This window comes from Carassius gibelio, chromosome A1 (genome assembly GCF_023724105.1).
Source record: "Carassius gibelio isolate Cgi1373 ecotype wild population from Czech Republic chromosome A1, carGib1.2-hapl.c, whole genome shotgun sequence".
Taxonomy (NCBI): Eukaryota; Metazoa; Chordata; class Actinopteri; order Cypriniformes; family Cyprinidae; genus Carassius; species Carassius gibelio.
In genome coordinates, this window is record NC_068371.1 from 31145096 (window position 1) to 31217184 (window position 72089).

The 72089-nt window shown below is 36.3% G+C and overlaps 2 protein-coding genes, 1 long non-coding RNA gene and 1 pseudogene across 3 annotated transcripts; 1 reads left to right on the plus strand and 3 right to left on the minus strand.

Moving 5' to 3' along the window:
* Positions 1 to 3321: 3321 nt before the first annotated feature.
* Positions 3322 to 11399, minus strand: LOC128027633 (B-cell receptor CD22-like). Its single transcript, XM_052615440.1, has 11 exons — positions 11340 to 11399; positions 10677 to 10745; positions 10237 to 10581; positions 9896 to 10144; positions 8105 to 8362; positions 7761 to 8009; positions 7609 to 7672; positions 4905 to 4950; positions 4711 to 4791; positions 4472 to 4537; positions 3322 to 4365 (listed from the first exon to the last, which is right to left on the minus strand). The coding sequence occupies exons 1-11, from the start codon at positions 11356 to 11358 to the stop codon at positions 4342 to 4344; spliced, it is 1470 nt and encodes a 489-aa protein (XP_052471400.1). The 5' UTR covers positions 11359 to 11399; the 3' UTR covers positions 3322 to 4341.
* Positions 11400 to 18557: 7158 nt separating this feature from the next.
* LOC128028783 (B-cell receptor CD22-like) lies at positions 18558 to 27817 on the minus strand (annotated as a pseudogene).
* On the plus strand, positions 26994 to 31819 carry tspan34a (tetraspanin 34a). Its single transcript, XM_052529861.1, has 8 exons — positions 26994 to 27087; positions 28307 to 28377; positions 28692 to 28907; positions 29011 to 29085; positions 29805 to 29912; positions 30031 to 30162; positions 30496 to 30588; positions 31047 to 31819. The coding sequence occupies exons 2-8, from the start codon at positions 28321 to 28323 to the stop codon at positions 31095 to 31097; spliced, it is 732 nt and encodes a 243-aa protein (XP_052385821.1). The 5' UTR covers positions 26994 to 27087; positions 28307 to 28320; the 3' UTR covers positions 31098 to 31819.
* Positions 31820 to 45116: 13297 nt separating this feature from the next.
* On the minus strand, positions 45117 to 45710 carry LOC127940753 (uncharacterized). The gene is made up of 3 exons (XR_008148967.1): positions 45570 to 45710; positions 45413 to 45485; positions 45117 to 45159 (listed from the first exon to the last, which is right to left on the minus strand). It is a non-coding gene; the product is annotated as an uncharacterized LOC127940753 (long non-coding RNA).
* Between the last annotated feature and the right edge of the window lie 26379 nt (positions 45711 to 72089).

Sequence of the window (72089 nt, forward strand, 5' to 3'; positions counted from 1 at the left end):
GTGGCTAATCGGGAGGAGACTGAACTAAAGAGTCCAGGGTGGTGCAGACAGAGGTGAAAGCCAGGGAAGTGATGGTGATGAAGTCCAGGGAGGAGCCTTGAGCAGGACAGGTTTGGTGGAGACACAGGCCACAGCTATAGGACACACAACACAAGGGGGATAACTGGAGGGGATGACAGCGATGGAGGGGTGGAGCCCATGGCACAGACAGAGAGCCAAGGGAGAGCAGCTGACAATGCAGATCTGTAGCCATGAATTATGAATCTGTAGACTGATTTATATGATTTGGTTTGTGACTGCCATAAAAAATCCCCAGGACCTCCGGATGCAGCAGTAGTAGGTGAAATAAAGAGAGATTATACAGATCCATCCAAATCCACTCATAGCTATGTTTTCAAACCATAAAACTGATACAAATTTAAAAAAAAAAAAAAACAACCATCTTATACTTATTCAGAGAAGTAAGTATTCTCAGTGGCAGCGATGTGTAGTGTGACATAAAACTCTGCTTTTTAATGGACAAGTGAATGCATGCATGACAGTTCAATAGTTTCACATTAAAACTGACCCAGTGAGATTGTTCAAAGGGGCAAAACCATGAAATGATTTAGAGGAGGGTCCCTCAAATGAAAACCAGACAGAACTCAGTAGGCCATTTCAAGGTGTTTATATAAATACAGACAAGCCACAGATCAATACAGCACATGCATGGAAAACAGTCAATAAAGTATTTTTGAGTGGAAAAAAACCCATTCTGTGTATCATTAATCAAATTAAAGTACAAGAAAAAAAAAAAAACTCATCTGGTTGAATGAATACTCTTCTTTAAGCTGAAGCATGCACTGAATATTAATTCTGAATTAATACTCAATGATGACAGAAGGTGAAAAAAAAAAATACAATAGTCCAATAGCAAGAGAACCACAAACATTCATGTGATGAACACAGAGTTCTGATGGAGTAATTTCTTAGTCAATTGATGAGGAATTCATGGTAAAAATGAAAGATGGAGAGACAGAAACAAAAATAGTTCTTCTACAAAACAAACAAACAACTACTATTAGCATTTAACCACGGCCCATTATTTCACCATTAGTTCAATTATTTACAAAATAAGTGCAAATTTACAGTGTACAATAAACTGATACAATTACATGATCTGAAATGTGCAGTAATATGAGTGTAAGCCATGCTTTCCCTTAACCAAACAGGTATATCTTACTCTTCTGCCTACATCCATTTTATCCCTTAAGACTTAAAATCATACAGGCCCCCCGGGGGACAGTAGAGGAACTACACAAAACAACAACATAGGAACCCTACTAGGGTCGGTTACAACATCATGTTTGGACTGAAGGCATTTTCAATATTGCCAAAGGTATTCTGATTGTGGTTTGGAATAATGCATCAGTAAAACTTTAGTGACACTAAATATGTGTTTAGACTATGCAAATAAGTTCCACAGGAGGAAAGAAGAGAATGCTCTGATGTAATGCATATTATTGCTATATTATTTTCAAATTTACCGTAGATGTTATATAGCTTATCAATTAGGGGCAAATAATCTTGCATTTATTTGTCTGAGGCATAATAAGGCTTTGCACCTGATAAGTTTATCTTTTAATAAGATAACACAACTCTGTCATAGTAACAGCCAACTTAATCACTTACATCTGTATGTATATTATCCACTTTATTCCTTTCTATTGATGGTAAACATTTATCGGTTGTTGATAACTCTTGTCTATCTTTTGTTTATAAAATGTACTTTATTACACTTGTGTCTTCCTTGTGTTGGTAATAAAGTAACAGTTTCTGCAAGTTAGATATCACACCAATCTCTCTTCTCTGATGTACTCATCACAGCATCTTCAGTGACACGTGATCCAAAAATGAGTGAGTATCATTAAGACTTAACATGAGTATCACTGCACAATTACACCAAAAGCAAAATCGCTAGAAGTTAGATCATAATCAAGTCTCTATAAGGCACACATTGTCACAAAATGTCGTAGGAACAGGCACTCATAAGGGAAACATTTCTGCATAGCTGTACTTCTCTTCTGCCTACTGCAATCACTGCAACTAAGTTAAAGGTGCAGTGTGTACATTTTAGCATGGTCTAATGGTGAGGTTGCGACTTGCAAAAAACAGCTCAGTTCACAGGACAGGCACAGCACAAAGATGTAATGCTGTTTAATATTTGTTATGCTGTCGTTCTGATGAACTGAATGACTGAAAATTGTCAAATTGAACAGCTAGAGCCTGCCTTTAAAACCCTTTGAAGTCGATTAACGCATATATGCGTTTTGAGTCATTTTCTCCTGATAACCCCGAAAAGAACTTAAATTACACTTTCAGTTTTAATCTTACAGATAAGAGCAATACATCAATCGAATCTGTAAAGGGTCTACTTTTTTTTGGATACAGACATAATAACAAAAAACCTTTGTGCACTTATAAAAACATAACAAACAACGTGCGCTGTCTACAGCCTTTGTGTGCGCTGATCTTCATTTACAAACACGTCATTAAAATTAACTGTATCTCCGTGAATACTCAACGAAGAGACATGAGAGAGATATCTATAGAAAGCCTGAAATGTCTACTTTTAAAATAAACAAGTGCTGCCGAAAACAAATAATCTGAGATAAAGTAATCCATATGAAAACAACACGATGTCTGTTTTTCATATCTCCCTTCATTATATCTAATGTGACCACGCCCCCGCGCTGAACGCGCTATTCAGATTCAAACTGAAGCGTGCGGCTTGAATACGCCCACACAGAAGAAGAAGCAGCCAGACTGTTCTTCAAGTTTTTATTTTATTTTACTGTTTGTTTCGCCATGAGAGGAATAAGACATAATTCACCCCAAAAAGATGTGATGTGGTTGAGGATTTGAGAAATGGATTTCCTCAGAAAAAAGAATGAAGCACTTTATTCAGCAGAGATCATAAACATGAGTAAGTCTCTTTTTATTTATTTGTACTAGTTTTCACATAACGTGTAAACATTTAACTAGTTAGACTTTTTCCAAATACTTTTTTCCAAACTATAATTCCTGACTAAATGTATAATCAAGTGAAACATTATGAAGTTTCAATAACAATATACAATAATATACCATTCAAAAGCTTGATGTAAATAATATAAATGTGACAAATAGAGATAACTCTAACAAATGTAAAAACAATGCAGTTCTTTCAATTTATTCCCCCTAAAAAAACCTGAAAAATATTATCAGCTCTTTTCAACATTAATAATAATAATATATATATATATATATATATATATTTTTTTTTTTTTTTTTTTTTTTTTTTTTTTTTTTTTTTTTTTGGTAGAAAATAAGATTGTTAAAAGGATTTCTGAAGGATTGTGTGACTGGAGTAAGGATGTCAAACAATTTGTTTGAAAGTAAGCTTTGATTGTCCCTAATAAACTGTTTAACTGCTCCCCCAAGTGGATATTAAATTATATTGTGGGATAGTTAAATATATTCTTAATAAACTACAAACATAAAATTATATAGATTTATTTTGTTCTCACATTCTTTCTTGTAACTCCTCACTCACAGTGGCTCAGCTGAATGAGAGGCTCATTATGCAGCTCATTATGCAGGGCTTTGTCTTCTCAGGTGTATATCACAATGATATTCATGATAGTTGACACCTATATGACTTTTACCAACAAAAAGTGTCTTAGAAAATTTAAATCAATATATTGTTTTCTGTGAGTGAGTAAACAAGGTGATTTTCACATAATTTAGAAAGACAAATTCTAGGCTAAAAGCTCCAGTTCTCAACAATCCCGGGAACCAATGTTATGTATGTGTTTTATTGCCTTATTCAAGTGATTTAACATTTTTAGTTTTTCACTAACCATGCATAACATTTTTTTTTTCTCAAAACTACAATCAGGTACATGCATGCATTTCACATATTATTATAGCCCAGTTTGTGCTGATTACAGTGACATTAGACTTTACCCATTTAGATATTTATAAAAAACTGAAAAAAGCACAAATATCAGGGCATGACAAAACTTCTCCAGGCCCCAAAAATACCCTTAGACTCCAGAGGGTTAATGCAGAACATAAACATTTTACTGATACATATTAAAAACATTTAAAATCTAAGTAAAGTAGTATAAGATATATAAAATGTAAAGGAAAAAACACTTGTGATTACATGCTTTTACATCAGTTAATAATTTCAAAACCTTTTACTTTATTTATTTATTTTTTACAAATTACTTTAGCCATATCATGACACTTCTGTCAATCAAACAGGTCTCCACGAACAAAGATTTGGTGTAAAATGTTTGCTTTGTTTCCAAAACACTATATCCTCTTCTTCTTTTTATTCTGAAAACATTAATAATGAAATATTTAAATAAAAGCATCAAGAACATTAGTCACAATGAAAAGTTAATAGGTTGTGACTTGTCTTTGTGTATGTGTTCTTACTTACTGTAATATTTTCATACACAGAAGAGTTCAGATCAGGTTTACAGGTATTAGAGTCATGTTGAGCAGCCTTTATGAATGAAGAGACAAAGTGTATTCAGCACTGTGTCATTTAAAATTCCATATAATTATTATTAATAAGACATTTGATATATTTACACATATATTGAAGACCATTCAATTTCCTTTTGGCCAAAGGTGAGGAGAGTTTAGTCTTTAGGAAATTATCAGCTAAATATTTACCTCTACATTCTCATACACAGGATCAGTCCTCTCACCAATGCAAGTTTTGTGTAGGCCATTGTGAGGTCTGGAATGATTCACCTGTGTCATGAAAAAGATCATAGAGTCATAGATCAGTTATTTTACCTGCCCAGTAAACTATGATAATATATATATATATATATTTATTTATTTATTTATTTATTTTTTCTCACCTGAGACTTCTGAGCACCATTTCTGTTTTTAATCCATCGGCTTATCCTTTAAAGACAATGATTTTCACAATTACTGTCGATCAGAACTCATCAGATGTTGTATTTTGAAACAATGTAATTTCTCTATAGGTTGGTTTTGAATGTGATGAAATGTAATGCATCTACGGTTCGCTTTTGGCACAGTTCACTTACATTACATTTACCATGCTATGGGGAAATTCTGTTTACTTTGAATGCTGAAACCTGAAATTTGTTAACATTCGTGTAGCTGAACAAACAAAAAGGGTGGCCCGAAATAGGCGTGGCTGACTGCCTATATAATATATATGATGTCTCCTAACTGACTCAGAAGTAGCTTACTCTAGAAAGGCCCCATCAGTGGATTACTGCGCCGACAGTAGCGCTTCTCATTGCAGTTATCCAACAGGACTATTAAAATTTTTACTAAGAAAGCACTTTTCTATTGGTATTTACTACAAAATGCTGTGCCATGGGTATGTCTCATGCAGGGCATTCCTACACTTCTTGGATGAGCACTCCTTAGTACTAGGGCAAGCCCATGCAGAGACTGTGCTGTCTGAGATGAGCTGCTCTCACTGTGAGAGCATGAGTCTCACCTCACTGCACTCGTGGATGGCTTTCTTTAATGATAACAAACCCATCCTTTGTGCTCCCCCATTTCTTCCTCTCAGGAACCTCAGAGTTAACAACAGCAGAGTTATGGGGCAGAGCAGATGGGTCCTAATGAAGTCATGCCTTGAAATGGTAAGCCAAGGCTTTCCAGCCTTTTTAGCCCATCAGAGCCACTTCAGCCCTAGGGGCCTAGCGTATTCTACAGCTGGTCAAGCTGATTCCGCTCCCTGTCGTTGGTTAGGATTTTGTTTTTTGTTTTTGAGATTTTTTTTTGAGAACTCCAGATTCATGGGTTAATCCTGAGTAAAGAGGAAAGTCATGGCCTAGTGGTTAGAGAGTTTGACTCCTAATCCTAAGGTTACGTTGTAACAATATGAACTTCTTACTCATCGGGAAGAAGGAGGCGGGAACCGGCGCACAATCAAAACATAATTTTAATATTCAAAAATAAACAAAACAGCGCGTCAGCCCCTCACGGCGACTGACGCGCACAAATAAAAGCCAAAACATAAAATAATGTCCCAGGCCTGGTCCTCTCTCGTCCTTCACAGTCGTCACTCCAGTTTTATATCCTTCCATCTCCTACGTGGGACTCAAGACCGGCGGTGGGGCGCAGGTGTAGCTCATCTCCAATCACCACACCTGGCCTCACTCCTCGTTCCCACGCCTCTCGGCCCCGCCCCACTCGCCAAATACCCCCATCGCCCCTCGCAGGACGGGGGGTACCCTCGATACTGCGCTCTACTCCCCCCCCCCTTCCCTCCGGGGGGACCGCTCACGGGGACCTGCAGGAACCTGGGGGTAGGACAGACGAGGCGAGAGAAAAGGAGATGGAAGGAGGAGCGACAAGGACGAGAGAGGGGAGAGAGAAAAAAAAAAAAAAAAAAATCCGGTTCCCAGATGCACTGCTGCTCGGCCCTCCACCAGCTGGGTGATCTCCTCCGCGGTGCCTGGCGGTGGCACTGGACGGCCCTCGGCGGACGGCGCGACACTCCTCCGCCGCCCGATGGACGGCGACGGCTCCTCCGGTTTTGGGCAGCCGGCAGGAGTCCCCCGTTCCCTGCCCCTCCGGATTCCTTCGCGGAGGCAGCAGGCTCCGGCCCCCTGGCGAACGGCGCCGACTCCTCCGCTCCCTCACGGACGGCAGCCGCCCCTCCATATCATGGGCGGCCAGCAGCGAGCTCGCCCGTCCCCGGCAACTCGCTCCAGCCCACCGCCTCGAGCGTCCCTGGCGGCACATACCTCGCCAGCTCGAGGGCACCGCGGATTCACCACAGTGGCGAGGGATCTTCAGCAGCACGTCCCTCCTTCTCCCGGGCTTCGGCACCACTGTAACAATATGCAAATCCATACTCATCGGGAAGAAGGAGGCGGGAACCGGCGCACAATCAAAAAGCATTTTAATAATTCATAAATAAATACAAAACGGCGCACCAGCCCCTCACGGACGACTGGTGCGCATAAATAAAAAGCAAACATAAAATAATATCCCAGGCCTGGTCCCCTCTCGTCCTTCACGGTCGTCACTCCAGTTTTATATCCTTCCATCTCCTACGTGGGACTCAAGACCGGCGGTGGGGCGCAGGTGTAGCTCATCTCCAATCACCACACCTGGCCTCACTCCTCGTTCCCACGCCTCTCGGCCCCGCCCCACTCGCCACATGCGTGCACAAGTTTTGGGCCATCAGTATGATGAATGAAGTGCCCTTGAGTAAGGCACCAAACCCCCAACTGCTCCCTGGGCACCACAGCATAAATGATGCCCAATGCTCCTGGTGTGTGCTTGTTCACTGCTGTGTGTATGCACTTTGGATGGGTTAAATGAAGAGCACAAATTCTATGCTGTGTGTCACATGAATTTAATTGTGCCTTACCGAAACTACTGGATATTGTTCCCCATAACATTAACACAATGTGAGTGAACCATATCGTAAGAGAATATTCCTGTTACAAGTGTAACCTCGGTTCCATTAGACAACAGGGATGATTATTGCTCATTTATACACACTACATACATTACATTACACCACACACACACACACACACACACATACACACACAAACATCATACAGCATTATGACAACTGCAGCTCCACAAACCACTCCAATGGATATGTACAATATCACCAGATGTCCTACAAAAGAGACAAGAGAGTAAACCATCTGAACAGATTAATTTGCTTCACTTTAGAAGGGATCATGTAAGTAAATGAGCTGTTCTACCTTTAACAGTGACAGTAACAGCGTCTGATCTCAGAGATCCATGTTGATTGTGAGCCTCACAGTAGAAGCGTCCACTCTGTAGTGCACTGAAACTCTGTCCAGATCCAACAGCTGAGCTTTGATTCTCCTTAAACCAGCTGAAGTTCAGAGCAGGAGGGTTTGAATCACTGCTGCAGATTAGAATCACTGAATCTCCTTCCCAGAACTGACCAGACTTAATGATGGACACTGAGACACTTCTAGGAGAGTCTAATAACCATCACCAAATTAATTAAAATGCTGCATAATGTAAATTAAGAGGACTGGGACAAACAGATAATTATCTTTTTTTATGATTAACTCACACATGATGTTTAAATTCAGAGCATCAGAGTATTTCTCTCCATGTTCATTGATGGACTTGCACTTGTATTTTTTACTATCATCAGAGCTGATGTTTGAGATGCTGTAGATTCTTCCAGATCCTACAAACGTTCCTCCTTTAAACCAGCTGAAGTTCAGAGCAGGAGGGTTTGAATCACTGCTGCAGATCAGAGTCACTGAATCTCCCTCCACTATTACACCAGATCCATTGATGGACACTGAGACATTTTTTGGTGCATCTATAAATTATACATATTAAATCCTTAAAGCATCCCGTTCAAACACAGATTCCAGATTTTTAAAGAGCCACGCAGATGGGAAATCAAAAATTACCTGTATTACAGTGTATAATGTAGCTGTCCATCAGTGTAAACAATGTGCAAAGTAATTAAAGGGGGGAGGGGGGGGGGATGAAATGTTATTTCATGCATACTGAGTTTTTTACACTGTTAAAGAGTTGGATTCCCATGCTAAACATGGACAAAGTTTCAAAAATTAAGTTGTACGTTTGAAGGAGTATTTTTGTTCCCAAAATACTCCTTCCGGTTTGTCACAAGTTTCGGAAAGTTTTTTTCGAGTATGGCTCTGTGTGACGTTAAATGGAGCGGAATTTCCTTATATGGGTCCTAAGGGCACGTCTGCCGGAAGAGCGCGCGCTCCCGTATAGCAGAGCACTGAGAGCACAACAGACTTCACTGATCAGAGAGAGAGCGTCGCCAAATGTCACAAAGGAGTGTGTTTTTGGTTGCGAGGGAAAGACAACCCTGCACAGATTACCAAAAAAAAAAAAAAAACACCATTAAGGGACCAGTGGATGGAGTTTATTTTTACAGTGCATCAACGGAGTTGTCCAAGTGTTTTTGTTTGTTCCCTGCATTTTGAAGATGCTTGTTTTACAAACAAGGCCCAGCTTGACGCCGGATTTGCATATCGTTTATTTCTTAAAGGGGGGGTGAAATGCTCATTTTCACTCAATATCCTGTTAATCTTGAGTACCTATAGAGTAGTACTGCATCCTTCATAACTCCAAAAAGTCTTTAGTTTTATTATATTCATAAGAGAAAGATAGTCTGTACCGATTTTTCCCGGAAAAACACGACCGGCTGGAGGCGTGACGTGTGGGCGGAGCTAAAGAATCACATGAATACTCAACGAAGAGACATGAGAGAGATATCTATAGAAAGCTTGAAATGTCTACTTTAAAACTAAATAAGTGCTGTCGAAAACAGATATTCTGTGATAAAGTAATCCATATGAAAACAACGCGATGTCTGTTTTTCATGTCTCCCTTCGTTATATGTGATCACGCCCCTGCGCTGAACGCGCTATTCAGATTCAAACTGAAGCGCGCGGCTTGAATACACCCACACAGAAGAAAAAGCAGCGAGACTGTTCAAGTTTTTTATTTTACTGTTTGCTTCGCGGTGAGAGGAATAAAACATAATTCACCCCAAACAGATGCTAACGCATTGTTTACCGTGAAGCTGTGTGCAGAACAACCAATCGAAACTATGTCAGTTGACCAATCAGAACACAGTATGCTACCGAAAGGTGGGGTTTAAGGAAACTGAATCTTTTGAACAGCTTCGCGCGAACCGTTTGGGGATCTCTGAGAATTGAGTTAATTTTAAAATGATATTTTAACAAAATGACAATGTTTTTTAACCTTGGATGGATTTAAACCTAATATACAGGACTTATAAACAGTGATAGGAAGCTTAGAATTTTCATCTTACTGGCTCTTTAAGAAGAACTAATGAATCTGTACTCACAGGAGACATTGAGCTGAGCAGCAGGAGAGATGTAAGTGTGTCCATGTAGAGCACAGCTGTATCTGCCTGCATCCTCTCTTCTGACTGACTGCAGCAGGAGTTGATTGTTTCTGTCTCTTCTCTCAGTTAATTGCTGTGAGTTTCTGTACCAGATGAATGTTGCTCTGTCAGTCAGAGTGCAGCTGCTTTTACATGTCAGACTGACATTATGACCCTCTGTCACTCTCTCAGGAGCCTCCACCTGAAGATCTGAACACAACACACACATTATATCTAGTGCTGCTGTCATACACTGATTATTATTCAACATAATGAACAGAAGAAGAGCTCAGAAAAGTCACCTGTGACAGTAAGAGTCACTCCTGGATAACCAGTCCATTTCACATTAGGTTTATCAGTGATGAATCTGAAACAGTACATGTGTTGGTCCTTCTGTGTCACATGACTCAGTCTGATGGTGCAGTTCTGCTGTTTGTCTCCCAGATACTGAAGCCTCTGACTGTATTCAGGATCCACAGACAGATCTGGATTCTCTGCACCCTTAACAGGGTTTTTGGTCCAGAACACTTTCTCAATCTTACATCCAGTAGGGTATGTATAAGTGCAACTCATTATCACTGATGAGTTCTTTAGTGCACAGATGTGTGGATGGCTATAATTCACAACTTCCTCCTTACTGTAAACCTCTAAATAAAATCACACTGAATAAATTAGCAGCAGCTTGTGCATAAAAAAAAAATGTGCGCAAAATCTATTAAGGGTTACTGTTGCAGTGACTCACTGTGAATAATGAGCAGAAAAATCAGAGGAAGAAGAGGAGCCATTCTGACTGACATCACCATCGCAAGACCTAGAGCATATGCAAAGGGGCTCAACTTTAAGCTTTAAAGTCAGCATGAAACATAAGAAAACAATACTACTTCATTTTTTTCAAAGAAAATGGCAACAATTGTTTTTGTACTGCATGAGTTTGTAATCGTCTAACGTTTTTCCCGCCTACTTTTGACTGACGGCACATCTTAGATGATGCACCCCGAACAATAGGTCTTATTTTTTTATAATCAGAAATTGTCATGAAGCTCCTCAGTTAAGTTCAGTGAAACACTGAGCTAGTTGTCACACTTTTAGTCCACAATTTAAAGTCATGGGTATAAAAATATATTGAATATTATCCCTGTTATCAAATCTAGAGCTAATTAAACATGGTATAGGGACACCTTTCCCCAACCTTTGTCATGAGAACACAGCAAAATCTTTCAATCTACAGTCATTATGTTGTTCTGTAACAGATTATTACGTTTGTTTTTTTTTTTTTTTTTTGTTTTTTTGCCATTTCTCACAAAAATACTCATACTTAAATACAGTCTTGTGACAACTAGCCCCAACCATTCAACAAGATATAATAATAAAAAAAAAAAAAATGCTTATAAAATTATGTTCTTACCCATTTCATCAACACTCATGAGCAGTGACAGCACTATAAATGATCAGGATACAATCTGCATTGTTGATTTCACACTCTAAATGTCACATGATTAACACCTTTAAATAGGAGTTAGCAATACTTGTGCTGATAGAGCAGAATCAGAGTTTTAGCGGATGCTCAAAATGCTTTCAAACTAGGTAATAAAACTAGTTAATCAGTTGCATATAAACTGTGATGTATGTTCTTATAAGAGACAGATAAAATAATTGCTTGAATAAGTGAATTTAATTTGCATATGCAGATCAGCTATCATGGTATGGATCGGGATTGGTAAACAATTGAAAGCATTGCATTAGTAGTGACTGTAACATTCTGCATGACTGTGTATTTGATAAACCTCAAATTAATGGAAAGTAAACAAATAATTTAAAATATGCTGAAGAAGAAGCTAGACAGTCTCTGTTCTTTTGTCTGTTTTATGTCTGTCAGTGGTTTCTCTCTGAATATGTTCACAAATAGAGTTTCCTGTGTACTGAGAAAAAAAAGTTAACCATTTGATTGCAGCAGCCTCCTGAAGAACGTCACACCAAAGAGGAACTCAGTCCTGTTAGAGTAAAGCTTGAGGCCTTTTCACATACCCGATATGGGGGGGGGGGGGGGGGGGGGGGGGCTCTAGTAATAAAAGTTCCGACTTCTAAAAAAAAAAAAAAAAAAAAAAACTACAAAACAACTGCAACCAGCAGTTGGTAAAATCATTGCATCACCACAACTGTTGTTAGGAGCTCCAGTACCCATAAAAACAGTTCTGAGACACACGTTCAGGATTTTGCGTGTCTTGACTGGAAAACATTAAACAAATGCTTTTTGATACTATTAAGTGTAAGAAGCAACATTCATATGTATGTATGTACACTCACCTAAAGGATTATTAGAAACACCTGTTCAATTTCTCATTAATGCAATTATCTAATCCAGTGGTTTTCAACCTGTGGGCCGCGGTCCCCTAGTGGGTCACGGTGGTATTGCAGGTGGGCCGCCAATTACTATTAAAATAAATAATAATATTGTTAATATATGTAAAAAATGTCTAAGTTATAACATAATTACATCATTTCATATATATAATTAAATAACAAAAAATAACTATTAAACTGTAACTGTTATTTTCTGTTCATAGCCAGTTCATTCTAGGGCTGTGCGGTTAATCGAAATCGTCATAAAATCACGATTTGAGTGTGCACGATTTATAAATAGCTTTATAGCACAATTTTCCGCAGCCCCGACCTCCCACAGTATGCTATCTGATAAATGCAAGGCGCCTAGCGTGAGAACAGAACAGACTGCATGCGGTAAAAATGTGCAAAAATAATTAATATCTAGCACATGAGCATAGAGAGAGTTGTGAGTGCAGAGGACAGAGTTTGAGTGAGAGGAGACAGGTTTAACACTGGTTTTGTGACAGAGCAAAGTAAATCCGTGTGCGAGCAGAGATATTCGCTCTTGCGCATTATTTTAATGTGTTTTCGCGTTATAATAACGCACTCTCACTTCTGCTTCTGAACTGCATACACATACTGTATACGCACTGCAGACGGAGTTCATGTGAACCTGTATAATATATAACAAATCTATTTCAACACCTGAGACACAGATACAATTAATGGGCTCTATGAACAATGCATGGCAAAAAAGAAAAAAAAAAATCTCTGCACACGGGATTTATTCATATTTTTGCCATAAGTCTATAAATTTTGTTACAAATTTACTTAGTGATTATTTTGACTTATGTTTATTCTAGAGACATTACAACTCTGATAAACACTTAAACTCTGACAACTCAGTGTTTGTCAAAATCGTGATTAAAATCGAAATTGCAAACTCTATAAAAAAAATCCAAATAAGTTTTTTTTTTTTTTTTGTCCATATCACACAGCCCTAGTTCATCCAATAAATACAGTTAACCATCTAGATTCTCAGTACTAGTTATTAAACATACAATATGGAATTTTTGGCCACCAGGGGTCAAAATAATAACATAAGACGTACTTTGATGACGTCGGGAAAGAGCGTAAAGCTCATGGGAGTTGTTGTTCATTGGAACACGCGCTCTGTCGCTCCCTATCATTCCTCACTCATTCTAACTTAGTATTTTGACAATCACGTCTTTTAGAACAGAGAGACGGTTTCAACGGCAACAACATAAACAAACGTTACTGCGCATGAGCGCTTTTGTGGACCTAACTTAACTTCCGGTAGACTTCCAAATAGAATCAATAACAACAGCCAAGTCCCTCTAGAGTAGATACTTTTTGATAACAAACAAAATGTTTGCTGCGTTTAATATTATTATTAAACATGCAGTAAGTAACGTTACTCATGTTTATTCAATGAAGCCTTTTTGAAAAAAGATCAGTTTTAAAATTGTGGCGAGTCTCCAAAAATAAATAAATGTATGGGCAACACACCCCGCAGCACAACCACCTGAGCCCAACTTCAGTCTACTCATCACCTTGCCTTTAACTGCGTTTGTAGAAGGCACCGCAGCCAGACCGATATACACGACCGTGCGCCCGATGAAACCGTCTATATGAATTATGAGACCCCTATCAAATCAATATTCCATCTAGCTAGTAGTAATATATGTTAAAAAACATGGTCGCCTTTCGTTAATAATTACAATTACGTTATACTATGATATCGAACAAGTTAGAGAACTGCATTTGAAGCTACTTTATTCAGCTAGATATAGAACAAATGTAGATTTACATGAGAGCTAGTCCGTCTGCGTTTTACACAAGACATCATCGTTTCACAAAATATACGGATAGATAAAGTTAGCTGAATGGATGCGTACCTGTTTATCAGAATGCAAGCGAGTTCAGCATCTCTCTGTAGTTTCAGCTTATCACGAAGCTCTCTCTATCTTGGAAATGCAACTCCAATATTTACCCGTGTCTTGTTGCTTCTCTTGTCCCAAAACCATCTCGGGTCATTTATTTCACCCGTGCGTTTGCGCTTCACAGAACGTGCAGGCAAAGCATAATCATGATCCATAACTAAGTTATTGATTGAGGTTTAAATACGAATATAAACAATACAAATATAAAAAATAATAGTCTCGATCAAGGCTACTACTTTTTCTTCTTCGTCTCGTCTTTGTTTCTGTTCACCTTTGTATTTGGCAGTTCCGCAGGAAGTTAGATAAACTAGAGGGGTCAAAGTTTATATGACACCATAGACGGGCGACAAAACGGAAATAAAGAAACGTGCCGTGTCTTCTAATTGAACTATAATTTTCTCCGGATTTGAAAGTTTGTGGAAACTGTCGGGATGATGTAAGTACACAACTAAAAAATATATATAACATAGATATAGTGATTTCTGCTATTTTTAAAGCAGAAAAATTACATATTGTGCCTTTAACCCAACAATAGCGGGGTTGGTTACTATTATTTTTTAAGTGGGCCGCGCAAACATAAGTGTTTGGTTGTGTGGGTCGCGAGTTGAAAAAGGTTGGGAACCACTGATCTAATAAACCAATCATGGCAGTTGCTTCAATGCATTTAGGGGTGTGGTCCTGGTCAAGACAATCTCCTGAACACCAAACTGAATGTCAGAATGGGAAAAAAGATTTTGAGCATGGCCTGGTTGTTGGTGCCAGACGGGCCGGTCTGAGTATTTCACAATCTGCTCAGTTACTTGGATTTTCACGCACAACCATTTCTAGGGTTTACAAAGAATGGTGTGAAAAGGGAAAAACATCCGGTATGTGGGCGAAAATGCCTTGTTGATGCTAGAGGTCAGAGGAGAGTAGGCCGACTGATTCAAGCTGACAGAAGAGCAACTTTGACTGAAATAACCACTTGTTACAAACCGAGGTATGCAGCAAAGCATTTGTGAAGCCACAACACACACAACCTTGAGGTGGATGGGTTACAAAAGCAGAAGACCCCACCGGTAGTGATGGGAAGGTGAAGCCTCATGAAGCTTTAAGCTTTTCAGCCAAGTGGTTCACAAAAGGGTTAATTTCTGGAAACTTAACTTGCTCATAATACCACCTTGTGGCCAACAAGTGTAAAAACAAGCAGATATATTACAGACTGAGGTGTAAAACCCAGGGGTCAGAAAGTCAGTCTACTATCCAAAGATAAACACAATTTCATGATGTTCAGTCATCATGAATTATAAGCAGAAAAAGCATAAGATCATCTGTCAATACAAGGTTTGATTCAGCAATGCATACATGTTTGTTGCAAAAATAATATTGCAATTGTTTTGAATCAAATTGCTTTGAATTAGTAAAAGGGTCAAGAGACTACATAAAGCAAACCCTGACCACAACTATGGTGGCATAGGTTTTTTTTTTTTTTTTTTTTTTTCAGTTGAAGGCTGTGGCTAAATTCAGTTGTAGTTCTTGTGTTTCGCTTTACTTCAGTGATGTTGATTGTTAACAGCAGAAGTTCATCACTAATGTACAATCTTCATTTAATTAGTCACTTAATTATCTCATTAAATTGAGATAATTAAGAGACTAATTAAATGATGATTGTGCATTGGTGATGAACACCTGCTGTTATTGTGCGTTACAGAGGATCAGATGCTGATGTTTTATTAGTTAAAATGATTCCACCATCATGGAGATCAGTGTTTGCTTCAGTTGGGCTCTTGACTTTTGGCTTCTTGTTTTAGATATTTCTGTGTAAAAGTAAATGTTTTGTTATAAAGCAGTGCAGAAAACTGTTATTAGCTGGCTTTACATGATGAAATAATTATTAGTCCTCAGTCTGTTTATTTCCAAAACCATTTTATTTCACTTAACATATGTTAACTTTTTAAATAACCTACGTTGTGGAACTGCCACATGTAAATTAACTGTTGGTTCAACAGTTACAATGAATTAATTTGAAATCTAATGTATGTAATGCAATGCATTTTTTGAAAATGTGCTCTATAAAGACGCACAGACATCATGACCCAGCATATGAATCTCAACTATGGTGACAATCAACAAAATGCTGCCAGCTGGGTAACACCATAGTAAAAGTTGATTGTTATTAGTTGATTGTGCCATCCCAAAGAAGCACAAAGTCACTTTTACGGACTTTTAAATTAAATGTTCCCTTCTGGTGGAATGAACTCCCCAACTCAATCCGAGCAGCTGAGTCCATAGCCATCTTCAAGATTCGGCTTAAAACACATCTCTTCCATCTTTATTTGACCCTCTAACTTTAACACTCACTATTGTAATTCTATTGTTTAAAAAATCTAACTACCTTTCTAATCTTTTTGTATTCTATTTTCTTTTCATTTATTATGCAATTGTATATGTATGTGTGTGTGTATGTGTAAAGACCTCTAACTGGCTTGCTCTATTCTTTTATCTTTTATTTTTTTATTCTATCTGTTTTCTTTTTATTTATTATATTATTTAAAATCCCATGCTATGTGTACTGTGTTAAGCTAACTGAGACTTGTTATAGCACTTATATATCATTGCTCTTTTTGTTGTTTTTGATTGCTTCCACTGTCTTCATCTGTAAGTCGCTTTGGATAAAAGCGTCTGCTTAAAGAATTAATGTAAATGTAATGTAAATGTAAAAAACTCTCATCATGCACTGTAGCATGACTAATTATTGTCACCACTGTTGAGGATCATATGATAAGTGCTCATGTCTAAAATCTTGAGCCTGGTCAACTTTTTTCCCCCAATCTTTAAGTGTCACAATAATGTTTGTTTAATAGGACTTTTTTGTATTTCCGTAATAGCTGAACATCATTTAACAAACCAAAGAGAGACACCTTCATGATGTTCATTTCAATGTTTTTGTAGAAAAAATTGCAATTTAACTTGCTTTTTCAAGCTTTTTTTTAATTCAGCAATTCATTTGTTTACTATGTGACACAACCGCAAGTGTTTAAAAGCAAATTATTTTGAATTAATAAAAGGGGCAAGAACCCAACTGAAGCAAACACTGATCTCCATGATGGCAGCATCATTTTAACCAATAAATAATCCGATCCTCTGTAATGCACAATAACAGCAGGTGTTTATCACTAATGCACAATCATTAGAATTAGTCACTTAATTATCTCACTAACTTTAACTCTTTTAGACTTGGGTGGAACAAAAATATGGCAGGAATTTTACTTTCGGACCTCTGGACTTGCTGGACTTTACATCTCTGTCTCTAATATATCTGCTTGTTTTACACTCGTTGGCCACCAGGTGGTATTGTGAGCAAATGAAGTTTCCAGAAATTATCCCACATAGCAACATTGTGTCGGCCCAGATCCGGCCCACATCTGGCACCCGTGGAAAGATGATCTGGCCCACATGCAGCGTGGAATGATGGTACTTGGGCGGACCACTCCTGTTTGCCAGATTTGAGCCACAAGCAAGCCATAGCAATGCCACATGTCAGCCAAGAGTAAATAAATTAACCAGAACTGGACCTTATCTGAGCCACAAAATCTGTGTATATATTAAATATTAAGTAATTTCAGCCTTAATAAGCCTGTTAACAAGCAGAATCACTGAAGGAAAGAAGAGAACAGAAAAAGAGATGAGCAGAAACACAAGAACTACAACTGACTTCAGCCACAACCTTAGATGAAATCAATTGAAGATGAAAGAAGACATTAAATCTCTCAAGATCTCACCAGAGGAGGATTAAACAACTCCACAAACAGCTTTACCAGCTTCACTTATTACTAACCAGACTGACTTTATTTCTGTTAGACATCTACAGAATGTTTTATTGAGAATTAACAGAGGTTTAACTCTAATGTGTTTCACCATAACAGTGATTAGTGTTTTAATTAGTTGGGCTCTTAACTCTTATTATGTAATGTGTCTTTTTTGGCTGTTGTGACAGTGTGTTTGTTAAACACATTTGCAGCATCAAAGAAAGCTAAAGTTACATGATATCAAGCGACGGCTGTTATTTTTTGATGGTTTTATAATCATCATGAAATACATTGATGTTTTTATTTATCTAAGAATTATGTTGTTCCAATGATACAATTGTACTACAAACCCTGTGTTTCTGTCGCATGAGATCCAGCAGTATTATAACAATCAGTTAAAATACTTTAACAAACATGAGCACAATGCACACAACCAGAGGAACTTCTGTTTTTACACTACATACATCATTAAAACTGTGACAAGTCGGTACTTCTCTGAGTTTTAACAAACATGTGACCCGTGCTGGCAAAATGAGTGTAAATTCACACTCAGCTACATGCGCAAAAAAAAAAAAAAAGTGACCTTTGGCTAACCTGGCCCAGTTTGCCCCACTCTTCAACAGCACACACACACTCAGATTGTGGATGATATTAGAATTTATTTATCTGCACACGGAGCGGTGGACAGGAAAGAATGGTGAGACATGTTAAGATATAATACAGCTCCATCCACAGCAGATCTCTCTCGCTGTGCTGTTCTCAATATAACAATAAACACCACTTACTGAAATTGTACTTAACAAAACGACAAGCAAAAATAAAACAAATTCCGAAATGTAATAATTTCTACAGAAAATTATACCTACTGTACAATATGGCTTGTACATTAGGTACATTATGGCTTTACTTTCTCTTCTTAAATGTAATGTTTTGTGATTGTATAATGCATTTTCAAAATCAATTAAGAACGATATGAATAGTAAGAGCATGTGTTGTATTTTGAATATAAGAGAATCATCCACTTTGTTAAATGTAGCATGACATAAATATAAAACTTTTTCAGTAAAACAGATAATTAAGTGCTCTACAAAACACAGTTTGCAATAAACATTTGCTAAACATATAAATCATATAAATCATTCTGCAGGTCAAACCCCCACCCCCCAAAAGTCACATTATTCTCATGAGGAGCACATGTGGAGGGGGTAAATGAAGACAACACATGAGCAATGTTTCAGGTGGTATGGCAGGCATAAACACATGAATCAAATATGGGTCCCAATTGAAAGAACGTGTAAATAGACAGCCAAAACAATTGCATAAATGCAACAAATCGGAATTGGGCATCAAGACCTGCAGTGTAAAAGAGGCCATAATGAAATGGCTCATTGGTGTAGATTAAAGAACAGGACATTTTATAGCACATTGATATTCTCTAATGACTCACAATGTTAAGATTCTCATAAATTATCACATTCTCATACAGAGGGATGTTCATTTTAGGCTCAGGAGTTGTACTGCAAGGATGAACGGCCTTCATGAAAAGAGAGACAGAAGAAAAATGAGAACCAGGAGGAAAAGGAAAACACAACTAGTTTTGAAAAGTGCTATAGTGACCTTGTCTAGGCTTGAATAAAAAAGTTGTACACTTACCACCACATTCTCATAAACATATGAGAATAGACTAGGATCAGATATCATGCCATCAGAAGTGTTTGTGTGAGACTGAAACGAAAATATATCCAATAATGTTACCATCAGCGTTCAGAAGAGAGAAGAGTGGTGAATCAGAGCCATAAAATAAAGACATATAAAACAAGAATAGCATGCATTATAAAATTAATATACATATTCATAAATATATACATGGATCATATCTTGATGTTCAGTCACATTCCACATTTGTTATGATTGTAAGTACATTTGTATGCAGAAACGAAATCTGGCACCAAGATTTTACTGTACAATAAAGCAATTGATAAGAAACATGGACATTTCAATACTTTTTTCTGATGCACAATATAGCCTCTAAGAGTTATTTAATTAGTTCATAGATGAGATAGAATCGCTGTGAGCAGATCTCAGTGTGACAACTCATAGACTCAAGCCTCTTTCTATAAATTGCTATAATGTCAAAGCACATGTGATGACGTAACGAGCAGCTGAAATGCATAGATCCACTACCGAAAAAAAACCCTGATATATATATATATATATATATATATATATATATATATATATATATATATATATATATATATATATATATATATAAGGAATAATTGATGACTGCTCGATTTCTTGAGGTGTGGTAAGCGGAATAATTGACTCTGGGCTGTTGAAGGAAAAAATAATGCACACCTGAGGTGGTGATGTGGCCACAACACAAAGCGGATCAATCAGGTGATATGTTTAAAGGGATTCATCCAGTTTTTGTATTTACATCGCTATTGTGATAAGAACATTACATCCAACACCTCTTTTGCTAGTTCCAGAACGTCATTTTAAAGATGGTAATGCTTGAGCCATTCTAATGCAGTTATTAATTAACTTATTAGAAAGAGAGCGAGAGAAACACACACACACACAAACACACAGAGAGATGATGTGATTTTTTTTTTCACAAATTTGGTGTGATTCTTTTTTTTTTTTTTTTATTCTTTCCCTTTTAGGTTCTTCTCTTCTCCATTTTTTCCTTATTTATTTTGAATGACATTATCTTTCCCTTTAGCACCCCCTATTGAGAAAAAAAAAAAAAAACTTATTTGAGACCTTAGTGAAATTGACTGACCTTTGACTGCAGTGTGTTCCTGTTCATGCAGCTGCTAAAAAAGAAATCATGTTATATTGACATTACACAATATTAAACCACATAACTAAACACACACACACATACAGGTTTTGTCATTCTTACCAGGTAAGCAGTACAATGATGACAGCAACCACAACTCCACAAAGCGTAACTACAATGGCTGTATGAGATATCTTCAAATTTAGTACTGAGACAAGATGAAACATTAAGAGAAATTGATCAGAATAACTTAGTTTAGAAGGAGTAATGTAAGTAAATGAGCTGCTCTACCTTTAACAGTGACAGTAACAGCGTCTGATCTCTGAGATCCATGTTGATTGTGAGCCTCACAGTAGAAGCGTCCACTCTGTAGTGCACTGAAACTCTGTCCAGATCCAACAGAGGAGCTTTGATTCTCCTTAAACCAGCTGAAGTTCAGAGCAGGAGGGTTTGAATCACTGCTGCAGATCAGAGTCACTGAATCTCCCTCCACTATTACACCTGATCCAGTTATAGACACTGAGACGTTCCTGGGAGGATCTTAAAAATTAAAATAAAGATATAATTATCTATAATGATAAATCTGAGGTGACAAGGAATTAGACTGAATCATCATTAACTCACACATGACGTTTAAAGTCACACTAGCAGAGTATTTCTCTCCATGTTTATTTCTGGACTTGCACTTGTATATTCCACTGTGATGAGAGTTGATATTTGAGATGCTATAGACTCTTCCAGATCCTACAGATATTCTTCCTTTAAACCAGCTGATTTTTTGCAGGAGGGTTTGCATCACTGCTGCAGTTCAGAGTCACTGAATCTCCCTCCACTATTACAGATGGACTGATGGATACTGAGAGGATAATTGGTGGGTCTAAAAAGAACAAAATTCAAAGCCTTAAATGATCTTGTTCAAACACAATCTACATTCTTTTGTTTTTGAAAAGAACTAATGAATCTGTACTCACAGGAGACAGTGAGCTGAGCAGCAGGAGAGATGTAAGTGTGTCCATGTAGAGCACAGCTGTATCTGCCTGCATCCTCTCTTCTGACTGACTGCAGCAGGAGTTGATTGTTTCTGTCTCTTCTCTCAGTTAATGGCTGTGAGTTTCTGTACCAGATGAATGTTGCTCTGTCAGTCAGAGCGCAGCTGCTTTTACATGTCAGACGGACATTATGACCCTCTGTCACTCTCTCAGGAGCCTCCACCTGAAGATCTGAACACAACACACACATTATATCTAGTGCTGCTGTCATACACTGATTATTATTCAACATAATCCACAGAAGAAGAGCTCAGCCTCATGAAAGTCACCTGTGACAGTAAGATTCACTCCTGGATGACCAAGCCATTTCACATCAGGTTTATCAGTTGTGAATCTGAAATAGTACATGTGTTGGTCCTTCTGTGTCACATGACTCAGTCTGATGGTGCAGTTCTGCTGTTTGTCTCCCAGATACTGAAGCCTCTGACTGTATTCAGGATCCTTAGACAGATCTGGAAACTCATTATCAGTATTTCTAACAGTAGTTTTGGTCCAGAACACTTTCTCAATCTTATATCCAGTAGGGTATGTATAATTGCAGTTCATTATCACTGATGAGGTCTTTAGTGCACAGATGTGTGAAGGAGTGTAACTCACACCCCAACCAGCAGAAACCCCTGAAACACAGAATTCATTTTAAGCAAAACTGATATTAAAAAAAATATTATTTTAACATTCGCCAATGACACTTTTCTACTGCACAGTATGGCTCAGTATGATTCTCTTTTGGGGGGTTGTCCACTGGGTACAGTACCTGGTACCTAATACATTTTTTAGTACCACTTCAGTTGAGGTTCCAAGCAAATCATACTGTTGCTAAAACGTGACGTGTAAATGTCAGATCAAGGACTGGCTGGAGAGAACCTTCACTACCTATATCACTGAACTTGCGACACAAAATAACACAAAAGAAATGCCAGATTTAAATCAGCACCTCTACTAAAGGATCGAACACAACTGTTTTAAATAAACCCACCTAGAAATATTTAATGTTCTGGGAATGTTTTCAGTGGCAAGTTTTATTTTAGTTCCCAGAGTGTTCTGCTAAAAGTTAGGATAACATTATCTAAAACATTATAGAAATGTTTATTGATAACATTGTTAGAACATTATCCTCTAACATTCTAATAATGGTTCCCATCACATTCAATGTGGGCTTACATTGCTCAGAAGTCAAATTCTGGTTGAAAGCGTAAACCCAACCTTTAATTGATGGCAAACTCCAGCAATCAATAAATCATAAATGTAAAATCCTTTATTGCTTATCAATGCACAATCAAATGGCCCATAAGGTGCTGTAGACTTAGATCTTATATAGTGCATCTGTTCATATTAATTTACATTGTTTGTGAATCACTTTTTACCACAGAATACTAGACACACAGAGACCTCAATAATTAGTATATCAATCTCAACAATGGTGGCATGCTTCATGCCGCAATGCATTCTGGGTGCCATGAGTATGAGTTTTGTATGATGTACCCATAATACATTGCAGCATGAAGCATGTCACCATTGTTGATACAGACCATCAATCTAGATGTTTGCTTTACAATTCAGCTGGGTCTCAGGCTGTTGACCCATTGAGTTGCTTAAAAAAATAATATACAATTAAACCATACCTTATATGAAATCATCAGCATCACCTAAACACATATTCTGTTGCCGTCTTTGTCATAAAAAAAGATCACAGCAGCTGAAGAACAACAATGACAAATCAAGTGACAAATTGCACAACTAAAGCCAACACTTACCACCATTATGGTGACATCAAACTCAACTAATACTTTTAAACAGACATGAACATCAACTTCTAAACCTCTGCTTAATTCTTAATTAGACTCTTAGGGAATAATGTTCTGATAAAAAAAAAAGTTGAATGTTTTTAGAGAATGCTATCCTATCTTTTGAGAGAATGTTCTGGGAACAAAAATAAAATTACCCACTAAAAACCTTGTAAGAGCAATCCATGGTAATATTCTTAGAAAATTTTTAGACCAAAACAATTGTAGCTGGGTAGTTTCAGTCCGGCGCTGTTCGCATTTTCCCATCCAGTGCCATGTCGTTTAATTAGCAAATGCATTCGAGCCCATTTTCACCAATGTGGTCTAAAAAAGAGTTGTGTTCAAGCTCCTGGAAAACAGCTGTGATAACGCCCATTTTCAAGGCCGGTGATAAAACACTGATGGAGAACTATAGGTCTATCAGTATACTACCTGTAATCTCCAAGGTAGCAGAGAAATGGGTGCCGAAACTGACTACTGACTACTGATCTTAGTAAAGGTCATACAACACTGCATCCAATGGAGTTTGGCTTTCGAAGTAATCACTCCACAGAAACAGCCATTCGCTTTTTTTTATCGAGAACATCAAAATTAATTTAGATAAAGGAGGCATGGTGGGTGCAATATTTTTAGATTAAAAAAAAAGCATTTGACACCATCGATCATCTTGTTCTTTTGTCAAAATCATCTTATTTAAATTTTTTCGGAAGGAAATCAAATGGATGAAATCATATTTAACTGACAGAAAACAAAGTACACGCATTAACAAAACTCAATTTACATATCTAAACTGTAAAATAGGTGTCCCTCTTGGATCTATACTGGGCCCCCTTCTGTTCAGTCTCTACATAAATGACCTGCCTGTTTGTCCATCTGAACATTTACAAATGTTTGCAGATGACAAAATCCTCTACGTGCCTGCTAAAAATAAACAACAAGCTGCACACCAACTGACTGAGGCCATGAGTAAGGTATTCATTTGGCTAACTAATTTATGCTTACACCTGAACATTAGTAAAACAGTATGTGTGTATTTTACAAAACAAACTACTGTACCTTATGACCCTGAGGTTATTGTTAACCAAGATAAGGTTAGAGTGGTATCTGACTTTAAATATCTGGGAATCATCCTAGACTCACGACTCTCATTCAAAAAGCATACAAGAAAGGTTGCCAATATTGTCAAATTTAACCTGGCAAATTTTAAGCACATAATATCATACCTACCAATGAAGGCCACAAAGCTTTTCTTGCATGCAATTATCTTTTCAAATTTTCCTTACTGTTTAACCGCTAATAACAGCTGGGTGCAAGCCAATAAAACAATATTGCAACCACTGGAGTCACTTTATAAACAGGAATTAAAGACATTGGACCATAAGGGTAATAATTATCATCAGTGTCACATAATCAAAAAACAATGAGTTAGCCCAAATGAGTTAAGGGAATGTAATAGTCTCTCCTCTTTTAAAAACATCTTAAATCTTGGATTAGGGACAATTATAATTGTTACCATACAGCAAATACTTAAGTCCATGAACCTACTTTTTTCTTTAATTTCCATTTTTTATATAGTCTATTCACTATATACTGTTATTAAGTTGAGGGCTAGGTGAGGTGAGCAATATATTGTCTGTTTGAGGGTATGTTCATATAGTTTTAAAATTCCTGCTGTACTTATTACATTGCTATTGTATTTATTGAATTTATAGTGTATTTTTATTGACTTTTGTATTTTTAATGTGCCTGTTAAGACTTGGCTAGGGACAACAGATGTAAACTAGCACTTGTAGCTAACTCTGGCTTGTTTACAGCAAGTAACTTGTTTGTTGATCGATTGTCCCTCTCAAAGAAAGAAAGAAAGAAAGAAAGAAAGAAAGAAAGAAAGAAAGAAAGAAAGAAAGAAAGAAAGAAAGAAAGAGAAAGGATTGTAAGTTGATTTGGATAAAAGCATTTGCAAAATGACTAAATGTAAATGTAAATATCAAAGGAAGGGAAATTTGATTTCTCATTTCAGAACCCCTTATAATCACAATATATGCATTTTATATTTATTATATCCTCAACTTCATATGAAAAACTTGAAAAATGTTGTTGTTTTGATCAGTGAGAACAGCCAGAGTGAACAGTAGCTTTGACTCACCATGAATCATGAGCAGAAAGATCAAAATAGAAGCAGCCATTCCGACAGACTTCAGCAGAGCCACAACTACAAAACATATACAGTAGGTATTTAAAAAGAAATTATTTCTGACATTATTAGCATCATTTGAACTGTGTCTCTACAATGGCTGGAAAGCCCCTTTGAGTTCATCAGTCAACCAGAGTTTAGTGATTAATGTACTTGTAATTATTAAAGTTATGACAATAAAATATTACATCTGTTTATTTGAGTATGTATTTATTTGTTGTTACTTCTCAATTTAATTTTGAGAAGAAAAAAAAGAAAAGAAAAAGAAAAACTATATCAAATTATTTTATGTATAGATTTGGTTATTTAACTCAGACCCAGATCTTCAATACTTCTGGATGGAAATGCATCATAAAAATATGATGAACTACTGTATGTTTACAAATATAATAATCTAAAAAAGTTGTGAAGTAAACCACCATGCCTTGAATCAAGAAGTGATCAATATATATCTATACAGCATTTTCTTTTTGACAACTACAATATGATGCTTTATTTCAGTCTCATTTCTTCTTGTGTGAAGGCGTTACCTACATAAAACCTGGTTTAACTTACCTCATTGCTGACACTGACGTCACAGTGATTTTACAATATTATATCAACTGTTGATAATACATTCAAAAAACAAAGAAAGAAAGACACTTTCAAAAGAACAGAGAGATATCAAAGTCTGTCTTACCAAGCCCCTTAAAGCCTCAATGACACATAATGAATACACACAGAGCTCTGAAACACAGCATGGTAAACCACTATGATTTGACTTCCCCTGTCTGAGTGAGTTCCGTAGTTTGTGGCAAAAAAGAAGAAATATACAATGAACTTAAAGACAGACACAGACAGACAGATTAATAGATAGATAGATAGATAGATAGATGGATAGATAGATAGATAGATAGATAGATAGATAGATAGATAGATAGATAGATAGATAGATAGATAGATAGATAGATAGATAGATTTTTATTTTTTTGGTGGCCTACAGGAGTTTCCTTCTTCTTTCTTCTTCAAACAGTTCAAAGGTCTATTTCAACACACGTATATAAAATAAATATTTCCATGACTGTATCATCAGCTGACTTCAATCTAAACTCATCATGCCATAAAAGCTTCATCCATAAGGAAGTTGTTCTGGGAAAAAATAAATAAGAAAACATGAGGCGTTGTTAGAGTGTAAGCCCCGCCCCCAGCATATACTTTTGTCTGACGACGTTTGAGACTTCAGATCGATTCCACACACCTGAGAGCACCATTCACCTGTGGACAGGTAGGCATGCTTTCATCTGTTCTTTCACATACAGAACATAACAGATATTATTCGACATTCATCAAGAAAATGATGTGATTTCCAGAGTTTAAAATTATTAATGGAAATGTTTAGTTTCTATAATTGTAGATTTTTAAGAAGAGTGATATATTTATGTTTATACAAACAAACTAATAGGAAAACACACACACACACACACACGAGTCAGAAACCAATGCTATTTATAGAGAATAGCCAAAATTAACCTCCTCCGGTAAGCATCACCACATTTTGAGGAGCCAACCCATCTGGAAAACATCAGAATTTCCTTCACTAGTCAAATATTTCCCAGAACCAGATAAAGCTGTATTTACTCTTTCCAGTGCCTGCTAGCAGGAAGTAGAGGAGCTGTCCATTAATCTTTAGTTAGCTCTGACTACTCGTTCCTATTTTCCCAGTAGTAGTGCTAGCTTTTTTGTTTTTTGTTTTTTAACGGTGCACTTCTTTACAGCTCTGACGTCATTTAAGAGAAGCAGGTGATAAAACAGTCTATAGATTGATACATATTTTTTGATAATTACATTACTGTCCAGTTTGTTTCTCGGTTTTGTACAAACATTAAGGGAAAATTCCTTTTCATAAGTTTGCAAACATTATGGCAATGTTATTTTTAATGTTCTCTGAACGTTCTGAAACAAGTAAAAAATAATACACAAATGTCCAACTAAAACATTTTAGAAATACATTCCATGCTGGATAATAAGGGTTTTAGAACATTAAAGAACCTGTTTGAAGAAAATTTAGCCAGAATATTAGTCAAAGTTTGTAGGGTTTTTTGTCATTTTTGATGCATTCTTGCTATATATATTTTACTGACCTCAATACCTGAAAGGTGTGATAATATAAAAGATAATAAAATATAAAATGTTTTAACTGTGATTATAATCACAGTTAATGTTGTATAGATGCAATAGTCCTTTTATAATAATATTAATAATGATATTAATAAAACAATCATTTTTATATATATATATATATATATATATATATATATATATATATATATATATATATATATATATATATATATATATATATATATATATATATATATATATATATATATATATTAAGATTCACTTTTATACCCCTGCTTTTCTAAACACATTTGTAAAAAAATAAAAATAAAATAAATAAATGCATAACAATAATCTGTAATATTTTTTTTATTTTTTATTAGGAAAATCTGCCAAGATGTGCTGCAAGGGTTTTCTCAAAGTTATGATGTTCGTCTTCAACGGCGTCATCTTTGTAAGTATGATCTTCATTGAATATGGGACTTCTCAACCCAAAAATGTTTCATGACTGCTTTTTACAATGACCAGTTCATCCATTTTACTTATTTCTAAATAGAACAGAGTTTAAATCTGTGACTCTTATCACTAACTACTTCTGTCATAAAGGCCTCCTGTAAACTGAGCTACTGAGTAACTCTTATCAAACGAGGAATATAATAAAAGCTCCTTCACCCAGATCACTCATGTTTCCACACACAAAACTATTTACTGCAACATTAAACTGTAAAATGACAGTGGTTTCCTCCATCCTCCCCTTCCTCATTGCAGCTGGCAGGCGCTGCCATATTGGCGGTGGGCATCTGGGTGGCAGTAGACAGAGTCTCTCTTCTGGGCTTTATAGAGCACATTGAAGAGGCGCCCCCTGAACTGGCACAGCTGGCAAACATCGGCTACCTGCTGATCGGTGTGGGAGTGTTTCTGACGCTCGTGGGCTTCCTGGGATGCTGTGGAGCCGTAAAGGAAAGCAAATGCATGCTGCTCTCGGTAAGTGAGCCTGTTTCCATTAAATGTTTAATTTGAATCTGAATGTTTCACTCACAAAGTTTAGATTCTGACAAAAATGTAAATTTCTCAACTTTTCTCCTAGTTCTTCACCATTGTGCTCATTATCTTCCTCGTGGAGGTGGCAGCGGCGATAGTGCTCTTCGTCTTTGAGCCTTTGGTGAGATCTAATACACCATACCAGAACAAAAGCACACTGAAGAAAACAAACAAAAACAAACAAACAAACAAAAATAAAAACCCAGAGGTGTAGGATTTACAATTTTCACTCAAAAACGTTTACAAATTTCACAACTAATTATAAGGAAAGAGCAAGTAACACATTTATTTAAATGTAAAACTTTCACGTAGCTACACCCCTGCATTTTTGTGATTAATATTGAATAATATATATATATAGGGACTTTACGTACAAAAACAATTTCCAGCCTATTTTAAATATGCAGTATCTACACAAAATTATAAAAGTTCCCATATTTTTTAAAGCATTTCATAACCATGGGAGCTAACAGGAGTGACACAAATGCAAAATACTTTCAAAACAACTCAAAAATCCTATTTAGTCAAGTAAAAAATACAGAGCAATCATGATACACAAATGATCTTAAAATAATAATTTGAGCCTTAAAAGATGTGAGCTTTTAATGAACAAATACATTTTCATGACCAAGTTCATATTGGCAATACAATATACAGCACATTAAGAATCACAATAGCTTATTTGTACAAAAATAGATTTTAAACCCATATACACCTTATAATCTGATCTGTTTATGATTTCATAATCCTGTATGGTTGTAATCAATTTGTCTTCGCATGTAAGGGAGAGCATTAGTCTGCAAAATCAGAGACTGAAGCTGAATTTTAACCTCATTCCAGTTTCAGAAAATTCTGGATGAAATTGAAGGAAAAGTTGCTAAAAGCATTGAGGACAACTATGGCCGCTCCGAGAGTTTCACTTCAGTCTGGAACAGCACTATGAATGAGGTACAGCACCAGCCATCATGTCCAGCTCTTTAAATCCCTAATAATTTAAACTGTTTGTAAACCACTGCATGTGTGTGTGTGTGTGTGTGTGTTTATTTATTTATTTATTTTTTTCTAGCTGAAATGCTGTGGATATACAAACTACACTGACTTCATGGGCTCTCCGTTCGTAAATTCCACATCACTGTATCCTGTCACATGTTGCACAAATAGTTCTGGACCCTGCAATGAAATGGCAGCAAAAACAGATGTATGTTACAGAACACTTTGTGATGAAACATATTACCAAAGCTTACATTTATGTGTTTAATGATATGTATGAATTTATGACCATCCCATAGCCTCACTGAATGGCATGAAGTTAATTTTGTGTAAAACCAATGTGGCTTTTTGCATGAAAGATGTGTTGTTTATGCCAGTAGGTTGCAAATTATAAATGCATACAATAAAATGCAACCAACCATAATTGTGCATTAAATACATCAATATGAGTATGTGGTATGATAAAATAAGTACAAATAATTGTGTAAAAACATTGTATTGATGTGTGCATTTGATCAGTTTGTTTTTGCCGTTGTTGTAGATTGCCGTGGGCTGCTTCCAGGCATTAGTGAATCTGGTCGAAGACAATGCAATTCTGCTGGCTGGTGTGGCTTTGGGAATCGCTGCTTTAGAGGTATTTGCTTAATTTTTAAAAAAAAAAAATTCAGCACATACAAGATGCACGCATATGCAGACTAATGTTCTTGCACCCAATGACAAAAGATGATCAACATCTCAGTATGTGATTGAATAGAATTAATGGTCTGCTTCATGCATTACATTGTATTTTTAATTGGTTTGATATTTATTTGGATGAATTTTAGTAAAGGTCTGGCTTATGTTTCTTAAAGGTTTGCCAGTTTTTGTTCCACAGACCATCCTGCGATTAGATAATGAGGTTTCCTTACACATTGGCACAAAGAAAGCCAAAATGGTTAAACCAACTAAAATAAAAGATTAGTTAGAAAAATAAAAACTTAGCTTTGCTAACTATATAGATAAAAAAGTAACCAACCAAAGATTAAGTATCCATTTTCGTATTACTGCACATATTGATAATATTAATATTGTATCTTATTTGTTCATTCACAGATAGCAGCAATGGTTGTTTCTATGATCCTTTACAAGAATGTAGGAAAATGAAACCAGGACCAGCAACATTTCTGTTTACATCATTGTTTACTGTGAAATGTGTAACTATTGAATATTTTATCTGGAGTTGTGTAAATATCTGCTGCACGTATGAACGACTTTAGCTATAAAATGTAGATTTTTTTTTTGTTCTTTTTTAAAATATATATTTTTTTAATTTTTAACCTCAAGTACAAGCATATTTTGGTCAAGATATGATCCTGACTGCAAATGTTTAATGTCTAAAACAATGTTATTAAAGATCATTACAACATATTCTACACTATCTTTGATATATTACACTATTTGATTATTTGTGTATGAACATCTGTACCAACTATCATATAATAACACAGAAGACAGGAATCACTGGTTGAAAAGACCTATGAATGTATCACATCATATCTAGTTAATGGTATAAAGTCTTGTCATTAATTACTCACCTCTATATGCCATTCTAACACAGTACATGTAACGCCCATGGACTATTATGTGTTTGTTTTCCTCCACCACATGTTCCATGTCCTAGTTTTCTCCTGCATTTCCTTGTGTCCATATTTGGTTTTCCTGTTCCCATTAAGTTTAATTGTTCATTGATTTCAGGTGTGTCCCAATTATGTCTATGTGTATTTAAGCCCTGTGTTTCCTGTGTCCTGCATGTGGTATTTTTTTTTTTTTTTGCTCATCCCTTGTGCTACTTGTGTGTTCCTTTGGATAATAAATAATTAAATGCTCCTTTGTCTCTTCGTCTCCTTGTTCATGCACAGCATCAGCATGACAATACACAGTATGGCCGCTGGTCAGGGTAGGTTTAGGGTTAGTTGAATGTAGACAAAAAAGTGTAAGAAGATATTAAGCAGACAGTCTAATAATTCTCTACCAACTTCTTGTTGACATGTAGTTCTCCAAACTTTCGTACAGCAATTGCTAATTAGTTTGACAAATTGGTTGTGATGTTCATAATCTTTCAGTTACTTTGGATTAAACTATCTGCTAAAGTAAAAAAAAAAAATCAAGACACTGCTGTCAGTCATTCAGAGCTCCACCCACAGAGAGACAGAGAACATAACAGTCTGTCAAAGCTGAAAGAAATAATTTGGATTTGGGAATTAATACATTAATTAATTATACACATCAAATTTCTGGTTGCTAAGAAAGGACTTGAATCATTTGATCTTAAAAAGTAAATTATATATATGAATGATGGATAAAAAATGCCAAGTATCCAGGGAACAGTTGGGGGTTCAGTGCCTTGCTCAAGGGTCTCACCTCAGTTGTAGTATTGAGGATGGAAGGAGCACTGGATATTCCCTCTCCCCATCTACAATCTCTGCTGGACCTGAGACTCACACCCACAATCTTTGGGTTACAAGTCCAACTCTCTTAGCTGACTTAGCTGACTTATAAGTGCATTACCACCACCTATCTCTCAAATGGACCATTGACACTCCTAATTGAGAGTAAATTGAGCGTCAGTGATCCATGTGAAAGGCAGTAATGCACTTATAAGCCTGCGATCCTCCATAAAGCAAGAAGATGTATAAGACGACACACAAACTTGGTTTGTGTTTTACTGAAGAAACAAAGTTAGTTTTGTCTATGTGACACATTGATTATTTGATATATTACCTAACTTTGCTCAAGTTTTTGGTATTTGACTTACTTTACTTATTACTTTACTTACTTGTATTTACTTACTTTACTTTACTTACTTACTTATTTTGACTTACTTACCAAGACAGAACTGCTTGTGATTCCAGCAAACCCATCGTTCCATCACAATTTCACCATCAAGTTAGGCACATCAACCATAACTCCTTCAAAAACAGCTAGAAGCCTTGGAGTTATGATTGATGATCAGCTGACTTTCTCAGACCACATTGCTAAAACTGTCAGATCCTGCAGATTCGCTTTATTCAACATCAAGAAGATCAAGCCCTTTCTTTGGGAACATGCTGCACAACTCCTTGTTCAAGCTCTTGTTCTGTCCAGGCTGGACTATTGCAATGCTCTCTTGGCAGGTCTTCCAGCCAGTTCTATCAAACCTTTACAATTAATTCAGAACGCGGCAGCAAGATTAATTTTTAATGAGCCAAAAAGAATACACGTCACACCTCTGTTTATCAATTTGCACTGGCTTCCAATAGCTGCTCGCATAAAATTCAAGGCATTGATGTTTGCATACAAAACTACCACTGGCTCTGCACCCATTTACCTAAATTCATTACTTCAGACTTATGTGCCTCTAGAAGCTTGCGTTCTGCAAGTGAACGTCGCTTGATTGTGCCATCCCAAAGAAGCACAAAGTCACTTTTATGGACTTTTAAATTAAATGTTCCCTTCTGGTTGAATGAACTCCCCAACTCAATCCGAGCAGCTGAGTCCTTAGCCATCTTTAAGAATCGGCTTAAAACACATCTCTTCCATCTTTATTTGACCCTCTAACTTTAACACTCAATATTCTAATTATATTCTTAAAAAATCTAACTACCTTTCTAATCTTTTTGTATTCTATTTTATTTTCATTTATTATGCAATTGTATGTGTGTGTTTATGTGTAAAGACCTCTAACTAGCTTGCTCTATTCTTTTATTTTTTATTCTATCTGTTTTCTTTTTATTTATTAAATTATTTAAAATCCCATGCTATGTGTACTGTGTTAACCTAACTTAGACTTGTTATAGCACTTATATATCATTGCTCTTTTTGTTGTTTTTGATTGCTTCCACTGTCACAATAAATTTAAATGTAAATGTAAATGTAAATGTACTTTGAGAGTGTTGTAAAGGTCATCCGATCTGGACTTGAGGTCAAGCACTGCATATGAGGTATTTTGTAAGGTTACTCTGTATAATGAGGGCAGATGTGTGAAGGTGGAGAGAGCTCACAGCTTTCGATCGCACATTGTTTGACAACAGTTTTAACAGTTTTTTTTTGCATTTCTCTAGTTCTTTGATCATCTCATACTCTTGTATAGTAGCTCTTCTCTTTATCCTCTTTGTCAGTAAATTAAACCCAAACAAGTGATTTCATTCTTTAATATATAGTTAACAATCAAACATCCTTCTGTATTAGTTTGAAAATAAATTGTTAATATACTCTTTATTTACAATATAAACAGTATGATGATGAAGAATAATCCTCCAGATGTTGCATGCGATCACAATCATATTCCTATCAGCTCCAGCATGAACTGAAAGATGAAGATCCTCATAATTAACAAACTGATGAATGATGTGAAGATCCAGGAGTGTGTTAATAAAAGCTTCACCTGTGACAGTAACAGCATCTGATCTCTGACACTGCTGTACTCAAAATATTTTAATGACTGTAGAAGTGACTGTAAACCTGTTACTGAAAGCCATTAATTACAAACTGGTTTACATTTTTGTTTGCTTAACCTAACTTTTTGACTATTTTTTTTTTTTTTTTTTATTACTTAGAATGTTAAAGGGTTACCCCACTCAAATATTAAAATTAGCTTGTGTTTTACTTACCCTTTAAGCATTCTAGGTGTAGATTCATTTTTTCTTTCAGATGAATAAAGATGTAATTATATGAAAAATTGTCCTGACTATTTCAAGCTGCTATTTCATTGGAGTCAGTTGAGTCAGCAGGTGTTGCAGTTGAACATTCCACACGTCATCAAATAAAGCTTGCACATTCATAATAAAACATGCCGCAGAAAGCCCTGGTGGATGAATAAAGGCCCCCTGTAGCAAATCCATGTGTTTTTATAAGAAAAATATCTATATTTCAAACGTGTTCAAAACTTTTCTCTCACTTGTGCTGACTGTCATACACTGAAGTAGTTCCAGCGGATGATGTAAGACGTTGGTGTTGCGTGATTAGTGATAAAAACAAAACAAAACATAACACCAGTCACGAATAAGAAGTAGAAACTGAGGATTTGTAAAGAAAAATGAAAAATTTTGATACAAACCAAGAGGAGACTGTTTTCCTTCTCTAAAGTAAGGAAACTTTGCTTCTTTTGCTCTTGTAAACTATTGTCTAAAACTATCTCAGAGGCACACACACTGCGGATGTTACATGCTGGTTCACCCACCAGAACGGATCCACTTATGAAAAAAAAAAACAGGTGTAAGAGTGTTTATTACTTTTGAAATATAGATATCGTTCTTACAAAAACACATGGATTCACTACAGCGGGCCTTTGTTCATCCCCGGGAGCTCTCTGTAGCATGTTTTATTATGAATTTTATTTGACAACATGTGGACTGTTCAACTGTAACACCTACTAACTGCAACGATAGAGCTTGGAATACCCAGGACAATTTTTTATATAACTCCAACTGAATTTGTCTGGAAGATAAAGTCATATACGTCTAGGATGCTTCAAGGGTGAGTAAAACATAAGCTAATTTAAATTTTTGAGTGAACTAATCCTTTAGGTTTTTAGTTTAATATAGTTATTTAGTTATTTTAAATGATAAAGTTCCGTTGGAATCTTGAGAAATGTAATTGATTTGAAGTCATTTAATCAGATCACTTATTATTGGAAATATAAATAATTTTGAATGGGAATATAAAAGTAAAATGAGTGTAAAATATTAATATTTACAACTGAAATTTTATATAAATGTATTTTTATATTTAAATATAATATTTATATATTTGGGTAAACTAAGAAGATTAATCAAAATAGGTTAAGTGAACTTGAGCTGCGGTATTGAAAACTTAATGCTGCTTCACCTTTACTTTCATAAAGTTATTTTAACAAAAGTTCAATTTTTAAGTTGAAATACTTAATATTCTATGGAAATACAACTAAATTGATTTTACAAAACTATTATTATTATTATTATTATTATTATTATTATTATTATTATTATTATTATTATTATGTTTTTATTTTTATTTTTGCAGCAGTTGGAGCCCACTATGTTTTTCATTGTAATTAACATACACAAAATACAGTAGCTACTCAGTACATCAGACTCAGTCTGATGGTGCAGTTCTGCTGTTTTTCTCCCAGATACTGAAGTCTCTGATTGTATTCAGGATCCTTACACAGATCTGGAGGCTCTTTCCCCTTTACAATGTTTCTGGTCCAGAACACTTTCTCAATCTTATATCCAGTAGGGTATGTATAAGTGCAGCTCATTATCACTGATGAGTTCTTTAGTGCACAGATGTGTGAAGAACTGTAACTCACACCCCAATCAGCAGAAACCACTGAAACACAGAATTCATTTTAAACAAATGGATGTCCACTTAAAAAAAAAGAAAAGAAAAAGAAATAAAAAAAAAAAATAATAATGCTAAATCTCTTGAGTGTTTCTGAAGTGTTGCAGTCACTTGGAGTGAATCATGAGGATAATGTGTGGGGAAGTCGTGGCCTAATGGTTAGAGGGTTGGACTCCCAATCGAAGGGTTGTGAGTTTGAGTCCCAGGCCGGCAGGAATTGTAGGTGTGGGGAGTGCATGTACAGTTCTCTCTCCACCTTCAATACCACGACTTAGGTGCCCTTGAGCAAGGCATCGAACCCCCAACTGCTCCCCGGCGCCGCAGCATAAATGATGCCCACTGCTCCGGGTGTGTGCTCACAGTGTGTGTGTGTGTGTGTGTGTGTTCACTGCTCTGTGTGTGTGCATTTCGGATGGGTTAAATGCAGAGCACAAATTCTGAGTATGGGTCACCATACTTGGCTGAATGTCACTTCACTCACTTAAAGATCACAGGAAGAGGAGGAGCCATTCTGACTGACATCATCATAGCAACACCTAGAGCAAACATAGTTTTATTTCTGTAAAGAGTCTTTTAAACTCTTACTGTAATTTCAGTAAACATGTAGATATTACCGTTTGTTGACTGTTTAGATGCCAGTGTTTATTGAGGCTAATTTTTGCCTGAACTGGTGTCTGCGAGGTTCATCTAACTAGCCAGTGCAAATTGAGCTCCATTTCATAAAAGCTGCTGATAAAGATCATCTTGTTGCTGAAACTACAGAATAAACCCGGTGGTGACATCAACATCTAAAACATCTAGTGTGAGAAAGTGTGATTGCTACCAACATATAAAACCACTTCTGAACCTTTAGTTACTGAGAACTTCCACTTGTGACAACTAGCCCCTGTCCAGCTCAAACACACGCAAGATATTTGAAAATAATCCGTCTACAGAATGATTATAAAATCCTGTTCTTACCTGTTTTACCAAAACTCATGACCAGTAACAGCACTACAAATGATCAGGATGAAACCAGTAAAGATAATTTTTTATGTGGTCAACGCCTTATATTTTAGCAGGAGGATGTAACACTTCACAGCATAAAGCAGAAGAAGAGTTTTAACAAGAAAACTGAGTGTCATCACACAGACAACATCAGAATAACATCAAGAAGTAAAATTTTGTGAAACAATATATAAGATATCGCCATAAATGCAGAGAGGTGACAAAACCAGCTGTGTGCAAACTCACAGCAGAATCTCTCTGGTGTTGACTGTGTGATCATGTGACCCTGTGATGGACAGACGAGTGCCTGAAGTCACATATACGTTGCTCTGACAATGATAGAAAGGCAGATTTTGCTGATGTTGTTGCACTGTGAATGTCATACCTGGAAAAACTATCCATTCATATCAAATCACATTTGTTTCTCTGACTGAACCTCACAATCCAGGAAGTACGAGCCTTTGATGCTCAATCGCACCAAAGATTTAGTTAATGATGAAACATTTGTGTGACCCAAGAGTAGTGTAGGTGAAGTTTCTTCTGTAGAGGGCACTGAGAACTGGATTTTTTCATTGATTCATTATATTCAGACTAGTGATTTGAGAAATGAAGTTTTCTGAATTGAATCAGCTGAAATAGTTGCTCTGTAAAACGATGCACTGGCTGCATCCAAAATCATATACTTACATACTATATAGTACGTGAAAAACTGTATGAGAAAAAAGTAGTATGTCCATATTCACAGTACTCATAAAAGAGTAGGCAAACAATTCTGGGATAACCGACTGCTTCAGGTGTGATTCAGAAGTGTTCATACAATGGAAAACATAGTACATTCAGATTACATTCATACTAAACATTCATACTATATAGAACATACTGAAGTTATTACTTGTTCAAAAAATTAGCTAACTAGAAAGTATGCAATTTCGGAAGCAGCCAGTGTTCTGAATATCTGAGGATGGTGGGTAGATACAAAGGAAATAATGAAAACACAAGCTGCAGTACTACAATACAGTTTATTAAAAGGACAATATACAATCTTTAAATACACTGATAAGCCAAATATGTAAAACTTTACATACAATGAGATTTTACATGATTATATTCATTTTCAGATGCACTTTTACATTGTAAATGAAGACTGTTTTCATACCAATTTATAAGGTATTTTAATGCTTTAACTCAAATAAAATTACAGCACATTTAAGCCCACCAGCAACTAGTCGCCGCAGTTTATAGCTGTCATTTTCCTAATGTAAATATTTTTCTAGATGTTACCTATATTTTATTTATCAATGACATGCAAGTAAACCACCAAATAAAGGATTTCAGGAAAAACATTTTTTTTTTTTTTTTTTCTAGCCTACCTGTCACATGAGGCTGTCAAGTTCATACCCCTACTTCCAGAAAGCAAAAGGCATGGCAAAGACCAAATAAAACAAATCTTCCAGGAGATCTATAGTTTTTGTATACTTAGTCAGAAGTACAAGTAGTTGATGGTGGACAAATAACTTGTAAGTACATATCATGTGAAAATGTGGTATACTGTGTTAACAGGTTAATAAAGCAAGGTTATTGGTCTTGTTTAGTGCTTTATTCTTTCATAATATTCCACCTTAAACATAACTTAATCCTTTAAAGGGGGGTGAAATGCTCGTTTTCACTCAATATCCTGTTAATCTTGAGTACATATAGAGTAGTACTGCATCCTTCATAACTCCAAAAAGTCTCTAGTTTTATTATATTTATAAGAGAAAGATAGTCTGTACCGATATTTCCCGGAAAAACACAAGCCGCTGGAGGCGTGACGTGTGGGCGGAGCTAAAGAATCACGAGCGCCAGTAGGCTTTTGCGTTGAGAGCGTTTGGAAGCTGTGACATTACCGTGAGGGAAAAAACATCCAAAACAAACCATGGCTAACAGTCAGATTCAGCGTTTATTTATGATCCAGAATCAGATCCAGAGGCTGAAATTGAACAAGAGCAGCATCAGCAACGACGTCTCTATGTGGTATGTACTGAAACTGTATATATTTGCTTAGCGGTTTTGGAAAATGACTAAGTTCCACTTTATGTCGTCGTCGTTTTTTTTTTTTTTTTAAGCTGTACATGAAAGATGAAAGAAAGATGAAAGATGAAAGTGAAGTGACATTCAGCCAAGTATGGTGACCCATACTCAGAATTTGTGCTCTGCATTTAACCCATCCGAAATGCACACACACAGAGCAGTGAACACACACACACACACACTGTGAGCACACACCCGGAGCAGTGGGCAGCCATTTATGCTGCGGCGCCCGGGGAGCAGTTGGGGGTTCGATGCCTTGCTCAAGGGCACCTAAATCGTGGTATTGAAGGTGGAGAGAGAACTGTACATGCACTCCCCCCACCCACAATTCCGTCCGGCCCAAGACTAGAACCCACAACCCTTTGATTGGGAGTCCAACCCTCTAACCATTAGGCCACGACTTCCCCACAAATGTGGAAAGTGCAGTTTGATGACAACATCGCATGCTGTTTACTTGATGTGCTTACGCGCTGATAGCTAAGTTAACAACACAGAGATATTTGAAGCAGTTTTACTCACCGCATGTGGTTCCTACACACGATCGTGACCCTTTTCCATTGGGACTGCATTATCCTTAAGAAATAAACGATGTGCAAATCAGTCATCAAACTGGGCCTTGTTTGTAAAACAAGCATCTTCAAAATGCAGGGAACAAACACAAACACTTGCACAACTCCGTTGATGCTCTGTAAAAATAAACTCCATCCACTGGTCCCTTAATGTTTTTTTTTTTTTTTTTTGGTAATCTGTGCAGGGTTGTCTTGCCCTGGCAACCAAAAACACATTTCTTTTGTGACATTTCGCGATGCTCTTGCTCTGATCAGTGAAGTCTGTTGTGCTCTCAGTGCTCTGCTATACGGGAGCGCGCGCTCTTCCGGCAGAAGTGCCCTTAGGATCCATATATGGAAATTCCGCTCCATCTAACGTCACACAGAGCCATACTCGAAAAAAAACTTTCCGAAACTTGTGACAAACTGGAAGGAGTATTTTGGGAACAAAAATACTCCTTCAAACATACAACTTAATTTTTGAAACTTTGTCCATGTTTAGCATGGGAATCCAACTCTTCAACAGTGTAAAAAACTCAGTATGCATGAAATAGCATTTCACCCCCCTTTTAAGAACAAAAGAAAAGTGACAATTCCTAATTTATGCAGGGATGCATACTGGGAGACATGGATAAATGACATTTGAACTAAAATAGTACCCAGGATGCATTGCAACATTGCAAAACATACAAACAAAAAAGGTCAGGATTGTTGAGGTTTATGTATTGATGTCTGTGTGTGACTGATTGTCACTGTAGAAAGAAGGTCTGTGTGCATAAACTGTTTGGAAAATCCTTTATATTAACTGATTATCAGAGAACCACTGGCTCGTTGAATCACTTTTACTATAATCAAACTAATTACACAACTTCTATTTAATCAGAGATTAGATTCTGAACAATTCAATAATTGATGTTTGGCACCAAAACATCCACCTCTTCTCAGAGAGAGAAGGAAAAAAACTAAAACAGAAGTCAAGGGTCAAGAGCCCACTAAAGCAAACACCCAGCTAACAGAATTTTGAGTGTTCTCAAAATATTCATTGTTGGTTCTAGGAACATTAAAAATGTCCAGTTTTCTTGATGTTAGAGGAACATTTTTAAAAGGTATGATGTTCCTCAAACTTTCTGTCAACGTAATTTTGATTTAAAATTCAACATTCTAAGAACCTTGATTTGTAACATTCCAAGAATATAAAAATGTCCAGTTTCCTAAATGTTAGTAGAATGTTATTTAAGTTTAGTGTGATGTTCCTGAAACATTCAATCATTCAAGCACCTGCTTTGAACAAGCACTGAGAGAAAAAGTTATAAGAGCACAAACTACAACATTCTTCAGCCACAGTCTGTCATTAGACCAACACAGAAGTGACTTAAGCCCTATTCACATGGGATGAGTATTATCTAGGGTATTATCAAGTATTTTGAAATCACCCCAATCATATATATATATATATATATATATATATATATATATATTAGTGCGCTGTATCATTTGTCCCACATAGCAACATTGTGTCGGCCCAGATCCGGCCCACATCAGGCACCCATGAAAAGATGATCTGACCCACATGCAGCGTGGAATGATGGCACAAAATCTGTGTATATATTAAATATGAAGTAATTTCAGCCTTAATAAGCCTGTTAACAAGCAGGATCACTGAAGGAAAGAAAATAACAGAAAAAGAGATGAGCAGAAACACAAGAACTACAACTGACTTCAGCCACAACCTTAGATGAAATCAACTGAAGATAAAAGAAGACATTAAATCTCTGGAGATCTCAGCAGAGGAGGATTAAACAACTCCACAAACAGCTTTACCAGCTTCACTTATTACTAACCAGACTGACTTTATTTCTGTTAGACATCTACACAAGTTTGTACTGAGAATTACCAGAGGTTTAACTCTAATGTGTGTCACCATAACAGTGATTAGTGTTTCCATTTCCAATTCTGTCTTTTTTGGCTGATGTGACGGTGTTTGTTAAACACATTTGCGGCATTAAAGATAGTTACATAGAATTGAGGTCAGGTGATGGTGGTTATATAAACAGGCTGATTTGCATTTTTTTAAAAGAATCTAACAATTGTTTCTTTAATATATTCACATCACAAACTGTGTGTTTAAGCAGCATGAGAGCCAGCAATATTGCAACAATCAAAAGATTTTAACAAGCATGAAAAAATGTTAATTGACGATGACACACACAGACATCAACAGTCAGCACATGAATATCAACAATGGTGACAATCAAATGTACCTTGCTGCAATGCATGTTGGGTAATAGCATAGTACAAAACTCCCAGCATGCATTGCAACATGAAAAAATTATGCAGCTGAATTGTCCTATTATTTTGTTTAATTCTACATATTTGCTTATATTTTTTTGCTGTTGTTTTTGTTGTGACTTTAGCAGATTTTCAGTGAAGTTCTGAATTGTTCAGTTTATCTAAATATTTTTGATTGGCACCATTATTGAGATTCATGTGCTGATTTTTTATATCTGTGTGTGTCCGCAAAGGTTAAGCTTTTTGGGCTTATGTTTGTTAAAAGATTTTAACTAATTGTTATAATACTTCTGAATCTCATGTGGCAGAAACATAGGGTTTGTAATATAAATGTATCATTGGAACAACCTGTCACCCCCCATTTTTTTTAAAGAGGCATTAAGGTGCACTATCCAAACTAAAATTGCTGTAATTTATGAACGCTTTGGAATATAAACATAAGGTTGGTCTCCTTTTAAAGAAGGAAATTAGCAGATTTTGGCAAAAGTGGATTTTTTATGGATAAAAAGTGGATAATATGCACTATATTAATTTTATTATATTTTATTTATTATAAATATTTTACATAACAGGTTTTACTCTAAAATTGGTATAAAATTAAAGCCTTGTGTCTAAATAAGTTATGTTATAAACTTGAAGCTGATATGAAAAAAAATTTTGGTTCCTGTGAGATTTTATTTAGGGCGTCATACCACACACAGCCACTGGGAGTCATCAAAACTATTTTTAATTTTGCATAATAATATTTTTTTCTCTGGATTTCTCTGTGAATTTTACTTCTATCTCAAAATAACAACCAAATATGAAATCCTGAGACTCAGACCTTTCCGATTATATGTTTGTTGCCAAAATGATAAAACGTTTAAAATAAAACGCTAATTTAGTACATATGCTGTTTATTTGTGGTCTCCAGCTAATATTGAGTCTAAGAATCACTCCTAAGAGTTTATACTCTTTTACTCTTTCTATTTCAACTTTGTTAATTTTATATATATTTGCAATACATTAACCTCAAAACCTTTTGAGCTTTTTCTTTCTGCAAATTGTATGGTGTAGCGATATGACAGCACCCAAAATACTGTCAAACACTACAACGCAGCTTCTTTTCTTTGTGAAGGGTGGATAAAAAGGTGCACCAACACTCATGACCAGTAACATCACTAAAAATGATCAGGATAAAACCAGTAAAGAGGTTTTTATGTGGTCAACGCCTTATATTTTAGCAGGAGGATGTAACACTTTACAGCATAAAGCAGAAGAAGAGTTTTAACAAGAAAACTGAGTGTCATCACACAGATGACAACAGAATAACATCAAGAAGTCAAATTACTTTAAAGATGATCAGTCTGTTTTCAATCTTATATATTGATCTGTTAAAATGCTTTAAACATGCTGAAGAAGTAGAACTAACACATTATAACAGGTCAGCCCAAATAAAGGTTTTCATCGTTTGATCTTCATCATGGTTTCATCTTTTATTTTTTTCTGACTCTGTCCTTGTGTCCCTTCTGTTGCTGCTGGTTATCTTGTGAAAAAAAGATATAAGATATGGCCATAAACACAGTTTCCTCTCTAACGAGAGAGGTGAGAAAACAAACCGTGTGCAAACTCGAGGCAGCATCTCTCTCATGTTGACTGTGTGATCATGTGACCCTCATGATGGACAGACGAGTGCTTGACGTCACAGACATATTCTGACATCTGTAGGAAGACAGATTTTGGTGATATTATTGCACCAAACACATACCATACATTCACATCAAATCAATTTTTTTTCTCTGAGTGAAGCTCTCAATCCAGGAAGTACGAGCCTTTGAAGCTCACACGCACCAAAGATGTAGTTGATGATGAAACATTTGTGTGACCCAAGACTAGTGTAGCTGGAGTTTCTTCTGTAGAGGGCTCTGAGAGCTGGATTGTTTCATTCATTCATTATAATCAGACTAGTGATGTGAGAAAGGACGTTTTCTGAATTGAATCAGCTTAACTAATTGCTCTGTAAAATGATAGACTGGCTGCATCCAAAATAGTAAAATACACTTTATTAAAAGGGCAGTATACAATCTTTTAATCAACTGAATAAGCAGAATATATAACACTTTGCATACAGTGAGATTTTACATGATTATATTAGTTTTTAGATGCATTTCTTCTGAATGAAGACTGTTTTTATACCAATTAATATGGTATTTTCATGCTTTATCTCAAATAAAATTACTGAACATTTAAGGTTCATCGTCTGCAAGTCTCTCTGGATAAAATCAATTGGTAAATACATTTCTGTAAATCAAGACACTGCTGTCAATCATTCAGGGCTCCACCCACAGAGAGATGAAGCACTACAGCTTGTCATGCTGAAAATAAATTTATAACTTAATAAATTATATAGTTCAAATTCCTGGACAGTATAAAAATGAATTTGATTATTTGATCTTGAGAAGTAAATTCTATTGTCAGCACCATATGTTTAGTGAATAGACATTTGATATTCTAGGCAATGAGTGAAAACACTTACTATTGTATTCTCATACACAGGTTCAGTCATCTCAAACTCACAAGGTCTGGAATGATTCATCTTTGCCATCAAAGGAAAATAATACAGAACGGAAAAATAAAATAATAAAAAAAAGGAATCAACATAAATAAATATTAGGTCATCTATAATAATAATAATAATAATTACATTAGCATTCACATCAACAGATTATAACATCAACTTACCGTAACATTCTCATATAAAGGATCAGTCGACTCAACATCAGATGCTGTATATATTTGATTATCAGATCTGGAATGATCATTCTTCAACATTAAAGAAACAAAGAAAAAAATAAAGAAAAAATAAATAACTAATAATTATAAACTCACTATAAAGTCATAACTCGTAGTTATTGATGGGGCTGTTGATTACAAAACTATTTTTTCTCACCTGAGTATCAGTTGTGTTTTTTCTCTTTTTCATCCTGCTGCTCCTTAAAAACAATGAATGTGTTATATAAAAGAGTAGATAATTAATATGTTGTATTATAACAATATTGGACTCTGATGCATTTCTACTATGTGATAATATTTAAATCGTCAATATCAATGAAATGTTATTCCTAAAAAAAAAAAAAAAAAAAAAAAAAAAAATCTTCCAACAAAATTGATATTTACAAAAAGTTATCCTTACAGCTAAATGTTTCTTTTACTGAATGTAATACCTGTAAATTAAACACATATTACCAAATAAGCATTGTTATGATAACTGCAGCTCCACAAACCACACCGACAGATATGTACAGTATCATCAGACGTCCTGTAAAAGAGACAATAGAGTAACACATCTGAATATCAGATATTCTGTTTGAATCACTGATGCAGTGCAGAGTCACTGAATCACCTTCCCAGAGCTGACCAAACTGACTGTTGGACCCTGTGTTATTACTGCCAGGATCTGAAACAGAAAAACTTTAATATCATTAGCAACCACAACAAATTTGAAATCACAGTTATATAATTCCTTACATTTATATAGCGCTTTTCTAGGCACTCAAAGCGCTTTACATAGACAGGGGGTATCTCCTCATCCACCACCAGTGTGAAGCATCCACCTGGATGATGCGACGGCAGCCATAGTGCGCCAGAACGCCCACCACACACCAGCTTACTGATGGAGAGGAGACGGAGTGATGAAGCCAATCAGCAGATATGGGGACTGTTAGGAGGCCATGATGGTTAGAGGCCAATGGGCGAATTGAGCCAGGATGCCGAGGTCACACCTCTACTCTTTTCGAAAGACATCCTGGGATTTTTAATGACCACAGAGAGTCAGGACCTCGGTTTAACGTCTCATCCGAAGGACGGTGCTTGTTGACAGTATAGTGTCCCCATCACTACACTGGGGCGCTAGGACCCACACAGACCATAGGGTCAGCACCCCCTGCTGGCCTCACTAGCACCTCTTCCAGCCGCAACCTAGTTTTCTCAGGAGGTCTCCCATCCAGGTTCTGACCAGGCTCAGCCCTGCTTAGCTTCAGTGGGAAACCGGTCTTGGGCTCCAGGGTGATATGGCTGCCGTTACAGTTGTTACAGTTGTTACAGTTGTTTTGACGATTTAATATCACAGTTATGGAATCTTTCTAACCAAGATGGCGCTGTGGATGGTGACTTCACAAGAGTGATCCTACATGCTTTGCTTGTTTTTCTTTATGTTCACTGGCATTTGTTTTGCTGAGCCTCTCATATACAGTACATAAACATATACAAAGGACATGAACAGCTGGACACAGACTGCAGTGTATTTGTAGTCTCAATTGACCTGGACAAACTAACTGAAGTCTCTGTGAAACCATGTGCAACCCCACCACCACTCTCAGAAAATTTAACAATGAAAAACTTTGATTTACAATTAAAATGAGACAGCTACAAAATTATGAAAAAAAAAAAAAAAAAAAAAACATTATAAGAGAATAAACAGCAACTGGCTGAAGACCTGAACATTTTCTAGTGTAGGTATCATGAAACTGCACTGGGACACGAAGATTGAAGATCCAAATACAGTTTTTGATAAGGGGTCGTCCACAAACATAGTAAAAAAAACAGGCAAAAGTTAGGGATGGCTGACGTGAAACTGAAGTTTCAACACGGTGTCGAGATCCCAGAGCACAGATGTTTTGAAACACTGCTCCTAAGTGTGTTCCAAAACACCCATGTCACATGACTACGTTTCACAAGTGTTTCGAGAATGGAATACCTGCCGAATCTGCGTTTGATTGACATGGTCGGGAAGGCACACAGGAACAATAACTTAGAAAAGCAGTATCTATCATGACATAGACCGAGCACTGAATGAGTGAAAAACCAGGCTTTAAATAGGGTGAGACTGATTAGGTAGTGAAACAGCAGTAAACAATAAGTGATGATTCCAGGAAATGCAGTCTTTGATGGAATGGCAGAGGTTTGGGGTGGAGTTGCACCTGGTGGTTCTCAAGGGCACTCCAACTGGTGGGGTGGTGTTGGCCCAGTGGATAAGACACATGCCTTTGGTGTGAGAGACCTGGGTTCAAAACCACTGTGAGACTACTTTGTGGAATTTAGTTTATTCTTTAATATGAATATTCTAGACATCCTTCACCAAAAAAACTCTCTTTGTCAGCATCCCCCTGCAACTGGATCACAAACTTCCTCGCCAAATTACTTAAATCACTAAGAAAGCTCAGCAAAGGATCTTCTTTCTATGCCAACTAGGGAAACATAATCTGCCCAACTGCTATGTAAATTCTACAGGGCCACCACTGAATCTATGCTGCGCTCATCAGTCACTTTCTGGTTCAGCTCTGATACCCAAACAGGACTCAAGATCTTTCCCCTTTATTCGCCGATGCTAAAGAGCCCTTTTGATCCGATCTATGTGCCCACATAATGCAACTGATTTCTCCCCTGCCCCACCTGAGGTCTGAGCATGCCACCTCATCAAAGAGTGGTTAGATTAGTGGAGCACATCACTGGGACCAACCTTCCCTCCCTCCAGGACCTGTACATGTCCCAGTGCAGAAAATGGGCTGAAACCATTGCACACCCTGCGTAGAGTCTGTTCAGAATTCTGCCCGCTGGCAGGTGCTACAGACTGATCAAAACAAGAACTGCCAGACACCAGGACAGCTTTTTCCCGATAGCTACAAAGATTTGAAACACCATCCCATAATCCCAAATCATGTTTGACTTTTCTCACATTTACTATTACACTACCTGTATTTCCATATTTGTACAATATCATACCCAGGTATATTACCATTTCCTTGTTCAATATTTGCATTTAACTATTTGGACAATAACTGCACTATAATGTTAATTTGAATGTATAATGTTACTACTGCCACTTGTAAACATGTTGTTTAAATTGTATAAGTCTGTGTATGTGTATATAAATTCAAAAATTAATTGTACCTTCAGTTTTTAAAATAACAAATTAATCTGTACTCACAGGTGACATTGAGCTGAGCAGCAGGAGAGATGTAAGTGTGTCCATGTAGAGCACAGCTGTATCTGCCTGCATCCTCTCTTCTGACTGACTGCAGCAGGAGTTGATTGTTTCTGTCTCTTCTCTCAGTTAATGGCTGTGAGTTTCTGTACCAGATGAATGTTGCTCTGTCAGTCAGAGTGCAGCTGCTTTTACATGTCAGACTGACATTATGACCCTCTGTCACTCTCTCAGGAGCCTCCACCTGAAGATCTGAACACAACACACACATTATACTGCACAGAAGACTCCACCTCCTCCTGGCGACCAGGTGATGATGCTGACCCCAGATAGAGTGAGGAGATCCTTCAGCAGGATCAATGCACGCAAAGCTTAGGGTGTACTCACACTGCCAGTTTGAACCGTGCCCGAGTGCGTTTGACCACCAAAGCGCGGTTCGTTTGACTAGTGTGAGTGCTCCGAATCGTGCCCGGGCGCGGCTCGATTGGCCGGCCCTGGCCCGCTTGGAAGAGGTGGGCCAGGGCACGCTTCAGTTGGACTCGGGCGCGGTTCGCATGCAGTGTGAGCGGTAACCGTGCCGGAGCACGGAAAAGGACGCTTTGCATCACGGTTTTGCGACGCTCCAAAGCCAACAATCATACTCGGGCCCGGTTCATGGCAACCGTGCCTAGTGTGAGTACACCCTTAGAGACTGTGCAGGAGAACTCACTGATGTCTTCACAGACATTTTCAACATCCCACTTAATTAGGCTGTTGTTCCCACATGTTTCAAAACTACCACCATCCTGCTTCAATGACTACTGTCCTGTTGCACTTACTCCCATCCTCATGAAGTGCTTTGAATGGCTAGTCATGCACAACATCAAGTCTTTCCTGCCCCCTCCCTCTCTCCCTGCCTGGACCCTTTCCAGTTTGCATATTGGTCCAACCGGTCGACTGATGATGCCCCAGGCACCACTTAACTATGACCCCCCAACACCCACCCACCAGATCCCACATTCTCAGGTCCTTCTACCCCCCCCCCCCCCCCCCAACATATGATGACATGCACCAGTCACTTTGTGTAGCATTGTTCTGCTCACTACCTCATTCACCATGTAACTGATGTCATTCTACTACCTCAGCAGTCAGTTTAAATAACATAACTTCTCCTGAGCCCTTTGTCACTTTAATCAGACTGAATAAGCTTTTTTGCACTGAAAATATTTTATCTGCACTGTTGTTCACTTCACTGATTTGCACTCTATCTGCCATGTGCCTTGCACTACTTTATTTTAACTTTATTATATGTCTTTTTTTTTTTGTATATTATATTATATATTTGATCTAAATTTTTAGGCTCTACTGTTAGTTTTATCTGTATGCACCGGGGGTCTGAGATTCTCTTTATGTATGTACTGTACGTGGGTAAGAATTGACAATAAAGCAGAATTGACTTGACTTGACTTGACTTGATTATATCTAGTGTTGCAGTCATAGACTGATTATTATTCAACGTAATGCACAGAAGAAGAGCTCAGCCTCATGAAAGTCACCTGTGACAGTAAGATTCACTCCTGATTTACTAGTCCATTTTCCTTTTGTTTCATTAGTGATGAATCTGAAATAGTACATGTGTTGGTCGTTCTGTGTCACATGACTCAGTCTGATGGTGCAGTTCTGCTGTTTGTCTCCCAGATACTGAAGCCTCTGTCTGTATTCAGGATCCTTAGACAGATCTGGATTCTCTTCACCCTTTACTTGGTTTTTGGTCCAGAACACTTTCTCAATCTTATATCCAGTAGGGTATGTATAAGTGCAGTTCATTATCACTGATGAGTTCTTTAGTGCACAGATGTGTGAAGAACTGTAACTCACACCCCAATCAGCACTAGAAACCCCTGAAACACAGAATTCATATTGAACAAATTGTCCACTTAAAAAAAAAAAAAAAAAAAAAAAAAAACCTAAATAAATAAATACAAATATATAAATAAATAAATAATGCAAAACCTCTTGAGTGTTCTGAAGTGTTGCAGTCACTTACAGTGTATTATGAGGATAAAGATCACAGGAAGAGGAAGTGGAGGAGCTATTCTGACTGACATCATCATAGCAACACCTAGAGCAAATGTAGATTTATTCCTGTAAAGAGTGTTTTAAACTCTCACTGTAACTTTAGTAAACATGTATACACTATTAACAATGTATTGTATTTTTACAGAAAACTCCTGGCAATAGATTGCCATGAATTTACAGCAAACAATATATAAGAAATATACTGTTAATTTAATGCAATAAAACTTTGTGTTTATACAACAGTGTTGCTGTGATTACAGTCGCATTAATACAATAACATGTTGTATGTTGTATTGTTGTCGTACAATCCTCAACAGTGGTGACAATCCCGAAAAGAAAAATAGCAGCAATGCATGCTGGGAGCCATGAACATGTTTTGTATGCTGGCATGAAACATGTCACCATCGTTGTGTTTAATACGCCAAATGTTGATGTCTGTGAGTGTACAAATAATCTAAAAACATGTTATTAATAAAAAGTTAGCAAAAACAATATTTATTCACTGTTAAACATCAGTGTACGAACCACAAAAGTGTTTCAAATAATTTATTTTTATACCAGTTGGGTCATTTAAACCATTTTAGTGCAGTCAGTTGGTTGTTATTAAAACTTTATATATGCAGAAATAAGTATTGCAGCAAAAGTTGAGGGTCTAGAGCACAACTGAGGCAAACCCTGATCTCTATGATGGTAATCTCAAAATAACATTTTAATTAAGACATCAACATCTTAACCTCTGTGAATTCTCAATAAGAGCTTCTGTAGATGCATGACAGAAATAAAATCATTCTGGTTAGTATTACTACAAGTGAAGGTGGTAATGCTGTTTGTGGAGTTGTTTATTCAGATCTTGAGAGATTTAAAGTCTTGTATCTTCAGTTCACCTAAGACTGTGACTGAAGAAAGTTGTAGTTTGTGTTCTTATTTCTCTTTCTTTCTTGCTTGATCACAGCAGGTGTTTGAATGACTGAGAGAATGTTGCAGGAACATTTTACTAACCTTAAAATAAAATTATACTAATATGGAAACTGGACCTTTTTATGTTCTTGGAATGTTACAAATCAACGTTCCTAGAATTTTGAATTTTTAAATCAAAATTAAGTTGAAAGTATGTTTGAGAAACATCATACCAATATGAAAGTACCAGTTTTAATGCTATCCCACAATGCTTGTTTATGGTGTCTGTAAAATAATGCTTCTACAGTGTAGTTACAATAATATTACAGGACTGTCCATCAATTTCCCATCATGCATTTGCATTTACAATAAAAACCATGAATACAGTGTACTGTTGTAAAATGTATTGTAACATGACATCAATTGCTAACAGTGTATATTACACTGTAAAAAAGGCAGCTGTGGTTGCCAGAATTATACTGTAAGAAACACAGTAACATAGTTTTAGGTTTAGCGGTTGAACCTTAAATTTAGAGCTTCATACTGTAATTTTGCTGATATAATGTTCATATACCAACTTAATGATTTACTGAAAACTGTTTGTACCTTTGCAATACACTGGTAACCACCAAAAGCAAGCAGGTGGTGATAAGAAAGTCACGTGATGAAAGAAAACCCATCACAAGCAGCTATTAAATAATAAAAAACATAGAAGGTGCACAGTGACACAAGCACTAAACACTATCATGGTGAGACTCATTAAATTTAAATATGCAATAAACATTAATGTAACAGATAAGAAAAAAATAAGAAGAAACATAGTTATTTCAAAGAAAAAACATAAAATTAAAACTAAATTTGAAATGCAACCCAGGGAATTCTGGGAATGTCAGTTTATGTTTTTTTTTTTTTTTTCCCCTGTAAATTGTAAACATTTAACAGATTTGATTGATTCATATCAACTCATTTTTTTTTACAGTGACTGTTTAGATGCCGGTGTTTATTGAGGCTAATTATTGGCTGAACTGGTTCCTGTGAGGTTCCTCTTTCTACCAATTGAGCTCCATCTCATAAAAGCTGCTGATAAAGATCATCTTGTTGCTTAAAACTAAAGAAGAAACCCAGCAGTGACACTAAAATCTAAAACACAACATATACTGGTCTTTCAACGGGCTTACATATTAAAAACCATATCTAATCAACACATAAAGATTTTAACAGGTTTATCCACAAATATATTCATTCACTCAGCTGGATTTTCTAGACGAGAAAAAAAAAATATTGTCTTGCTTTCAGAAAAAAAGAAGTCAAAATTAAGTGAGTTTTTGCATGAAACAAGCAGAATGATCTGCCAATAGGGTAAACTAAATAATCTTGTTTTCTGTTTGAAATGACATTATTTAGTTTACTCCATTGGCAGAATATTCTGCTCGTTTCAAGCAAAAACTCACTTAATTTTTACTTATTTTTCTTTTCTGAAAGCAAGACAATACTTTTTACTTGTCTAGAAAATTGTTCTTAATTTAAGATTTTTTTGTAAATATTTTTTTGGCAGGAAGCAAGACAGAAAATCTAGTGTGAGACAGTGTGATTGCTACCAACATATAAAACCACTTCTGAACCTTTAGTTACTGAGAACTTCCAACTAGCCCCTGTCCAGCTCAAACACACGCAAGATATTTGAAAATAATCCGTCTACAGAATGATTATAAAATCCTGTTCTTACCTGTTTTACCAAAACTCATGACCAGTAACAGCACTACAAATGATCAGGATAAAACCAGTAAAGAGGTTTTTATGTGGTCAACGCCTTATATTTTAGCAGGAGGATGTAACACTTCACAGCATAAAGCAGAAGAAGAGTTTTAACAAGAAAACTGAGTGTCATCACACAGACGACATCAGAATAACATCAAGAAGTCACATTTCCACTGAAAGAAACTTTAAATCAGTGTTTAAAGATGATCAATCTTATATTTATATTGATCTGTTTCTGAAAGTCATTGCTTGATTTTTCATTTGATAAGCTTTGGATAATTTAGTAAAAATGCTTTAAGAATGCTAAAGCAGTGACCTTAAAAAATATTTAAAGATCTAACATTTGCTCCCAATGAAAGGTTTTCATCGTTTGATCTTCATTATGGTTTCATCTTTTATTTATTTTTTTCTGACTCTGGAATTGTTTCTCTTCTTTTGCTGCTGGTTATCTTGTGAAAAAAGATATAAGATATGGCCATAAACACAGTTTCCTCTGTAGCGAGAGAGGTGAGAAAACAAGTTTCTCTGACTGAAGCTCGCAATCCAGGAAGTATGACCCTTTGATGCTCACACCAAAGATGTAGTTGATGTTGAAACATTTGTGTGACCCAAGAGTAGTGTAGCTGAAGTTTCTTCTGTAGAGGTCACTAAGCTAAGCTAAAAAAGGAAGTTTTCTGAATTTAATCAGCTGAACTAATTGCTCTGTAAAATGATACACTGGCTGCTTCTGGAGCCAGAAAGTAAATGTCCTGCCATATGTTTATTCCACCCATGAACTCAGCAGCTGATTTCACCAGAGGAGGATCCAAGTCATTCCTTTCAAGTCACAAACTAGTCTCAAGTCAAACCCCAAGTCCTCAAAGAGTTAAATTTAATGAGATAATTAAGTAACTAATTAAATGTTGATTGTGCATTAGTGATGAACACCTGCTATTATTGAGAATTACAGAGGATCAAATGCTGATGTTTTATTGGTTAAAATGACACCACCATCATGGAGATCAGTGTTTGGATTAGTTGTGCTCTTGACCCTTGAGTGGCTGTGCTAGATCTCTCTCTGTATCCGTTTACAGAGAATAGATTTTAAATCTGTGTAACGCATACAAAAATTTGAACTCACAATGGTGACAATCAACAAAATGCTTCATATTGCAATACATGAAAAACTCCCATAATGCACTGCAGTGTGTATAATTATTTATCACCACTGTTGAGGACCATATGATAAATGATCATGACTAATGCATAATTTGAAACCGTTTCTCTTTTAATATTGAAGAATTATGGTGGAAATGTATAATAAGATATCCCTGTGTTTTTTTTTTTAAGAAAATTGCATTTGAACCAAGATCAAAAAGGCATTAAAAGCATAAGTTGCTTCGTAGTTTGCTTCTGCAATGCACAAACATATTTGCTTAGAGATAAACTTATCAAAACTGTTAAAAGACTCAAATGAAGCAATTACTGACCACAATTATGGTGACAAAGTTATTTTTTATTTGCCTTCCAACTGCAGTGATGAACAGCTGCTGTTAACAATCAACATCACTGAAGAAAAGAGAAACACAAGAGCTATAACTAAAGTCAGTTATAGCTCTTGTGTTTCTCTTTTCTTCATTGTTGTTGATTGTTAACAGCAGCTGTTCATCACTAATACACAGTCTTCATTTAATTAGTCACTTTATGATCTCATTAACGTTAACTCTTTGAGGACTTGTTGGTGTCTTGGAATGAATGACTTGATTCCTCCTCTGATGAAATCAGCTGCTGAGTTTATGGGTGGAATAAACATATGGCAGGACTTTTACTTTCTGGCTCCTGGAATGTCCACCTCTGGAAGAATGGCATCTACGCTAATATTTGTCTGTTTCTCTCTTATTCCAAAGTCACCGTCGCCACCAGATCCAGTCTGTGTCCAGATCAGAGGGTCACTGCAGTCACCTGGATCCAGTACGTATCCAGACCAGATGGTGGATCAGCACCTAGAAAGGACCTCTACTGCCCTGAAAGACAGCGGACACCAGGACAACTAGAGCCCCAGATACAGATCCCCTGTAAAGACCTTGTCTCAGAGGACCACCAGGACAAGACCACAGGAAAGAGTTGATTCTTCTGCACAATCTGACTTTGGTTTAAAGTATGCCACCATCATGGAGATGAGTGTTTGCTTTGGTTGGGTTCTTTAGCCTTTTAATAATTCAAAGTAATTTGCTGTCAAACGCTAGTTGTTGTGTTAATTAGTAAACATTAACACATTGCTTAATTAAAAGCTTTAAATTGCTGTCTTTTTCTTCTAAAATATTGAAAAGAACATCATGAAGGGTTTGTTGTTAGTTGGGCTCTTGACCCTTTTAAACGTTCAAAGTAACATGTTTCTAAACACTTGCGGTTGTGTTAATAAACATAAACACATTGCTGAATAAAAAGCTTGAAGTAGTAACTTAAACCACTATTTCTTTCTTCTAAAGCAACATCATGAAGTTATCTCTTTGGTATGTTAAATAACGCTCCGCTATTACTGAACTACAAAAAAAAAAAAATCATATTAAACAAATATTATTATAACATTGGGGGAAAAATGCTCAGGTTTTAGACATGAGCACTTCTTATGTGATCCAGTGGTGACAATAATTGTTCATGCTACAGTGCATGATGGGAGTTTTACTTTGTTGTTACCCAGCATGGGTGGAACAAAAGTATGGAAGGAATTTTACTTTCTGACCCCTGGACTTTACACCTCTGTCTGTAATATATCTGCTTGTTTTACACTAGTTGGCCATCAGGTGGTGTTGTGAGCAAATTAAGTTTCCAGAAATTAACCCTTTTCAGAAACAGAGAATCAGAATCAGAAAGAGTTTTATTGCCAAGTATGCTTGCGCATACAAGGAATTTGTTTTAGTGACATAAGCTTCCAACACACCAACACAACACAGAGACACCAACACACAGACAAAAAATAAAAAAATAAAAATTGTAGGCAAATAAATAAGTGTATAAACAATTGTGCTATAAATGATAATGCAATAGGATTGAATAAGATGCAGGGATGTACTATATTGCACACGCTGCGTAGAGCTTATACAAACTTCTGCCCTCTGGCCGGAACTACAGACTGATCAAAACAAGAACTGCAGTGCAGTGCCTGTATGTGTAGATGTGCACTGTTGGTACACTTTAAACCAAATTGCTTCTACGCTCAGATACTTGACAAATGAAGGTAATTCTCTCACTTTCATCATTAACTCACAAATGACATTCAAAGACACAGCAGCAGAGTATTTATCTCCATGTTTATTTCTGGACTTGCACTTGTATTCTTCACTGTGATCAGAGCTGATCTTTGAGATGCTGTAGATTCTTCCGGATCCTACAAACATTCCTCCTTTAAACCAGCTGATTTCTGCAGGAGGGTTTGAATCACTGCTGCGGGTCAGAGTCACTGAATCTCCCTCCACTATTACAGATGGACTGATGAAGACTGAGATGTTATTTGGTGGGTTTAAAGATGCAGAAATAAACTTATACTAGACTAACTGAGACTTGTCGTGGCACTTGTATTCTGTTGTTGTTCTCTTGTTGACCTGACTGCTTCTGTTGTTCTCATTTGTAAGTCGCTTTGATTACATAAATAAATAAACTTAATGTGATTCATATGTGTCAGTCATACGTAATTTAATCAGGTAATGATTGATACTTCACAAGTCCCCAGAGTTAACTAAACACTGCTCTGTGTTCATGTGTTTCCACAATACAGAGTATTAAAGTAACACTGAAGCAGTGTTTTCATGAAATAATTGTATGAGTTATGATTTTGGAGAAGGGATAAGAGATTATACAAACTGGCCATTAATCAGAGATTAATGACAAGATGCACAGTTAATTTTAAAGATGAAACATCAGTCTGTACTCACAGGAGACATTGAGCTGAGCAGCAGGAGAGATGTAAGTGTGTCCATGTAGAGCACAGCTGTATCTGCCTGCATCCTCTCTTCTGACTGACTGCAGCAGGAGTTGATTGTTTCTGTCTCTTCTCTCAGTTAATGGCTGTGAGTTTCTGTACCAGATGAATGTTGCTCTGTCAGTCAGAGTGCAGCTGCTTTTACATGTCAGACGGACATTATGACTCTCTGTCACTCTCTCAGGAGCCTAAATAAATAATGTAAAATCTCTTGAGTTTTTCTGAAGTGTTGCAGTCATTTACAGTGAATCATGCGGAGAAAGATCACATGAAGAGGAAGAGGAGGAACCTTTCTGACTGACACCATCATAGCAATACCTAGTTTTATTCCTGTGTTTTAAACTCTCGCTGTAATTTCGGTCAACATGTAGTTATTAAAGTTTTTTGACTGTTTAGATGTGTGTTTATTGAGGCTAATTTTTGGCTCAACTGATTTCTATGAGGTTCCTCTTTCTAGCCAGTGCAAATCGAGCTCCATATCATAAAAGCTGCTGATAGAGATCATCTTGTTGCTAAAAAAACCCACATCCAATCACCACATAAAGATTTTAAAAGGTTTGTCCACAAATATATTTATTCACTCCTCTGAGTAAAATATTTAAATCATCAGCCTTATTTTATCTAGGTAAAAACAGTACAACTTACACAACATATGAAAGTCAAACTAGGGAAATAGGTGGTTTCTGCTAACATATAAAACCACTTCTGAACCTATAGTTACTGAGAACTTACTCTTGTTACAACTAGCCCCTGTCCAGCTCAAGCACACACAAGATATTTGAAGATAATCAGTCAACAGAATGATTATAAAACCCTATTCTTACCCGTTTCACCAAAACTCATGACGAGTAACAGCACTACAAATGATCAGGATGAAACCAATAATGTTTTTTGTGTGTGTGTGTGTGTGTGTGTGTGTAGGTTGCCTTATATTTTAGCAGGAGGATAAAACACTTCACAGTATAAAGCAGAATAATTAACAAGAAAACTGAGTGTCATCACACAGACGACATCAGAATAACATCAAGAAGTCAAGTTTCAACTAAGAGAAGCTTTAAACTAAGATAAGTTAAAAGAAGTTAACGTTTCAACTAAGAGAAGCTTTTCAATTAGAGAAAAGCTTTAAGTCTTTAAAGATGATCATCCTGTTTTCAATCTTATATGTATATTATTATGTTCCTGGAAAACTAAGAAAATGATTGCTTGATTTTTCATTTGATAAGCTTTGGATAATAATAAAAAATATTTAAACATGCTAATGAAGTATTTGTAGAGCTGACACGTTGCTCCCAGTGAAAGTTTTTCATCGTTTGATCTTCATCATGGTTTCATGTTTTATTTTGTCTGACTCTGGACATTTGTCTCTTCTATTGCTGCTGGTTATCTTGTGAAACAAGATATAAGATATGGCCATAAACACAGTTTCCTCCCCACATAGCAACATTGTGTCGGCCCAGATCCGGCCCACATCTGGCACCCGTGGAAAGATGATCTGACCCACATGCAGCGTGGAATGATGGTACTTGGGCGGACCGCTCCTGTTTGCCAGATTTGAGCCACAAGCAGGCCATAGCAATGCCACATGTCAGCCAAGAGTAAAGAAATTAACCAGAACTGGGCCTTAGCTGAGCCACAAAATCTGTGTATATTAAATATAAAGTTATAAAATATTTCAGCCTTAATAAGCTCGTTAACAAGCAGAATCACTGAAGGAAAGAAGAGAACAGAAAAAGAGATGAGCAGAAATACAAGAACTACAACTGACTTCAGGCAAAACCTTAGATGAAATCAATTGAAGATAAAAGAAGACATTAAATCTCTGAAGATCTCAGCAGAGGAGGATTAAACAACTCCACAAACTCCATTACCAGCTTCACTTATTACTAACCAGACTGACTTTATTTCTGTTAGACATCTACAAAAGTTTTTATTGAGAATTAAAAGAGGTTAAACTCTAATGTGTCACCATAACAGTGATTAGTGTTTCCATTAGTTGTGCTCTTAACTCTTATTCTGTCTTTTTTGGCTGATGTGACGGTGTTTGTTAAACACATTTGCGGCATTGAAGATAGTTACATAGAATAGAGGTCAGGTGATGGTGGTTACATAAACAGGCTGATTTGCATTTTTTAAAAACAATCTAACAATTGTTTCATTAATATATTCACATCACAAACCTTGTGTTTAAGCAGCATGAGAGCCAGCAATATTGCAACAATCAGAAGATTTTAGCGAGCATGAAAAAGTCAATCTATGATGAAACACACATACATCAACAGTCAGCACATGAATCTCAACAATGGTGACAATCAAATGTACCTTGTTGTAATGCTTGCTGGGCACTAGCATAGGACAAAACTCCCAGCATGCATTGCAACATGAATAAATTATGCAGCTGATTTGTCCTATTATTTTGTTTAATTCTACATATTTGCTTATATTTTTTGCTTTTGTTTTTGTTGTGACTTAGTAGCTTTTCAGTGAAGTTCTCAATTGATCAGCTTATCTAAATATTTTTGATTGGCACCATTATTGAGATTCATGTGCTGATTTTTGTATATCTTTGTGTGTCAGCACAGTCTAGGTTTTTTGAGCTCCTGTTTGTTAAAATATTTTAACTGATTGTTATAATACTGCTGAATCTCATGTGGCAGAAACATAGGGTTTGTAATATAAATGTATCATTGTAACAACCTAATCGTTAGTAAAAAAAATAAAAAATAAAAAAACATCAATGAACAAGTCTACTTCGTTATAATTATAAAATCATCAACAGATGACAGCTGTCACTTGATATCATGTCACGCCAGCTTTCTTTGACGCTGCAAATGTGTTTAACAAGCACACTATCACAGCAGCCAAAAAAAAGACGAAATATAGAATAAGAGTTAAGAGCCCAACTAATGAAAACACTAATCACTGTTATGGTGAAACACATTAGAGTTAAACCTCTGTTAATTCTCAATGAAAAAAAAAAAAAACTTTTGTAGATGTCTAAAAGAAATAAAGTCAATCTGGTTAGTAATAAGAGAAGCTGATAAAGCTGTTTGTGGAGTTGTTTAATCCTCCTCTGCTGAGATCTTGAGAGATCCAAACCCACACAGCAAAAGGATCCGCCGCGGAGGTATCGCGGCTTCCGGGATGGACCCGCGAAACGGACCCTTATCGGCGTCCACTTGCGCGCAATGACGGATCCGAAACGAAGGCGGATCGCGGACCCACCGTCCGTTTTGGACCCGCACATTGAAACATATATCCGCCACGGACTCCTAAAAATACTGTCTCATCTGGCCAAGTAACCATGTTAGAGATCAGTGTCTGCTTTAGTTGGGCTCTTGACCCTTTATTTCTGTTTTAGTCTTTTCTCTGGCTGTTATAACCGTGTGTTTCTGAAACACATTTGTAGTAACTCAAAAGCCCAGAAGAATTAAGTGTTAACCTGTACCTAGGAGTAGGTTGTTATACTTTATATCGGTGATCAGGGGCGTCACTAGGCCCTTTTTAGGGGGGCTTCTGCCCAGCCCCCCTAAAAATATATATTTGATTAATAAATTTTTGATTGCTTCAGTCCCCATTAAAAAAAACTAATTTGAAACGGCGACAAACTGCGTCAAGTTTCGGCTCCTCCCCTTATCTGAGTCTGCTTGGTTTTAGCGCATTTTTCAATCAGGGGCGCCGAGCAGAGTGAACATCAAGGTGTGTGCGTGCATTTATTGATAGATTGCTAATGCTATGATATTTTTTTTTTTTTTTTTTTTTTTTTTTTTTTTTTTTTTTTTTTTTTTTTTTTTTTTTATTGACATTTATTGAACCTTAACAAAAAAAGGCATTCGAAGTTTCAGATTTACAATCAAACCTGAGCGTACATACAAATATTACAACACAATATACATATTCACATCAGCAGGCAAGAAAAGTTGAAGCCTAGGTGAAAATAAAACTAAATGAACAAATAAATATATAAAGTAGGAGAGTAGGACAATATTCAATTTATAAAATCAAAGTCTTCCAATAAGGCGTACAAATACACTGCTTTAGGACTTTTCATCCTTCTCACAGTCTCCAAATATACTTTAAACTCCTCCTTAAAAACCACTAATTTTGGAGGGATTTTGAAAAATTTACATTTGTGTATATAAAATTTCAGCAAAAGCAACACATTATTAATAACATAGGATACCTTTTTATCCTTTATTAATAGCCCAAATTTAATAAATTCCCACGACAGTATCAACCTTACAGGTATTCTTTTTTGCATCCATCTCAATGCATCATTCCAAAATTTGTTTACCAAACTGCATTGAAAAAACAAGTGTTCAACCGTTTCTATCTCTACCTTACATATTTGACATAAATTTGAATCCCCAACATTAAATCTCGTTCTTAAAAATTCTTTTGTTGGATATATATGATTCAGAATTTTAAAGTGCACCTCTTTACATTTAGGATTAACAGGAAATGAAAGAAAATTGGTCCTAATTTTACACACTTCTTTCTTCTCATAATGACGAAAAATGTAATTTCTTAATACCGGTCCTGGGAAACATTTATGTATTAAACAGTCTCTTAAGAATTTGTTTGAACATTTTCTGTCAACAAAGCTTACATTTTCTATAATAAGTTCTTGTACTTTAGGTATTATCCTTGAATGTTTCAGATGTTCACTTACTAATTTAAGCATCTGTAATGGAATATTCTTGATAATTTTTTCATACATTTTAGAAGAGCAACTTATATTGTATTTACCACAAAAAGCAACATGGCTTAGTATATTTCCCACATTATCCACTAAATGTGTTAGTGACCATATGCCCTTCTGCCACCACTCATCAATAAACAAAGATTTTCTGTTCACAGTTATACATCTGTTGTTCCAGATTGACATATTATGAGGGCTAAAATTATGCTTGAAAATCAATTTCCAGTATAATAATACTTGTTGATGGAAAGCAGAAAGTTTTACAGGGAGTTTCGAAAGTTCAAAGTCACATTGCAGCAGAAAACTTATGCCACCACATTTATTAAATACGATAGTAGGAATCTCAAACCAGAAAGAGGACTTATCATTAATGAAAGCCTGCAACCATCTAAGTTTAATGACCCCATTCATAATATCAAAGTCAATCGTTTTAAGACCTCCTTCTTCATAATCTTTAATCATGTCACTTTTACGTATATAATGACTTTTCATTTTCCATATAAAATCAAAGTTTAATTTGTTAACTGCCTTTATCCTTTTTGCAGAAACTGATAAAGAGAAACATGGATAGATGAATCTAGAAAGATTCTCTACTTTTGTCAATAAAATTCTTCCAAAAATTGTTATGTCTCTCTGCAGCCAAGTATTCATTATTAATTTACAATTATCCAAAGTTTTATCAAAATTTAAATGTTCTAAATTATCCATCCTCTTAGATAACCATATACCTAAATATTTGACTTCATTTTTCACTGGGATATTGTATAATGTTACATTAGGATGATCATGAATGGCCAATAACTCACATTTTGACATATTTAGCTTTAAACCTGAAGCTTCTGAAAAAAACTTAATTAACTGAAGTGCTAGGGGTATTTGCTGTTCATTTCTTAAAAAAAGAGTAGTGTCATCAGCAAATTGACTGACAATAAAATTATTACCTTCAAAATCAATGCCTAATATGGTTCCCATTTTGAGTAAAATAGACAACATTTCTGCTACCATAATAAATAATAAAGGAGAACATCCACAACCTTGCCTGATGCCTCTTCTAACCTCAAATCTTGGACATGTACCTTGAGTAAGAGCTACAGAACTGTTTATGTCTTTATAAAGCATTCCAACAATACTAATACATTTAGGACCAAAACCAAAGTGTTTAAGAGTTTGAAAAATAAAAGAATGCTCCACCATGTCAAAGGCCTTATAGAAATCCAGAAATAAAATTAAACCATCCTCTTCAATTAAATGACCATATTCAACCAAATCAAAAACTAACCTGATATTATTATGAATTGACCTATCCTTTAAGAATCCTGATTGGGTCACACTGATAATTTGTGATATTCCTGTTTTTAATCTGGAAGCCAGTGCTTTAGTAAACAGTTTGTAATCAGTATTAAGTAGTGTTATGGGGCGTAAATTATCTAATATCCTTTTATCTTTTCCTGGCTTTGGTATCAAAATTATAAGCCCTTGTTTCATTGTTGGCAATAATTCAATATTATTTATACACTCTTGTAAGGCTTCAAATAAAAGATATTTTAGGTCATCCCAAAAAAAATTATAAAAATCTGTGGTTAACCCATCAGGACCCGGTGATTTACCAGGTTTACTCTGTTTAATCGCCGCATCAAGCTCTTGTAAGGTTAGGTCTGAATCGCATAGTTCTTTAAATACACTATCAATAGATGGTATATTATTTTTTATCATCTGAAAAAAAGAATTTGAATTAACAGAGGAAAAAGAAGAGGAATACAAATTGGAGTAAAATTTAAACACCTCTTTTACTATCAAGTTGTGATTTAATTGTTCTACTTGGTTCACAATTAAACTACTGATCGAATTTTTTTCTTGTCGTCTTTTCTCCAAATTAATGAAGTATGAGCTATTTTTTTCCCCCTCTTCCAGCCACTTAGCTCTGGATCTCACATATGCCCCTTTTGCCTTTTTAATATAGAATTCATCTAGAATGGAATGAAGCTTAATAAGTTTTTCTTTATCTTCATCTGACATGTTAGGTTGACAACAGCATTTATTAATATCTTGTATTAACTGGAATTCTTTTTTACATTTCTTTTTCATCAGATTTTTGCTAAAGGTCATTGAATATTCTCTTAATTTATGTTTTAAATACTCCCATTTAATACCACTTGGCATCTTTTTTACTTTAAATTCAGCAATTATTTTTTTAATATATGTACAAAAATCAGTATGATTCAACAAATCTGCATTAAATTTCCAATAGCCTCTAGTATTACAAGGTTTATTTCTTTGTTCTAAGATTAAGTTGATCACACAATGATCTGTTAAGGGGGCACCTGAAATATTACACTTAGTCGCATTCCTTGAAAGAGATTCAGATCCGAGCCAATAATCAATTCTTGACTTTGAAGTGGCATTCGGTTTGAACCACGAAAAGTGTCTGGCAGTGGGGTTTAAGTTTCTCCAAATATCAATTAATCCATTGGATAAGCAGAAATTTTGAATAATACTGTTAGCATGAGAAATATCAAATTTAGATGGTTGTCTATCCATGTATTCATCTGGTGACATGTTAAAATCGCCACCGATTAAAATATAATCTGTAGGGTAACTACTTTTTAGGTCACTTATGACATTTGTTATTGTCTCCAACAGGCCTTTATTCTGGGTTTGAACATTATACCCATACACATTAACTAAAATGAAAAATATTTTGTCGAAGTATAGGACCACTGCAAGCCAATGGCCATTAACATCAGCCCTGTGTGTAATAATCTTGCCTGGGCATTTATTCATGCATATAGCGACCCCTGCAGACCGATTTGAACCATGACTAAATAACATAACATCCCCCCACTGCTTTTTCCAAAAGGTAACATCTGCCAACTCTGAATGTGTTTCTTGTAGAAAAAAACAATGTGATTTTTGACTTTTGCAAAATAAGAAAATTGCCTTTCTCTTAACTGAGTCCTTTAAACCCCTACAATTTAAAGAAGAAAATGAGATATCAGATTTTAACACGAACATGAACAATTAAATAGATAAAACAAAAAATTGAATACAAAAATTAAAAATTTAAATCCAAATAAAGATGTAAACTACGTTTAGCGTTTGTGGAATAGAAAAAACTGAATCCCATTCCTTTATCACCCCACCTCACCTCATATCAAACACTGTAAACCCTAATGTTGCCTTAACTTAAAAAATCAAGTAATGTTGACTAAACATTACTTAAAATTTTGCATTTTGGCCCTGTCACTTAAAAATATGAGTTAATTTAACTAATTTACCTTCAAAATGCATAAACTTAAGATTTCAAGTGTTGTGAGCTCAAAATCATGAGTAATCCTTTCGAAAAACTCAACTTCACTCTGTTCTTCCTTTAATGTAATTGGCCATGGGAGAAATTCTGCCTAGCAACAAGAGAACAAAAGCACTGATTGGTGGATTACACAATTCGTCCTTTTGGTCTGTTTGGTTGCTGAACTACAATTCAAGAGGAAGTTTTTCTTTGTGTACTATGTTCGGTGACTAAAATTATGTAGACATAAAGTTGTTTTGCATGATTTCTACTGGTGAAATATGTTAATTTAAATCCTTGTGGTACGTGATTTTGAGATGATTATTGAAACGACAACTTAAGTATTTAATGAAGTGGCCCAATCGTTTTCCTTTGAGTGAAAGAACATGGCAGCTAAAGTTACTGCTTTACTCGTTAGATCGAAAACCCTAATAAGTTGAATGAACTAAATTGATTGAGTAAACTCATTGCCTCAATTTAATTGAGTAATGGAGTCCCCCAAAACTTACATATTTAAGTTTATTTAACTTGACGGTTTTGTAGAAAACCCTAATAAGTTGACTGAACTAAATTGATTGAGTAAACTCATTGCCTCAATTTAATTGAGTAATGGAGTCTCCCAAAACTTACATTTTTAAGTTTATTTAACTTGACGGTTTTGTAGATTGTACTTAAATCACTCAGTTCACCAAACTTGATGCTAATTTAATGTACTTAAACAATTATGTTCATTTAACTTGGTACTAATTTCAAGTGTACTTATATATTTAAGTTAACTCAACATGTAAATTTAACTGAAAATGATGTTCTTATTTTTGACAGCACACTGAAGTAAAACAAATAACAGCATATTTAAACTTTGACCTTTTGACAAACTGTCACAATATTTATGAAAATACAGTAAACCCTATACTGCACTGTAAAAAAAAAAAAAAAAGTATTTTTATGTCTTTGCAGACATTGAAAAGACATCCACTGAGTAGTGAATGTTTTTATGACGTCTTTTTTTTTATGTTTTTTATGTCTTCTGTACATCCGATATAGATGTTCACAGATCCTCCTTACAAGGTTCTGTGACTTTATTTCTGTCAGACATCTAGAGAAGCTCTTATTGAGAATTAACAGAGGTTTAAATGTGCATACTTGATTCATTTGAAGTCACCATTGTGGTGGAAAATGTCTGGTTTAGTTGGGATCTTGGTCCGGATACTTCTTATGTTTGCTTGTCTCTTGCTGCTGTAACAGTATATTTTAAAATGCTGTTTTTGTGGCGAAGAAAGATGAAGTTTAAAAGAGCTCAGGTGTTATCAGCTCTTTGTTGGTGTAAGCTTGTCTTTTGCTGCTGTAACTTGTGTGTTGTAAAACACTGTTACTGTGGCAAAGACAGTTGAGATCTAACATACACATATCTTGCTTGCAATGGTGACTTATTATAGTAAAATATATTGCTGCAACTATGGATATACTTTTATGGATATAAACTTTGTAGATAAAACAATGTACTTACTTTTAGAAAACCAATCATGTCGTCACAAACAGACATCAAGATTTTGGATATGCATCACATCAATGGTGACAATCAGAACAAAAAAGGCTGGAAAATAAGGATGAGTTTGTGCTATGGAGCTATTTTGTTTGTCACCATTATTGTGATGCATATGCTACATCTAGAAGTCTGTGTGTGTGAAAACTTGATTGATTCTTTTACTCAAATTATTTCAAACACATTCATTTCGTCCATCTTTAAAATAAGTATTTTACTCCTGGTGCCTGTTAAAAATATCAAACAAAACTTATTTTATGATCTCAAATATGTATTATGTGATGACTTTCTCATCAACAAAAAACATCAAATAACACATGAGCTCATTTAAATTTGCCTTTTTTCACCACAAAAACAGCGTTTTAAAATACACCAATACAGCAGCAAGAGACAAATTAACACAAGAGGTATCTGGACCAAGATCCCGACTAAACCAAACACTTTCCACCACAATGGTGACTTCAAATGAATCAAGTATCAACATTTAAACCTCTGAGGGATTTAGGTAGTCTACAAAACCGTCAAGTTAAATAAACTTAAATATGTAAGTTTTGGGAGACTCCTTTACTCAATTAAATTGAGGCAACAAGTTTACTCAATAAATTTAGTTCAGTCAACTTATTAGGGTTTTCAGTGAAGAGAAGCAGTCAATACCCTTTTTAAGTGATACGTTTACCCTCTATATACCCAAATGGACCTCTAAACCCAGCCGCCTTGCCTTCCTTTCTGGCTTGTGCGATTCTTGGCCATAATTCACTTCTCAACAGTCTATCTTCTTTCGTCAGGTCTTCGGCAAAACGGATGCCAGCTTCTTTGCACACTGCTGACGACTTGGTTCTCTTCCATACTTCGTCCCGCACCAATCTGCGGGTAAAAAGAATGATCACCTCTCTCGAACGACCGGTCTCCTTTCTTCCCACCCGATGCACGACATCCACAGCCTCCTCCATAGTAGAAGCAAACTCAGGCGTTATCTTGCCCAGAAGTTGAATCACATCCTCTCTTATGCGCTCGTTTGAGTTCTCCTTGAGACCTTTTATGCGAAGACACCATCTCCTCTTGTATCTTTCCTCTTCCAGCACACGAATTTTCAGATCATTATTAACTTCGGATAGATTTTCAATTTGTTTCTCCATCATTTTAATTTTGTCTTTGCATTCTCGTAACTCCTGCGCATTTATTTGGACGGACTTAGCAACGCTTGCAATCATCGCACTGTGCTGCTTCATTTGCGTGCTTATTTCTTCGTGCTGTAAATCTACCTTAGTTCCAAGGGCTTTAATTGCATCCAAAATAGCCGAATTGGGCACCTCGTTTTCCTCACACTCTGTTGGTTTTTTAGCCTTTTTTCCTTTTTGGGGTTTACTCGGTGTGGGTGGATCAGAATCAGTTCCTCTCTCCCTTTTGCTCGAACCTATTGCTATTTCCATTTCGTAACAATGATCTTCCATATCGGCACCACAACTTCGGGTATGTGTATTAGCAGGTGGAGGTGGAAAAAAACTTATCAAGCTAAACTAACTTGGGAAATTTTGTGAGAGCACGAAACAACTTGACTACTCAATCCGCCATCTTGCAGCCTCCCTAATGCTATGATATTACACCTGCATCGGTGCAGTTCTTTGTCATAAATGCATTGCAGTTTACATAATGTAATGTTACTGGAGTATTGGGAGCACACGGGACGGCTCGGTTTCTCATCCAATACCAATAAGTTTCGCTGCGTTCACCTTCAGCCCTTGGGTGATAGTTGTTTTTTATTCCTACAAAAATGAAGTGATTAACACCCATGAAAACATACTTTAGATTCAGAAAACGATCATGATTTATTTTAATTTACTTTTTACAATTACAGACATATTATAATGTATTTTGACATTACATTATGCAGCCATGCACAGAAATGACACACATTGTCTGAAAGCACTAGATGGCCCAGAGAGAGAATGTGGAGTTATTTTGTTTTGTGTTATTAAATATAGTTTTGTATTAAGTAATAATGAATCAGGAGGAGTGTCATGATACATAAATTAGAGTAAGCGTAGAGTAAAGGGATTTTTGATTTTCTTGATTTATACTATTTATACTAGTTTTGTGCTTGATTTATAGAAGTGGCAAATTGATAATTCATGTTGTTATTTTTAATAAATAGAAATAAATATAGAACAAATTAATTATATTGCCAATAGACAATTACATTAATACATGGTTTGTCTATATTCTTAATGAATATTAGCTGGTTAGTTAAAATACTTAAAATGACATCAATTTTCATGGGGTGACTTTATGAATATCCAACCGTATTGTTGATTATAAAGGCTAAAAAACTAAAATAATTTATATTTCATCGTAGATGGATATACCACATTTCTTCTTGTCGTGCGGGAGTAGGTCTGCAAATGAGCAACAGTCAGGTGAGAATAGAACGTAGACAGCCTCTCACACACACACACACACACACACACACACACACACACACACACACACACACACACACACACACACACACACACAATACCACTGTGTTCCCAAGACTCATTTCAGTCATTGAACCCTGACATTATTTTAATTGTCTGCCAATTTCCCTGTACATTTTATAAGAAAAAGCAGTGGTATCGTCAAAGGATAAACACAAATGTCCTGACTCCTGACATTATTGACACTCAACAAGAAATTATTAACTGTCTTTCAGTCAACTGAACTGAAACTATTTTTTTGGTTTCTCAGAAAAGTCAGTGCAAAAAGTGAATGAAGTGGAGGCAGAGAAGATTGATGAAGGCACATCAGAGAAAGGGCAAGATCATGATGGAGGTCAGAAAGTGAACAGTTGTTTTGGATAATTTGTCTGGTCAGTTAATAAATACAAATGAAGTTAAGATTTCTTTAGTTACCAAACTATATTTGCGTGATTGTCACAGTACAGGGACAGAGAGAGCATGAAGAAGAGGAAGACATGAGTCAGGAGAGAGAGGACAGACATACAGAGAAACAAATGTCAGATGAAGCACAGACAGCAGCTGCACCTTTAGATCAGTGTGACTTAGGTGAAAAGGACACAGGCCCAAAACAGGCAAAATTACACTATTATCCCCAGGAGAACTTTGGCTTACAAAAAAGATCATTCCAGCCAAGCTGGTTTCAAACTTTTGCTTGGCTTGAGTACTCACAGAAGACAGATTCTGCGTACTGCTTTGCTTGCCGTGTCTTTGGTAAAAACTTGAAGCATGATGTATTTGTGAGTAGTGGATACAAAAACTGGAAAAAGGCACTCAAAGCATTTCACAAACATGAGGGGACTCAGTCACACAAGGATTGTATTGTCTCCTGGAAAAGTTACAAGGCTAGTGCATTACAGGGAAATGTTATACAGCAGATTGAAGCAGCAAATGCTGATGAAATTAGACAAAGAAGGGAGTATATGCGACGTATTGTGGCTGTGACCTGCATGTTGGGGAAGCAAGGGCTACCATTAAGGGGTAATGATGAAACAGCAGAAAGTCATAATAAGGGCAACTTCTTGGAATGCATGGGGCATTTGCAGAAGTTTGATCCTTTCTTGCAGCATTACACTGCCCCATCAAACAGCACATACCTCTCCCCTGTCAGTCAGAATGAAATGATAGAGTGCTGCTCGAAAGAGGTGACAGCAAAGAAATGCATGAGTCAAAAATGTTTGCCATTATGGCGGACGAGGCCAGAGATGGACACACAGAACAGCTAGCAATTTGTGTGAGGTATGTCACTGAGGGAACAGTTAAAGAGAGATTCCTGTCCCTGACAGAGCTGAGAAGTTTCGACGCAAAGTCAATAACCGAGGCATTAGAAAGAAAATTACAAGAAGAAGGAATTGCTCAGTTGAAGTGTGTTGCCCAGACATACGATGGAGCAGCAGTTATGAGTGGAGCAGCTGGAGGTGTTCAGTCTCTTTTCAGGGAGAAGCACCCTGAGGCTATATATGTTCACTGTTATGCTCATGAGTTGAATCTTGTCTTGTGCCACACATGCAGAGGGATTACTGAGGCCGCAGAGTTCTTTAGCCTGCTGGAAAGTTTGTATTCATTTTTTAGTGTTTCCCTGGTCAGCCACCACAAGTTTAAAGAAGCACAAGCAAAATTAGGATTGCAACCATGTGAACTGGTGCAGCTGTCCAACACACAGTGGGCGTGCCAGCTTCACTCAATGAATGCTGTGCTTGAAAATCTGCCTGCCATCATTGATTGCCTCTCTGCCATCAATACAGCAACTGCAGTGGGGTTGAAAACAAAAATATGCAAATTCTCATTTGTGTATTTGTTGATTCTTTTCAAGGATCTCCTATCTGTAGTAGCAGGCTTGCACAAATATCTCCAAAAAGAGACCATTGACCTTCCCCAGGCAGTGGCATACAGAGATGCTGTGTGTGACTCCTTAAAGCAGAAACGCAGTGATCCCACTGCTGCAGATATATATGCTAGAGCAAAGGCAGTGTGTGAAGATAATGACATTGTAGTTGAGGAGCAACTTTCTGGCCAGAGACAAAAAAAAAAAGGATGGATGATTTTGTTGTTGAAACAACTTACGGTGCACATAGGATAATCAGCACAGATGCCGAACAAGTCAAAACAAAGTTACTATATCCATGTCTGGATAGAATGATAACTGAACTGGAGAACCGTTTTTCTGCTGTAAATGGCGCATTGCTGCAAGGTATTCAAGAATGCAGTCCAGTGTCTGAAAACTTCCTGTCTGAGTCACATTTGGAAGAACTAGCACACCATTACAACATTGATTTAAAGACAGAGGAAGTCATGGTAGCAAGGCACTTTTTGACACATAAAAAGCAAGCTGGTGCAGCTCCACAAGACATGGTTTCACTTTATAACCTGCTGGATTCTGAAATGTTTCCATCACTGAAATCTGTCATCCAGGTTGCCCTCACTGTACCTGTTAGCAGCTGTTTGTGCGAGAGGTCTTTCAGTGCTCTTCGCCGTCTCCGCAACTGGCTAAGGAGAACAATGGGTCAGAGCAGGCTCCATCAGCTGGCAGTTATGGCCATCGAGAAAGATGTTGTTGAGCAATTGGATCATGATAAAATTATCAACAGGTTTGCTACTCTTAAGGAGAGAAGACACAGGTTGATGCTCCCAATGAAAGACCAGTAACTGGGCTGCAATACTGCTGCTTCTCACCGGCTGCTTCTTCATTTTGGCTTGTTTTTCCATTACTTCTGATAGTTAACCACAGCCCCCACTTAATCCATTGTCCAGCCTCATACCTGTGTTGTTTATATTGCTGATATGGATGATCAAAGTTTATGGCTTTTATGTTATTTTCTGGTTAAAATGTTATTTAATTTTGTCAGAAAAATTCCTATCTGAGGTTTGTATGTGAGCATAGAAATGCAAACAGTAAAATGTTGTGTTTGTACTGGAAACGTGTGCGTGTGTTTGTACAGTGAATGAATCAGGAGGTCTTCATTGTAAAAAAAAAAAAAAAAAAAATCAACATTCCCTATTTTCTAGTGGTCACATCCAATAATTATTTTTTTATTACAGTGTTGTATATGGCTCAGTCAGTACTCCTACTCCCATATATGAAATACAGGGAATACAATGGAATAGTGGATTGCAGTAAGGTTAGTAGCATACCACCCTACCCTAATAGTCAAATAATATTTTTTTAATCATACCCTTATTGGGGGCTGAGCCCCCCTAAAATCAAAATCCTAGAATCGCCCCTGTCGGTGATGATAATTATTCATT

What these genes read in the sequence shown, in the direction of transcription:
- tspan34a (XM_052529861.1), top strand. Translation starts at nt 28,321, where the DNA reads ATGTGCTGCAAGGGTTTTCTCAAAGTTATGATGTTCGTCTTCAACGGC. An exon ending in GCAAATGCATGCTGCTCTCG is followed by an intron (nt 28,908 to 29,010) that starts GTAAGTGAGCCT and finishes CTTTTCTCCTAG; the next exon opens with TTCTTCACCATTGTGCTCAT. An exon ending in TGGGAATCGCTGCTTTAGAG is followed by an intron (nt 30,589 to 31,046) that starts GTATTTGCTTAA and finishes GTTCATTCACAG; the next exon opens with ATAGCAGCAATGGTTGTTTC.
- LOC128027633 (XM_052615440.1), bottom strand. An exon ending in TTTTCTGCTCATTATTCACA is followed by an intron (nt 10,582 to 10,676) that starts GTGAGTCACTGC and finishes GATTTTATTTAG; the next exon opens with AGGTTTACAGTAAGGAGGAA. An exon ending in TGTTACTGTCACTGTTAAAG is followed by an intron (nt 7,673 to 7,760) that starts GTAGAACAGCTC and finishes TCTCTTTTGTAG; the next exon opens with GACATCTGGTGATATTGTAC.